The following is a 72,089-nucleotide window of genomic DNA, read 5'->3' as shown; positions in this document are numbered from 1 at the left end:
TTCAAGAGGACCTGAGTTCAAATCCAGCCTCAGACACTTGTGACTTACTAGCTGTGTGACCCTGGGCAAGTCATTTAACCCCCATTGCCCTAGGGGAAAAAAAAGATTGGAAAAGGAATATGACAAGGCTGTCACTTTATTTATTTAACTTCTATACAGAGAACACCATGTGAAATGCCAGGCTGGATGAATCAAAAGCTGGAGTTAGGGTTGCTAGGAGAAATATCAACAATCTCAGATATGTAGATGATACCACTCTGATGGTAGAAAGTAAAGAGCAATTAAGAAGCCTCTTGATGTGGGTGAAAGAAGAGAGTGTAAAAGCTGGCTTGAAGCTTAACATTAAAAAAACCTAAGATATTGACCACTTGGGGTGGCTAGGTGGTGCAGTGGATAGAGCATTGGCCCTGGATTCAGGAGGACCTGAGTTCAAATCTGGCCTCAGACACTTAACACTTACTAGCTGTGTGACCCTGGGCAAGTCACTTAACCCCAATTGCCTCACCAAAAAAAAAATATATATATATATACACCACTGATTTTATCACTTCCTGGCAAATAGAGGGAGAAGAAATGGAAGTAATATCATATTTTATATTCTTGGGCTCACTGCAGATGGAACCTACAGCTATGAAATTAAAAGATGTTTGCTCCTTGGAAGAAAAGCTATGGCAAATCTGGACAGCATATACTAAAAAGCAAAGACATAATCTTACCAAAAAAGTCTGTGTTGTCAAAGCTATGGTTTTTCCAGTAACAATGTGTCACCAAAAAAAAACAACAACAACAACAAAATCCCTCAGACAAACAAAAAAAAAATGTATGGCTGTGAGAGTTGGACTACAAAGAAAACTGAGCATGACAGAATTGATCCTTTTGAATTATAGTACTAGAGAAGACATTTGAGAGTCTCTTGGACAGCAAGGATTTCAATGCAGTCAATACTTAAAGAAATTAATTCTAGCTATTCACTGGAAGGTCAAATACTGAATCTGAAGCTTAAGCACCTTGGTTGGCCACATAATGAGAAGATGGAACTCACTGGAAAAGACCGTGATGTTGGGAAAAATGGAAGGAAAAAGGAAAAAGAGACAGCAGAGGATGAGATGGATAGGTAGTGTCATGAAAACAATGAACTTGAACTTGGACAGACAGAAGATAGACGGTCTATAGTCCATGGGGTCACAAAGAGTCAGAAATAACTAAATGACTGAACAACAACATTATATGTAATAGAGAAAACTTAGAGATCCTTCCAATAACATCTTGAGTGAAGCAAGAATCCCCATCATCACCACTATTAATTTAACAGTGCTAGAAATGCTAGCTATAGCAATAACACAAGGAATATGAGGAAACTGAGGCCCATGGAAGTTATGTGAATTCCCAGAGTTATACAGCTAGTAAGTGTCTAAGGTGGAACATGAACCTTGGTCTTTCTGATTAATCTCAAACACAACATGTCTAAAACTTTGCCAAATCTTGCCATTTCAATGTCCACAATATTTCTTGTTTTTTGGGTTTTTTGTTTTTGTTTTTTTGTGAGGTAATTGGGGTTGTGACTTGCCTAGGGTCACACAGCTAGTAAGTGTCAAGCGTCTGAGACCAGATTTGAACTCAGGTACTCCTGACTCCAGGGCCGGTACTCTATCCACTGTACCACCTAGCTGGCCCCACAATATTTCTTACATCCACCCCCTACTCTCTACTCACACAGCTGCCATGTTGGTTAAGACCCTAATCGCCCAGAGATCTGCAATAACCCCTAATTGGTTTCCCTGACTCAAGACTCTCACCACTTCAGTCCATCTTCCACAGTTGCCAAAATAGTTTTCCTTAAATGCAGATCTAACTATGTCATTCTCCTAAATTCCTCTAGCTTCCTATTGCCTCTAAAATAAAAAATAATGTCCTCTGTTTAGCTTTTTTTTTTTTTTTAGGCAGGGCAATGAGGGTTAAGTGACTTGCCCAGGGTCACACAGCTAGTAAATGTCAAGTGTCTGAGGCCAGATTTGAACTCAGGTACTCCTGAATCCACGGTCGATGTTTTATCCACTATGCCACCTAGCTGCCCCCTCTGTTTAGCTTTTAATGTCCTTCACAGACTACCTCAATCTATCTTTCCAACCTCATTGTATACCACTCCCTTCCTCTAAGCCTGGAATGCATTCCCTTCTCACTTCTACTTCATATAATACCTCTCTTCCTTCAAGACAGTTTCAGCAGCACTTTCTACCTGAAATCTTTCCAGATCCCCTCAATTGTTAGTGCCCTCCCTCCCAAACTACCTTATATGGAACTATTTTGTATTTGTTTTCTTTATATTTATAGTGAGTACTCCCTACCTCACTTTCTCAGAGTCAGGCCAGATACATTGCCCCTTCAGGATACTAGGGAAACTCCTAGTTTGAGACTGAGGTGACTCTTCTCTAATCCCATCAACTCAAGTTCCCAGTCTGCTGTGTCTCCGTCCATTGTTAGCTGTTGGTGACTAGCACCCCAGTTCCATTTACCCAATTAACATTAATTAGCTTTTATGAAGGGAAATTTACAAATTTTCCCCTAACACCTCAGGGCTATGCTCCCCCTTATACTATTTTGGTCTCTGAAGAAAGTGGACTCAGACTTAATATAGTTTCTATACAGCATTAGTCCCAACAATTTCATGCTTTAGTGTGGTATCACTGCTGAATTAACCCTGTCTCAAATATTGCTGGTCTTGAAGGTCTCTCCTCTTTCTCAACTTCAAAGCTGGCTTGGCTGCATGAAACCCCAGAGACTTTCCTGATCTCTCAAAGTTCATCAGATTGGAGCCATCTTTACCTAAAACAAAACAAAAAACAAAAAAACAACAATGAGCCAAAGTTCATATTCAAAGACGCTCCTATTCACCACATGGTTAGCAGAAATGGAAATAGTTACACAATATCTATGCATGCTCCAAAGTTCATTTGGAAATTGCATCACATGAGCACTTTGTAAATGCTTATAATGACTGGGCTTATTGTCCAGTTCTCCCTGCATTTACCGAATAGCTTGCAGTCCTATTACACATATGGGGAAGACAGTTCCTTGTGAGTAGGAATTGTTTCATTAATTGTCTTTGTATCTCCACCTAGCACGTTTCCTGGCATATAGTAGACACTTAATAAACACTTGTTGATTGATTAACTGAAGGTTCCACATTCTCTCCATTGTGCCAAGCTACCTCCCAAGAGAAGAAGGATAGGCCCATCTGTAGAGGAAAAGGATTAGGTTGAAGTGTCAATGGGGAAGAAATCAAGTTTGTATGTATAAGATGGGGGTCAGTTTACAAAGTAGCCCCAGATTATGGTCAGGGCACTATGAAAATGATAACACTTATTGCTCATGGGGGATGATGGTCAGACTCCCTAGCAAAAAGGAAGACAGCAGCATGAAAGGATTGAGAAATCAAGCCATAGGAAAGAACCATTGGCCAGATGCAGGTAGACAGTTTGTATCCTACACCAGTATATATAGTTAGGATTCAAATCAAAATCTTGAGGAAGAGAACTCTGAGTTTGTTTATAGTACTGGAAAATTGGAAAGTCTGTCAGAGGTACTTCCATCTGAGGAAAATACCTGCATGAACAGGCCAGGTCTGAAAGCAATGCCTTTCCACTCCAGATTCAAAGCTCTCAAGAGGTCCTGCCTCTACAGAGTCTGACTTCTTGGGGTTCAGCTCAATTCACCTCAGGCCATCCAAAGACCCATATGAAAACTACTGACCACTGAAGTCAAGGACACCTTGATCTAGTCTTCAAAAGTAATAGTAGGGGCAGCTAGGTGGTACAGTGGATAAAGAATCAGCCCTGGATTCAGGAGAACCTGAGTTCAAATCCAGCCTCAGACACTTGACACTTACTAGCTGTGTGACCCTGAGAAAGTCACTTAACCCTCATTGCCCCATAAATAGATGAATAGATAAATAAATAAATAAATGGGTGAGTGAATGGATAAATAAACAAACAAACAAACAAAAAAGTGATAGTGAATCATCCTGCAGATGTCCAGACTAGCTAATGACCAGGCTGACATTTAATGCTCCAGGGGTGACCATCAAAGATATAACATATCATCTGCCCATACCTGCTGATGCAGGTCAATGTACTGTATTTGGGGAAAGATTTGACAATCTTCAGGAACTACAAATTTCTTAACTGCTGGGAGAAACAGCAGGATGCAGGTAAATCTTTCTCCCCTCCCCTCACCAAAGTAATCCCCTGGCTAGTTTTGGCCATATGGAAGAGAGAAGACAGAGACACTGAGTTATTTGAGGATCTGGAGAGAGGCCTGTGCATCCATACAGCCCCTACAGGGAACTATGTGAATGGAAAAGCCAGCACCAGATGGAGATGTTGAAATGGCAATAGAGCCAGATGGGGAGAGGCCTGTAGGCCACCGCATCACATGGCTTTTGAAGAGACAGAACTTCAATGAGAGAACAAAGCAAAGGAAACAGGGCCTATACCAGAGCAATGCACCAAAAAAACTGGTACAAAAAGAAAGGCCAATACATCAGGGAACCACGTGCATTGAGGAGCAATAAGGCTTAGAGTCAGGATGGAAGGCAGCAACCTGAAGATCTTGCACTGTCTAATACTAGAGAAATTTGTACAAAAGGGAGGAATCTTGACCTAGTCTCTCAATGATAGTGTTAAATTGAGCTGATTATATAGGTCATAGTATCTTGGGGTCATAGATTTAGAGTTGGAAGGGATCTTAGAGTCCAGCCTCCTAATTTTTTTTGCAAATGAGGAAACTGAGGCTCAGAGAAGTTGTCACTTGCCCACAGGTAGAAAGTGACAGAACAGGGGACAGCTAGGTGGTGCAGTGGATAAAGCACTGGCCCTGGAGTCAGGAGGACCTGAGTTCAAATGCGGATGCAGACACTTGACACTTATTAGCGGTGTGACCCTGGGCAAGTCACTTAATCCTCATTGGCCCACAAACAAAAAAGATAAAACAAACAAAAAAAAGTGACAGAACTTAGGTTCAGGTCTAGAACTTAGGACCTCTGCTTCCAGAGAGCTTTCTTTCCACATTTCATTCAAGGTGGACTCACTAACATCGCCAAGTTATTTTCCAATAGGAAAGATTAGGAGAATTTTCTTGATTGTCCAATGGGGTTGGGTATAAATGTTTTCTGTACTTTTGTTGTATAAGTAAAATATTTCTTATCTTCCATATCTTATTAGCCTAAGTGATTGGGGGTAAGCTGAAAACCAATTTTAGGTTTCCTTAGGTCAGGGTTAGGTGTTTTTTTAAAAATCACCAGGGTTGCAACATATCCTTCAACTAGCCAATGGCTAGGTGCCTTATAATTCTATTAAACTGATTGAAGGGTTACTTCACATCTCCTAAAAGAGTAACAAAGTGCAAACACTTCATTTTACTTCTTTTATATTGGCCCATCAAATACTGAAAGAGGTAAACCCTTTGTAAGGCCACAATTAGTATAAAATGTTTTACCAGCTGTGAATTCAACCTCCCAAAGTCTAAAAGGAGAAAAACCTTAACATATCTCTGTCTCTATTACCTGTCATTTATAGACATCAAATCGTTTGGGGGAGGAATCAATTGAGTAGGGATCCCCTGATCAACACCCCCTCTATTTGTATGTGCATGTTTTCTGTCCTGATAGAGCATAAGCTCTTTGAGGGCAGAAATGGTTTTATTTTTGTCTTTCTATCCCTAACATATAGCACAGTCCTGGATATATAGTAGGTATGGAATAAATACTTGTTGGTTGATCGATTGATTCATTCATTAATCAACTTGGGGGGGAGGTGAATTCTGTTTGAGACATGTTAATTATTAGATACCTACAGAATATCAAGGAGGAGATAGATATGCAACAAGTAATTGAGAGAGATTAGGACTGGATATATAGAATCACAGAATTTCAAAGATAGAAGAGAACTCTGTGACTGTCATGTCCAACTTATAAAACTGAAAAGGATTGTCTTGTGTGAATAATATGATTAAAATGCCTTTATCCTTTGACCCAGAGATCCTACTTTGAGGCATATCTACTAAGAAACTCAAAAACAACATGTCTAAAACTTTGTCAAATCTTGCCATTTCAATGTCCACAATATTTCTTGTTTTTTGGGATCTCACATATACTAAAATATTTATAGCCACAGTTTTTTATAGAAGCAAAAAACTGGAAATAAAATAGAAATCCATTGATTGTCAAATGACTGAACAAATGGTGGTGCATTAATACAATAGAATATCACTACATCATAAGAGATGATAAATATGAAGAACTCAAAGAAACATAAGACATATGAAACGATACAAAATGAAGTAAGCAGAACCAAGAAAAATGTTGTTGGTGGTCTTTCATTCTCAAAGAGGACATCAGGAGGTGATGTCATGACTTGGATTTAAGTGAGAGAGGGCTGTACAAGGTCACCAACCTCACTCTCTCCTCCAGATCCATCTGGGTCCAGATGGCCCTGGATGTTTTAAGGCAATTGGGGGGTAGAGTGACTTGCCAAGGGTCACACAGCCAAGTCTGAGGTGAGATTTGAACTCAGGTCCTCCCAACTTCAGGGCCACCTAGCTGCCACCAAGAAAATTATATATACTGTGACTACAACAATGAAAGTGGAAAGAACAAGAAAAAACAAAAACAAAATAAAACTGAACACTATACAATTATAATCATCAGTCTTAGTCCTGAAGAATTGAGAATATGTATTTCCCTACTACCTTTACAGAAGTAGAAGTCTATGGGTATAGAACTTGACATATATTATCAGACTTAGTTGATAAGATGGTTAGTTTTGCAGACCTATTTTTTTCCTCTCTCCTTAAAATTTCTATGTTGCATGGGATAGCTATGTAAGGGTGGAGTGGACTGACCAACCCTTCAATTTTTTTGCGGGGGGGGACCAACCCTTCAATTTTGATGAATTGTTCAGATGTTACAAATACAAAATGAATTAAAAGTATTGATCCAATAGTCCCTCAGAGTGCTTTTTACCTTCAGGGCAGAGGCAGGATGGAGAAGAGGGACAATCTATTGGACTATTTGAGTGTTTCATGTTTCTGTATTTGTTCTTGACTCCTGGTAGCCCTTTGACGCATTTTTGCTGGTAGGTGAAATAAAGGATGTCCCATACCTAATATTCATTTTGTACCATAAGTGTCTGTGCAGAAGTTGGGATCCTGTTACCCATTTGTTCTTGGTCATGCCTGATTTAGGCCAGCCAATGACTCAGGCTTGGGATTGGAAGGAAATTAAATGAGACACTCATAGACCATATAACATTTAACAAAAGGAAGTTTGCTCGACAATGGCATGAAAATAATATTCTACAAAGATGCAATCAGTCAGGTACAGTTTCCTTCAACTCTATATTTGATGAAGTCAGAAGCCAAATCACAGAAGTTTAAGAAGAGAGTGAAAAGAAAGTACAGACACTGATTGCAGATAGATTTATCTAAGAAAAGGTTGAGAAAGAGAAGAGAGGTATAGGATGATAGTTAGCAGGGATGGTAGTGAGGGATTTTTGAGGATTGGGCACATTTGTAGACAACAGGGAAGGAAACAGTAGACGAGGAGAGAGTAAAGATTAGAGAATAGGAGGGGTTGATTGTGGAAGTAATCTTCTAGAAAAGATGGAAGAAACAGGGAAGTCCCTCAACAAAGGTCTCTAAGCCAGCAAAGATTTGGTATCACTCCAGAAAGGGTGAGATTCTGGCTGACAAGTCTGGAAACACTAAGTAGATAGAGGTCCAGAGTCAGTGTCAGCATTGACTCACTTGGGTCTAGGGACAAGTTGCAGGCGAAATGAATATTTTTATCTGCCCAAGCAAAGTGAACAGGACCAGGAGGACAATTTATATAATAACAATAACATCAATAAGATGAAGAGGCTAGACTTAGTGACCTCTAAGGTCTCTTCAGTTCTAAATCTATAATCCTATGATCCTTATGTTAGTGATTCACTTTTTCTAGGGTAATGAGATACTACCCCTATTGGTACCTTTGTTCTCCCTCTCAATTTCCTTAAACATCCAGAGGGCTAATCCCACTGGGTTCCAGTGAGAGGACTCAATACATGTGGCCAAAAGCATGGCAGGCACACAGTATCAGACTCCCAAATCAGGCCACCCAATCATCTGGGGCTTTCCCCTCCTCATAGTTCTTCCCCCATTTCAACCATGAGGTTATGCATAAGACATTCTGAACCAATCTTGTGGCTATAACAAATATTTAGGGCCAAATCTGACTTAGACTGATCCAGTGGTTCAGGTTCAGGATTAGAACAAAATGAGACACTTGTAGATTATGTAACATTTAACAAAAAAAAAAAATTATTCATTCAAAGGATATTCAGCAAGACTATTTATGAGGGGGCAGCTAGGTGGCGCAGTGGGCAAACTGCGCCAGCCCTGGATTCAGGAGGACCTGAGTTCAAATCCAGCCTCAGACACTTAACACTTACTAGCTGTGTGACCCTGGGCAAGTCACTTAACCCCAATTGCCTCACCAAAAAAAAAAAAAAAAGACTACTTGTGAGGGGCAGCTAGGTGGTGCAGTGGGCAAACTGGCCCTGAATTCAGGAGGACCTGAGTTCAAATCCAACCTCAGATGACCCCCCCCCCCAAAAAAAAACCTATTCATGAACTGAGCTTGAGGAGATTAAAAGCTCCTCTACTGGCCTTAGGCCAGCAGTGTCAAATGCAGATTGTCTATTATAAACAGCCAAATTGGGGCAGCTAGGTGGTGAAGTGGGTAAAGCACTGGCCCTGGATTCAGGAAGATCTGAGTTCAAATCCAGCCTCAGACACTTAACACTTACTAGCTATGTGACCCTGGGCAAGTCACTTAACCCTCATTGCCCCACAATAAATTAATAAATAGATAGATAGATAAATAGATAACTAAATAAATAGCCAAATTAACTATAAAGGACATATGAAAAGAGATGCTATCTGCATCCAAAGAAAGAACTAATAAATAGAAATATGTATAGAATAATTTTACATATGTATATATGTATATGTGTGTGTACACACATACCTATTTGTGTCTAATAATAGCCATATATGGGGGGGAGAAAGAAAAAAAGAAATGTACATGATAATTTTGTTGTATATTTGAAAGGAATAGCAAGTTATGCATAATAAATGTGCAGTTTCATATGCAATCATCTTTTTATTGTACTACATAATGAAAATGCTTATTTTATTCCATAAATTGAAAAGAAAAGAAAAAATAATTCAAAGAGAAAAAAATAATGCAGATAGAAATACATAAGGGCCACATGTTGCCTTTCTAAACCACATATTAAAATTCTCTGTTTTACTATATTTTGTTAAATATTTCTCAATTATATTTTAACCTGTTTGGGGCAACACTGATAAGTCAAGTGTTTGAAACCCCTGCCTTAGGTGACCAGGAATAGTGCCATTACAAAGACAGCTAGCTCCATTGCCTTTTTTTAATAGTATTTTTTCCCCAATTACATGTCAAGACAATTTTTAGCATTCATTTTTACAAGATTTTGAGTTCCAAATTTTTTTCTCTCCCTCCTTCCCCTCTTCCTAAAATGGTAGGCAATTTTATATAGGTTATACGTGTGCTGTCATGTAAAACATATTTCCATATTAGTCACAGTGTGAAAGAAGAGATGGATCAAAAGGGTTAGAGTTAAAACCACAAAAAAGAATAAAGTAGGGGGCAGCTAGGTGGCACAGTGGATAAAGCACCAGCCCTGGATTCAGGAGGACCTGAGCTCAGATTCAACCTCAGACACTTGACACTTACTATCTGTGTGACCCTGGGCAAGTCACTTAACCCTCATTGCCCCAGAAAAAAAAAAAAAAGAATAAAGTAAGTGAAAAAAGTATGTTTCAATCTGCATTCAAAGTCCATCAGTTCTTCCTCTGGATGTGGATAGCATTTTCCTTTGTGAGTCCTTTGTAACTTGTCTTGGATCATTGCGTTGCTGAGAAGAGCTGAGTCATTCATTCATAGGTGATCATCATACAATGTTGCTGATACTGTGTGCAATGTTTTTCTGGTTCTGCTCATTTCATTTTGCATCAATTCCTACAAGTCTTTCCAGATTTTTCTGAAATCTGCCTGTTCATCATTTCTTATTGCACAATAGTATTCCATTACATTCATATACCACAGCTTGTTCAGCCATTCCCCAACTGGTGGGCATCCCTTCAATTTCCTATATTTTATCACCAAGAATAGGACTGCTATAAATATTTTTGCACATGTAGGTCCTTTTCCCTTTTTTATGATCTCTTTGGGGTACAGACCTGGTAGAGTATTGCAGGATCAAAGAGTATGCACTTTTTGGTTGCCCTTTAGGCAGAGTTCCAGATTGCTCTCCAGAATGGTTGGATTAGTTCACAACTCCTCCAACAGTGCATTAGTTTCCCAATTTTCCCACATCCTCTCCAACATTTATCATTTTCCTTTTTTGTCATATTAGTCAATTTGATAGGTGTAAGGTGGTACCTCAGAGTTTTAATTTGCAATTTTCTAATCAAAAGTGATTTAGAGCACTTCTTCATATGCCTATAGATAGCTTTGGTTTCTTCATCTAAAAATTATCTATCCATATGCTTTGACCATTTATCAATTGGGGAATGGCTTGTATTCTTATAAATTTGAATTGGTTCCCTATGTATTTGAGAAATGAGGCCTTTATCATAGAAATTTGCTATAAAGATTGTTTACCAGCTTTCTGCTTTCCTTCTTCTAATCCTGATTGCATTGATTTTGTTTGTGCAAAACCTTTTTAATTTAATATAATAAAAATGATCTATTTTATTTTTCATAATGCTCTCTATCTCTTGCTTAGTCATGAATTTTTCTCTTCTCCATAGATCTGACAGGTAGACTTTCTTGCTCTTTGAATTTGCTTATGGTGTTACCCTTTATGTCTAAATCATGTACCCATTTTGACCTTATCTTGGTATATGGTGTGAGGTATTGGCCTATACCTAGTTTGTGCCCTATTGTTTTCCAGTTTTCCCAGCAGTTCTTATCCCAAAGGCTGGAGTCTTTGGGTTTATCAAACATTAGGTTATTCTGTTCATTTACTATCATGTCTTATGTACCTAATCTATTCTGCTGGTCCACCACTCTATTTCTTAGTCAGTACCAAATAGTTTTAATGATTATTGCTTTATAATATAGTTTGAGATTTGTTATTGCTAGGCCACCTTCCTTTGTATATTTTTTTCATTAACTCCTTTGACGTTCTTGACCTTTTGTTCTTCCAGATGAATTTGTTATTTTTTCTAGCTCTATAAAATAATTTTTGGTAGTTTGATTGGTATGGTACTGAATAAGTAAATTATCTTAGGTAGAATTATCATTTTTATTATATTGACTCAGCCTACTTATGAGCAATTAATATTTTCCCAATTGTTTATAAGTGATTTTATTTGTGTGAAAAGTGTTTTGTAATTGTGTTCATATAGTTCCTCGGTTTGTCTTGACAGGTAGACTCCCAAGTATTTTATATTGTTTACAATTATTTCTATTTCTATCTCTTGCTGCATGGCTTTGTTGGTCATATAAAGAAATGTTGATGATTTCTATGGGTTTATCTTATATCCTGCAATTTTGCTAAAGTTGTTAATTCTTTCAAGTAGTTTTTTAGTTGATTCTCTAGGGTTCTCTAACTATACCATCATATAATCTTCAAAGAGTGATAGTTTTGTTTCCTCATTGCCTATTCTTTTTTTTCCTGTTCCATCAATATCTTATTTAGAATTTTCCCCAAGTTACATGTAAAAAAAACCCCAATTTTTTCACACTGAGTTTTTTTTGGTTTTTTGGGGTTTTTTTTATGGGGCAATGGGGGTTAAGTGACTTGCCCAGGGTCACACAGCTAGTAAGTGTCAAGTGTCTGTGGTCAGATTTGAACTCAGGTCCTCCTGAATCCAGGGCTGGTGCTTTATCCACTGTGCCACCTAGCCACCCCCCACATTGAGTTTTTAAAACTTTGTGTTCCAAATTTTCTTCCTCCCTTCCTCCTCAACCCTCCCTAAGAAATCAAGCAATTCAATATAAGTCGTACATGTGCGGTCATGCAAAACATCTTCACATTAGTCAGATAGTGAAAGGAAATAGACAAAATAAGTGTAGAAAGAGGAACTAACAAATTAAATTATACTTCAATCGGTATTCAGATACCATCAGTTCTTTCTCTGTTGATGGTTGACATTTTTCATAAATTCTTCTGATAGCATCCTGCTCATCCCTCATTGCCTATTCTAATTCCTTTGATTTCTTTTTCTTCTCTTGAATTTCTAGTACTATATTGAATAACAGTGGTGATAATTGGCATCCTTACTTCACCCCTGATCTTATTGGGAAGACTTCCAACTTATTCCCATTACAGTTTATTTAGATAGATATTGCTTATCATCTTAAAGAACACTACCATTATTCCCATACTCTCTAGTGTTTTTCATAGGAATGGGTGCTGTATTTTGTCAAAAGATTTTTCAGGGGGCAGCTCGGTGGCGCAGTGGATAAAAAGCACTGGCCTTGGATTCAGGAGTACCTGAGTTCAAATCTGGCCTCAGACACTTGACACTTACCAGCTGTGTGACCCTGGGCAAGTCATTTAACCCCCATTGCCCCGCAAAAAAAACAAAAAAACAAAAAAGATTTTTCAGTATCTACTTAAATAATCACATTATTTCTATTGATTTTGTTATTTATATGGTCAACTTTGTTTATAGTTTTCATGATGTTGAACCAATGCTTCATTCCTGGTATAAATTCCAGCTGGTAAAAGTGTGTAATCCTTATGATATATTGCTGTAATCATTTTGCTAGTATTTTGTTCAATTTTTTGCATCAATATTCATTAGGTAAATTGGTCTATAATTTTCTTTCTCTGTTTTGACTCTTCTTGGTCATATTAGCATCATATTTGTGTCATAAAAGGAGTTTGTGTCATAAAAGGAGACTTCTTTGCCTATTTTTCCAAATAGTTCATATAGTATTGGAATTAACTGTTCTTTAAATGTTTGGTAGAATTCACTTGTGAATCCATCTGACTGTGGGGATTTTTTCTTAGGGAATTCATTAATAGTTTGTTTAACTTCTTTTTCTAAGATAGGGTTATTTTAGACATTCTATTTCCTCATATGTTAATCTAGGTAATTTAAATTTTCATAAACATTCATCTATTTCACTCAGATTGTCAAGTTTATTGGCATATAATTGGGAAAAATATTTCCTAATGATTGCTTTCATTTCTTCTTCATTGGTGGTTTCACCTTTCTCATTTTTGATACTAGCTATTTGGTTTTCTTCTTTCTTTTGTTAATCAAATTAACCAATGGCTTATCTATCTTGTTGGGGTTTTTCCCCATAAAATCAGTTCCTAGTTTTATTTGTTAGCTCAACAGTTTTTTTTTTTAATTTCAGTTTTATTAATCTCACCTTTGATTTTCAGGTTTTCCAATTTGGTACTTAAGGATTTTTAATTTGTTCTTTTTCTAGGTTTTTGTTTGGGGGGGGCGGGGCAATGAGGGTTAAGTGATTTGCCCAGGGTCACACAGCTAGTAAGTGTCAAGTGTCTGAGGCTGGATTTGAACTCAGGTCCTCCTGAATCCAGGGCCGGTGCTTTAACCACTGCGCCACCTAGCTGCCCCCTCTAGGTTTTTTTTAGTTGCAAGCCCAATTCATTGATTTGCTCTTTTGATCCAAATTCATTGATTTCCCTCTATCCTATTTTTCCTCCTGTTTGTCCTCTCTCCTTTCGCCTTTTCCCTCTTCAACAAAGTTTTGCTTCTTTCTACCATCTCCCCAGGTCTGCCCTGTCTTCTGTCAGGTTCCCTTCCCCTTTACTTAATTTGTTCGCTTGCTACTTTACTGTCAGGTAAGATAGATTTCTATATTCAACTTATTGTACATATTATTCTGTCTTTGAGCTAATACTGATGAGAGTGAAGTTCAAGCAATGTCCACTGCCCACCTTCCCATATTTCTCTCCACCGTAATAGGTTTTTCACACTTCTTCATGTGAAACAGTTTACTCCATTCTACCTCTCCCTTCCTTCTTCAGCCAATGTACTCCACTTTCTCATCTCTTAATAGTTTTTGTCATTCCCTCGAATTCACCTTATACGTGTATCCTCTGTCTATGTGTATTCCTTCTAGCTGTACTATTAGTGGTATATTTTGTTTTGTTTTGTTTTTGTTTTGTTTTGGGGGGGGGCAATTGGGGTTAAGTGATTTGCCCAGGGTCACACAGCTAAGTAAGTGTCAAGTGTCTGAGGCTGGATTTGAACTCAGGTCCTCCTGAATCCAAGGCCAGGGCTCTATCCACTGTTCCACCTAGCTGCCCCAGTATATTTTTTTAATAAACATTTTTATTTATAGTTTTGGATTTCAATTTTTATCCTTCTTTCCCTCCCTTTCCTGTCCCCTCCCTAAGGTGGCAAACAATCAGATATGGGTTATACATGTATGATTATGCAAAACATTACCATATTTGTCATTTTGTAAAAGGAAATGATTAAAAGAAAAAAATGAAAGAGTGAAAAATAGCATGTTTCAGTCTGTTCCATCAATATCAGTTCTTTCTTTGGAAGTGGATTTGGAAGTATATTTCATCAATAGTCCTTTGGGATTGTCTTAGATCATTGTATTGCTGTGAATAGTCAAGTCATTCACAGTTCTTCATCAAACAATATTGCTGTCTCTGTGTACAATGTTCTCTTAGTTCTGCTCGCTTCACAATACATCAGTTCATACAAGTCTTCCCAGGTCTTTCTGAAGTCATCCTGCTTGTCATTTCTTATAGCATAATAATATTCCATCACCATTATATATCAGTTTGTTTAGTCATTCCCCAATTGATGGTCATTCCTTTGATTTCCAAGTCTTAGCCACCACAAAAATAGCTCTTATAAGTATTTTTGTACAAATAGGTCTTTTTGGGGGGGATGTCTTTGGGATATAAAGCTAGCAATGTCATTGCTGGATCAAAGGGTATACATAGTTCAATAGCCCTTTAGGCATAGTTCCAAATTGCTCTCCAGAATGGTTGAATCTTTTTTTTTTTTTTGCAGGCAATGAGGGTTAAGTGACTTGCCCGGGGTCACACAGCTAGTAAGTGTCAAGTGTCTGAGGCCAGACCTGAACTCAGGCACTCCTGAAGCCAGGGCCGGTGCTTTAACCACTTTTCACAGCTCCACCAACAGTGGATTAGTATCCCAGCTTTCCACATCCCCTCCAACATCCAATATTTTCCTTTTTTGTTATATTTGCCACTCTGATAGGTGTGAGATGATACCTCAGAGTTGTTTTAATTTGCATTTCTCTGATCAGTAATGATCTAGATCATTTTTTCATGATTATAGATAGCATTGATTTCTTTGTCTGAAAATTGTCTGTTCACATTCTTTGACCATTTATCAATTGAGGAATGACTTGTATATTTATAAATTTGATGCAGTTCTCTATATATTTGAGAAATGAGGCTTTTATCAGAAATACTTGTTTCAAAAATTCTTTCCCAGTTTTTTACTTCCCTTGTAATCTTGGTTATATTAGTTTTGTTTATATAAAAGCTTTTAAATTTTATATAATCAAAATGATCTATTTTACATTTAATTTTATTCTCTTTGGTCCTAAGTTCTTCCCCTGCCCATAAATTCGACAGATAAACAATTCTATGCTTCCTTAATTAGCTTATGGTATCATCCTTTATGTGTAAATCATGCACCCATTTTGACCTTTTTTAGTATATGGTGTGAGATGTTGGTCTATACCTAGTTTCAGCCATACTGTTTTCCAGTTTTCCCAGCAGTTTTTGTCAAATAATAAGTTTTTGTTTGAAAAGCTTGGATCTTTGGGTTTATCACCAGATTACTATATTTACTATAGTATATACTATTCTATTCCACCGATCTAACTCTCTATTTCTTAGCCAGTGCCAGATTGTTTTGATGATTACCGCTTTATAAATACAGTTTGAGATCTGGTATTGCTAGACCACCTTCTTTTGTTTGGTGGTTGTTTTTTTTAATTGATTCTCATTATGTCCTTGAACTTTTGTTTTTCCAGATGAATTTTGTTATTATTTTTTCCAGCTCTATAAAATATTTTTGATAGTTTGATTGGTATTGCACTAAATAAATAAACTTAGGTAGGATTATCATTTTTATTATATTGGCTCTGCCTACCCATGAGCAATTAATATTTTTCCAGTTGTTTAAATCTGACTTTATTTCTGTGAAAAGCATTTTGTAGTTCTTGTTGTTCTTGTAGTTCTTGTTGCTGTGTTTGTCCTGGGAGGTAGACTCCCAAGTATTTCATATGGGCCACAGTTGTTTTAAATGGAATTTCTCTTTCTATCTGTTGTTGTTGGACTTTATTGATCATATGTAAAAATGCTGATGATTTATGTGGGTTTGTTATTCCCTCTTTGAGCCGACTTTGATGAGAATAAGGTTTAATTTTTGCCCATGTCCCCCATCTTCCCCTCCATTATGATAGTTCTTTTATACCTCTTTGTGTGTATGTGTGTGGGGGGGGAAACAATTCACCCCCATTCAATGTCTCCCCTCCTTCCATACAATTTCTTTTTACCCCTTTATTTTGTTTTCTGGGGTGTCATTCCATCAATGTCACCTTATGACCACACCCTCTGTCTGCATATACTCCTTCTAATCATTCTTATAGTAAAGTTGTTAAGACTTTAAAATATTATCATCCCTTCAATATTACCTTATGACCACATCCTCTTTACATATACTCCTAATCGCTCTAATAATTGCTCTTATAATAAAGTTATTAAGACTTATAAATATTATCATATAGAACTAGAAACAGTTTGACCTTTTAAAATTTCTTACAGTTTTCCTTTCTTTCTTTTTTTAACCCTTTTATGTTTCTCTTGAGTCTTGTATTTGGAGGTCAAACATTTTAGCGGTATAATTTTTTTTTAGGAATTACAAGTATCAGGGCAGCTAGGTGGCACAGCGGATAAAGCACTAGCCCTGGATTCAGGAAGACCTAAATTCAAATCCAGCCTCAGACACTTAACAATTACTAGCTGTGTCACCCTGGGCAAGTCACTTAATCCCAATTGTCTCACAAAAAAAAAAAAAAAAGAATTACAAGTATCATCTTCCCATGTAGGGATGTAAACAGTTCAGCTCCTTTGAATCCCTTGTGATTTCTTTTCCCTTTTCACCTTTTTAGGCTTGGAGATCAAATTTTTTGAAAATTTTATGAAAAGTTTATGAAAGTTTAAAATCCTTCCATTTCATTAAATAGCCATATTTTCCCTTGAAGTATTATACTTAATTTTGCTGGGTAGGTGATTCTTGGTTATAGTCCTAGCTCCTTTGCCTTCCAGAATATTATGTTCCATAACCTCTGATCCTTTAATGTTGCAGCTGCTAAGTCCTGTGTAATCCTGATTGTGGCTCCTGGATATTCAAATTGTTTCTTTCTAGCCACTTGCAGTATTTTTATCCTGCCCTGGTGGCCCTGAAATTTCTCTTGGAATTCCTTAGAGTTTTTATTTTGTGATCTTTTTTCTGAGATGATCAGTGGATTCATTCAGTGCCTATTTTTCCCTCTGGTTCCAGGATATCAGGGCAATTTTCCTTGATGAGTTCTTGAAAGATTCTGTCCAGGTCCTCCTTTTAAGTCTTTCAGATAGTCCAATGATTCTGACATTGTCTCCCTGGTATCTGTTTTCCAGTGAAATATTTTACATTTTCTTCTACTTTTTCATTCTTTTGAATCTGATTGATTCTTGATGTCTCATAGAGTCATTAGTTTTCACTTGACTAATTCTAACTTTTGTGTGTGTGTGTGAGGCAATTGGGGTTAAGTGACTTGCCCAGGGTCACACAGCTAGTAAGTGTTAAGTGTCTGAGGCCAGATTTGAACTCAGGTCCTCCTGACTCCAGGGCCGGTACTCCAGCCACTGTGCCACTGAGCTGCCCCCAATTCTAACTTTTAAGGAATATTTTCCTCAATTAGTTTTTGTACTTCCTTTTCCATTTGGCCAATTGTACTTTTTAATGAGTTGTTTTCTTCAGTGGATTTTTGTATTTCCTTTTCCATTTTGCCAATCCTATTTTTTAAGCAATTGTTTTCTTTTTCCAAGCTGTTGACTCTTTTTGGGGGGGGGGCAATGGGGGTCAAGTGACTTGCCCAGGGTCACACAGCTAGTAAGTGTCAAGTGTCTGAGGCCGGATTTGAACTCAGGTACTCCTGAATCCAGGGTCAGTGCTTTATCCATTGCACCACCTAGCTGCCCCTGACTCTGTTTTCATAATTCTCTTGCATCATTCTCATTTCTTTTCCCAATTTTTCTTCTACCTCTCGTACATGAATTTTAAGCTCCTTTTTGAGCTCTTCCATGAGTTCTTTCTGGGCTTGAAACCACTTCCCATTTTTGTTTGGGACTGTGCCCATAGGTGTTTTAACATTGTTGTCCTCTTTTGGGTTTGTGTCTTGATCTTCCCTGTCACCATAATAACTTTCTATGGTCAAATTTTGTTGTTTTTGCTCATCTTTTTTTTACTTTTTTCCTTTCTTTTAAATTTTAGCTCTGCTCCTGGGGTGGAAGGGGCACTGTCTCAAGCTTCTTGTTTCAGGGGCTGCAAGCCCTGGCTATTTGCCTGGTACTGAACTGATGTTGCCCTGAGGCCCATGGGAGACTCTTGAGTCTGATGCTGCACTCAGGGGTTAGCTGGCACTGCTGAAGGCCATAGGGGCCTGGTAGCTTACCTGGTACTGACCTGGGGTCTTAGTGCTGGTGTCTAGAGTATGCTGAGGCCAATGGGGTGTTTCTGCATTTCCCTGGGGCTACACCAATGAACATGGTGGTCTGGCTGCTGGAGGCTGCCTGTTTTCCCAAGGCTATGCTGACACACTTGGCTATTCTCAGTGCTAGAGTCTTCCCACTCTCCTGGCTATGCTGAGACACATGGGGGATCCTGGTGTTGCCATTTGCCTGTTCCCCCACACTGGGACTCAGGTTCTCCTGCTGGTTTGCTGAGGTGAGGCTTGCTGGAACCCTTCTTATCTTGGATGGTGCTCCCCTTTCATCCAAGTGAGACATACCTTTTCAGCTGGGCTAAAAGATAGTTTCACCCTGTCTTTTTACTGCTTCTGCTGTTCCAGGATTTGGAACAGCTATTTTATGGTTGTTTGGAGGTGAATATGGGAGGCAATTTACTGCTTACTCTACCATCTTGGTTCCTGGAAATCTCCATTGCCTTTTTTTGGGGGGGAGGGGGGAGGAGGCAATGAGGGTTAAGTGACTTGCCCAGGGTGACACAGCTAGTAAGTGTCAAATGTCTGAGGCTGGATTTGAACTCAGGTCCTCTCAAATCCAGGGCCAGTGCTTTATCTACTTTGCCACCTAGCTGCCTCCTCCAGTGCCTCTTAAAGGAAAAACTAGCTTATGAATCAGCAGGGATTTCCTAGTCTTGCTCTAATAGATCCCAACTACATTAATAATAGATGTTGATCCTACTACACCACTTTTGGGGAAACCTACCCATACCTAATGTTAAGCTAAAATTCTAGCTAAACTGTCTAAAATATCTAATGAGTGGTCGCCAATAAATTATAAGCTTTAGCAAGAGTTAGACTTTTAAGCATTTATTAAGGAGAATAAGAATTTGGTAGAGAGAGAAGAAAAGGCCTAGATTCTTATCTATTAAAGGGAGAGTGCATTTCTAGCTCCCTTCTCCACCAGCGTCCCCAGGAAAAGAGAGTGAGACAGAGCGCCCAGCTCCCCCTTCCTCCTCCCACCAGCAAATGTCACTTCCTGACGCCAAAGAAAAGACGCATGTTCTTGCCCTCAAAGACCTTCCTTTCATGGCAGAACTTTTCTACAGTAAGTCTCCAGCAGGTGGCGTCATTCCAATCGTTACACTAAGCTTTATGCAAAATTCCCTAAAACTTTGGGGCCAAGGGTAAAAGCCAAAGAAAGATAATGTCCCCTTTGCGTCAAGCCTCCCAAATCAAATCTAGTCCTTGTGAGCCTAGAGGCCTTGGGTGGCCCTAGGCTATGATTTGGTTACACCACTAATGGCTACTCTTTGGGCCTAGCCATTGAACCAGTTTTAAATCCATCTAATTATACTTCCATCTTGTCCACAAAAGTATCACCAACATTATCCAGTTCCTGCCTATAATGGGCTCCCTCCTTAGCTCTGCCTCTTAGAACCCTTACTTTCCTTTAAAACCCACTACAAATGCTATTTCCTATTGGTGAACTTTGATACTCCTCATTGCCCACCCCTTAACCCCCCCAAATTACCTTATATTTATTTTGTATATATTTATATGTTGTCTCCCCTTTGAGGGGAGGAGCTTATTTGTTTTTGTCTTTGTATCCCAGGACCTAGAATAATGCCTGATACATAGTAAATGCGTAATAGTGATAATAGTAATAATTAATATGTAAGTTATGGAGGTTGGCACATGCCCAGATCACCTAAGATAGTATCATCCATGTGAAAGACAGTGGGGTCCTTCTTCGAAGAGACAGGAGAACCAGAACACATGTGGATATTTGGTTTTGGCCAATTATCCTATGATTGAGAGCAGATTTTTTTTCCCCTTTGGCTATGCAGCTAGAAAGAGTTTCATCTTTAAGACTACTGACTGAGCATAGTCTGGGCTTTTACTGAATTTGTACCTGAGGTTGAAAGACTCCTTCAATCACAGTAGGTGTTAAGTGGGGAGGAGTTGAGAACCATCCCCTCCTTCTCTCCACCCCTCTTGGGCCACATGGACCTGAGAAATTCTGACCTGAACTTTGGGGCTTTTTTGGTTCATCTTTTTTCAATTGTAGATGCAGGTATTGGAGTTTCTGCTCTGGGAGCTGTAGCAGTGAGGATCCAGGTATCCAAAAATCCAGACCAAGTGTTGCAGCCAACCTAGCAGAGATATCATGAGGAGCAAGGTGTGGGGACAGTAGCCCAAGGGCCCTTGGACTTGATCTTGGGGGTACTAAAGCTCAGTTGAGTCTGAACTAAACTCAGAGCTCAGAAATTAAGATGATAAAGGGTGGATTATGTCCACCAGGGGTTAGGTAGAAATGTTTGTATGCTTATATGTGTATTTTTTTAAGTAAATATACCTTTGTCAAAGTTAATCCTATGTTAACTGGTTTTTTTTTAACTGGGGTGCTACTCAGAGGGCCCCTAAAATGGACAATCTGTAGGGCTGGAGTCAATGACAAGAAGAGACAATCCCCAACCTCCTCAGGTACTGGAGAAGGGGGAGGGGGAGAAATGTAACACACCTGGCCCTAAGAGAAAGGGACTAGAGTAAAACAGTTACATGTGGAGGCTTTCCTGGGATAAAAGCAGGTTTGCAGGGACTTCTAGAGAGATTCTACCCCAAACTTTAAACTTGATACCTAGTTTGAGAAATTGACCCAAAAAAATTATGTTGTAATTGTAATCTTTTTTTTTTTGCTAATTCTTTGAGTCCTCATATACTAATAATTTCTGTATGACTAAATCTTGTATGAGTATTGATATTGAGTTTAAAGTGCAAAACATGGAGTTTACATCATTAGTGTGCTGCTTACTTTAGTGAGTTAACCCAAAGCTTCTTAAACTGTGGGTTGTGACTCTATGGGGTGCCGAAAAATTTGGCATCAGTAAAAGGTTATGTATACCTATTTTATATACCTATATACCCAGAGTCTCTTAAAAATTTCTCAGACGAAAAGGGGTTGTGAATGGAAAAAGTTGAAGAAGCACAGTTACCCAATAAGCATCTATTATGTGCTAAATTTAGGGGATTTACAACAAAAAAAAAAGAGGAAAAAGTCAGTCCCTGCTCTTACTGTCTAATGAAGGAAACAACAAGCAAGCAAATACATACAAACATAAAAAACAATTAACAGAGTGGAAAATACTAGAAATTAAGAGGGGTTGGTACAGGCTTCCAATAGAAGATGAAATTTTAGGTGGGACTTGAAAGAAGCCAGTAGACCAACATGAGGTAAGAGAGAATTCCAGGTATGTAGGATAACCAAAGAAAACATAGCAGAGAAATGAAGTTGTCTTGTCATGGAACAGTAAGGAGACTAGTGTCCCTGGATGGAAGAATACCAGGCAGGTTAGGGGGAAGAGTGCTAGGTTTTGAAGGGCTTTGAATACCAGACAGGATTTTGTATTTGATCCTAGAGGGATCCTAGAGAGCCACTGAATTTTATTAAGTAGGGAAGTGACATACCTAGTTGAGAAGTTTCCATATTTTTTTTTTCTTTTTACTAAAATCTCTTTAAGAAATGTGCTTTCAGGGGCAGCTAGGTGGCACAGTGGATAGAGCACTGGCCCTGGATTCAGGAGGACCTGAGTTCAAATAGGGCCTCAGACATTTGACAAGTACTAGCTGTGTGACCTTGGGCACCCTCATTGTGACCCTCATTTCCCCACCAAAAAAAAGTTAAAAAAAAAAATGTGCTTTCAAAGTCTCTGCCTTCCAAAACAAGCAAACAAACAAACAAACAAAACCCCAAAGTCTCTGCCTTGGTCCAAATGAATCCTGGAAATCTATATACTGCATAATACTTCTATAGTTTATTATTTTTCTTTTTCAAATGACGTTTTTTTTTTATTAAGATGCCCCTCCCATTACCTTTCTCTCTCACTGTGCAAATTTAAAAACAAAAATCTGACAAACAAATCCCTGAGTAAACATATCCAAAAGGCAACTAGGTAGGGGCGGCTAGGTGGCGCAGTGGATAGAGCACCGGCCCTGGAGTCAGGAGGACCTGAGTTCAAATCCGGCCTCAGACACATAACACTTACTAGCTGTGTGACCCTGGGCAAGTCACTTAACCCCAATTGCCTCACTAAAAAAAAAAAAAAAAAAAAGGCAACTAGGTGGCACAGTGGATAGAGTATCAGGTCTGAAGTCAGGAAGAATCATCTTCCTGAGTTCAAATATGACCTTAGACACTTACTAGCTGTGTGACCCTGGGAAAGTCATTTTTACCCTGTTTGTCTTAGTTTCCTCATCTGTGAAAATGAGCTGGGGAAGGAAATGGCAAACCATTCCAGTATCTTTGCCAAGAAAACCCCAAATGGGATCATGAAGAGTTGGACATGACTAAAAACAACTGAAGAACAAAAACATATACATAGAGAACCAAGTTCACATATTAGTCATGTCTGAAAAACATAAGTTTCTGCATTTTAAGTTCTTCACTTCTGTCTAGAGGTGAGTAGTGTGTTTCACTCTTTCCGACTCGCACTTTGCTATTGTATTGATCAGTGTTCTAAACATTTTCAAAGTGTTTTTTCTCTATAAATGCTGTTGTCATTGTACAAATATCTTTCCTAGATTTGCTTCCTTTACATCAGCTCACAGAGGTCTTCCTAACTCCCTCTGGAAATGTCTGCTTCCTCATTTCTTCATGGTACAATAATATTTCCTTATATTCATTTGTCACACTGTTTAACCATTCCCCAATAAGAGGACCTCCTCTGCCTCAGTTTCCAATTTTAGATTACTATAAAAAGTACTCCTATAGATATTTTTGTACATGTAGATGCTTTTCTTCTTTTTCTGATTTCTTTTGGGGTACAAGCAAGGTATTAGTATAGCTGAGTCAAAGATACAGTTCAGTAACTTTCTGGGTAGAGCTCCAAATCCCTTTCGAGAGTAGCTGGACCAATTCATACCTCCTCCAACAGTACTCTAGAGCAGGGCTTCTTAAACATTTTTCACTCACCACCCCTTTTCGCCTGAAAAATTTTTGCACAGCTCTGGATATTTGGTATATAAACATTCGGAAATCATTTTCGTTTTGTCATCTATGCCAGTCTGATAGATTCAAGGTAGAACCTCAATGTTGCTTTAATTTGCATTTCTCTTATTATTAATGATTTAGAGCATTTTATCATAGTCATTAATGATAGTAGTTTTTCCTTTGAAAGCTCATATCCTTAGACCATTTATCTATTGGGGAATATAACTTAGTCTTATAAATTTGAATCAGTTCCATTTAAATAGATGGACATGCAGCTGATTAATATATATATATATACATATATATATGTATACATATATATATGTATACATATACATACACACACATTTACAGGTATGTGCTGAAGCCAGCTGAAACTTGACCATATATCCTGCCTTTTCAGAGAGCGAGTTGTTAAACATTTACCAGCAACATTCTTGCAAATATATCTGTGTGTATATGAAATGAGACCATTATCAGAGAGTTTCTTGCAAAGATTTTTTCCTTGTTACCTTGTAATTTTTACTGCATTAGATTTGTTTGCACAAACACTTTTAAGTTTTATATTAAAATTGTTAAATTTCTCTCAATCATTTGCATAGTTATGATCTTCCCTTCCTATCTATCAGAAAGGTGGTCCTTTCCTTGCTCCTTTAATTTATTTGTTTATGATGTGATCTTTTATATCTAGGTCATGTATCCATTTGAAGTTTATCTTGGTGTATGGAGTAAGGTGTTGTTCTAAACTTAATTTCTTTCAGGCAGCTAGGTGGTACAGTGGGTAAAGCACTGGCCCTGGATTCAGGAGGACCTGAGTTCAAATCCAGCCTCAGATATGTGACACTAGCTGTGTGACCCTAGGCAAGTCACTTAACCCCCGTTGCCCCGCAAAAAAAACCCAATAATAATAATAATTCTTTCAGAGTCGTCTTTGGATTTCCAAAGACTATGGTACTATATTTGCTTGCTTCTGTATATTGTATACTTAATCTGTTCCACTGATCTACTTCTCTTTTTAAAAAAAACTGTACCGAATTGTTTTGTTTTGTTTTTCTTAAGGGACATCCTAGCTGTAGTCTCATTAAGTTGTTTTTTTTTCCCAAATTACATGTAAATACAAATTTTGACATCAATTTTTTTTAAACTTTGTGTTCCAAATTTTCTTCCTCCCTCCCTCCCTCCCTCCCTCCCCCTAAGAACTCAAGCAATTCAATTTCAGCTGTACATGAGCAGTCCCGAAAACATCTCCACATTAGCCAGGTTGTGAAAGAAAATAGACAAAAACAAAACTTCAGGTAAAGGAACTAACAAATAACAACAACAAAAAAATTATGCTTGAATCTGTATTCAGACACCATCAGTTCTCTCTCTGTAGATGGACCAAATTGTTTTAATGATTACTGCTTTATAGTACAATTTGAGATCTAGTACTGATAGATTTCTTTCCTTCCCATTATTTTACATTATTCATATTATTATTTTTTCTAGCTCTATAAAAATATTATTTTGAAAGTTTGTATACAACACTGAATAAATTAATTTAGATAGCCTCATCATTTTTATTATATTGGCTCAACCTACCTATGAGCAATTAGTGTTTCTCTAATTATATAGGTCTGTCTACAAAGAATATTTTATAGTTAGATTCACATAACCTCTGGGTGAATCTTAGTAGACATATTCCTAAGTATTTTATAGATTCTGTGGTTATTTTGAATGGACTATCTTATTCTGACTCCTTCCTGGATCTTATTGGTTTATGTAGATTTATCTTATATCCTGCAGTTTTGCTGGTTGTTAATTATTTCAATTAATTTTTAGTTGATTTTCTAGAGTTCTCTAAACACATTATCATATTATCTGCAAAGAGAAATAATTTTGTTTTCTCTTTTCCTATGCTTATTCCCTAGCGAGGGAAATGTAGTGAGGAAGCAAGAAATGACTTGTCCCAGCCCACCTCCCCAGTTCCAGAATTAATCAAAATCGAGTCTTTGTGGTTGGCAGTCTCTCTTTGCAGTTGTACACTAGTCATGTAACATATATACTGTACTCAAGAATTTGGAGCAATGTGGTGGTGCTTGTGTCTCAAGAAGAGCAAGGGCCTCAAGCATTTCCAGTCTATACAACATACCTCTCCTCACTTGCTGCAGTCCGAACATATCCTCAACCTCAGGTGTTGCTGCCCCTCAGCATATCAGTCTCTGAAGCCTGGCATCCACCCAAATCATGAACTCAGTTGGCTTTTCTCCTTCACACTGAATAGGAGAATGGATGAAAAGTGACATATACACCCTGCAGAGTCTCACCATCACCTAATTGACTCTCTAAGCTTCACTCACATTCTTGCCATGTGAAGTCAGGCTGCCTGGGCTTTCTGGCCCTGCACCAATCTATATGCCTCTCCCTTGAGGCATACCATCAATATGGTCCTCTTCTCTAGGTGAGAGCCCTGCCACTTCTGCAATGTGTCAGTCACTGCAGTGATCCAAGCTTCCCAAGCTACTGCCCCAGAGGAACATTACTGTATTCCTTAGAAATTCACAATGAAAGGCCTATGAGATCCCTCTATAATAACTCTACACTCAGTCTCTCCCACAGGTGGTATTTTCCAGTCCCACTCTGGGGAATCTACCTTCTGTCTTCCTCAAAGATGAATTGTCTTTTTTCTAACTTAATGACTCCCTTCAATCTCCTTCACAGCAGGACTCCTTTGTTCATTAAGGCCTCTACTCTCTGATCAACTCTTCCTCTAGAAGAGGGGGAATGGAGAGTAGTTCTCAGGTACTATCTCCTACTTTCAGTGTATCTGGTACTTTTTTTTTTTTTTTGTATCTGGTACTTTTTAATGATCGAGTAGATCAGGCAATTCACCAAGTGTTGAATAAGTGGCTTCCCCAGGTCTGATCTTGCAACTTCCCAGTTCTTTAATGTGTCTTTTTTATTTTTTTATTTTGGAAGTAATCAGGGTTATGTGAGTTGCCCAGGGTCACACATCTAGTACAAGTCAAGTGCCTGAGGCTGGATTTGAACTAAAGGTGGCTCTATCCACTACACCACCTAGCTGCCCCAATTGTCTTTTTAAAAATTTTAATTTTATTCTCTTTTTAAATTTGCAAAAGTTCTCTCACTTTCCTCACCCCCAAATGAACAACTGAAAAAAAATCCCCATAACAAATATGCACAGTGAAGCAAAATACATGCTCACATTAACCATGTCCAAAAATATGTCTCATTCTGCATTTTAAGTCTATCATTTCTCTGGAAGGAGGTAGGTACCTTCATTATTGCTCTTCTGTAATCAGGGATTGCAACTGTACTGATCAGTTTGTGTGGTTGGTGTGTGTGTTTGTGTATGTGCATGCACGTATTCGTGTGTGTTAATTAGGTCTGCCTATCTCACCCAGGCTGCAAGTGCAACACATGAGCCTGGTCCTACTATTGATTGGCATGGGAGTTTTCACCTTCACTGTTTCAAACCTGGGTAGCTTTTTCCTTAAGCAGTCTGGCACCCAAACCCCACTCCCCACTTCAAGTGGCTAACCATATTGGTGCCATTCTTAGTGTGGGCACCCATTCAGCTATAGACCACTACAACTCAGAATTTCTAAGTTCAAGTGATCTACCAGCCTTATCCTCTTCCTTAGCAGAGGTTATAGGCATGAGTCACCACACCCAAAATGGATCAGAGTTCTAAAGGCTTTCAAAGTAGTTTGTCTTTACAATGTTTTGTCATTGTACAAATGGTTCTCCTAATTCTTCTCATTTTACTCTTAGTCAATTGATAAGGATCTTCCCAATTTCCTCAGAAACTGCCAATTTTACAATTTCTCATTACACAATTATATTCTATTACCTTCATATATCATAATTTGTTCATCCATCTCCCAATGGCTCAGCCCCTTAATTTCCATTTAATTTCTATTCTACTACCCCAAAAAAGGCTGCTATAAGTATATTTGTATATATAGATCCTTTACTTCTTTCTTTGATTTCTTAGAGATATAAGTCTGGTAGTGATGTCATTAGGACAAAGGCATACACATAATTTTGGAGACAGAGTTCCAGATTGCTTTCCACAATGGTTATACCAATTTATTACTCCACCAATAGTGCATCAATATGCCTGAGGGTTTTTTTATAGCTCCCTTCCCTATTGACATTTTCCTTATTCATCATCTTTGCCAATCAGATGAGTATGAGATCTAACCCTTTAATTTTCATTTCTCTAATAACTAATGAGTTCTCAAATGCGGCCTCAGACACTTAACACTTACTAGCTGTGTGACCCTGGGCAAGTCACTTAACCCCAATTGCCTCACTAAAAAAAAAAAAAAAAGAAAACTAATGAGTTGGAGCATATTTATATGATTCTTGACAGCTTGTATTTCTTCCTTTGAAGAGTATATATTCATATCTTTTGAACATGTATCTATTGGGGAATGGCTCTCAATCTTGTAATTTGAATCAGTTCCTTATATATATCTTAAATATGAGACCTTTTTCAGAGAAACTTTCTACAAGGAAATATTTTCCCATTTAACTATTTCCCTTCTGATATCAATTGAATTGGTTTTGTTTATGTAAAAATTTAATTTTATGTAATCAAAATTATTCCTTTTATCTTCTATGATCCTCTTTGTCCCTTGTTTGGTCACGAACTTTTCCCTTATGCATAGATCAGAAAGGTAATTTCTTCCTTACTCCTCTAATTTGCTTATGATGTCACATTTTATGTGTAAATCACGTATCTATTTTGCATTTTTCTTGGCATGTGTTAGAAAGAGTAGTCACTACCTAATTTCTTCCAGATTGCTTTCTAGTTTTCCCAGAAATTAAAAAAAATTTTTTTAATTTAATGAGTATTTTCATTTTTTATTATATTGACTCAACCCACCCATGAGCAATTAATATCCCTTCCAGTTATTGAGGTCTTTCTTTATTTCTGCAGAGAGTGTTTAATAGTTGTATTTATATAGGTTTTGTGTTTGTTTTGGTAGATAGACTCCAAATACTTTATACCTTCTATAATTATTTTCAATGAATTTTTTTGTTCTGCCAGATAAGTTTTGTTAGTGATATATAAGAATGATAATGATTTATATGTACTTATTTTATATCTTGCATCCTTGCTGAATTTATTGCTTCAATTAATCTTCTAGGTAATTCTCTAGAATTATATAAACAAATCATTAAACCATATGCAAAAAGGAATAATTTAATTTTCTTGAATATGCTTATTCTTTTGAATTCTCCATTTTGTCTTATTGCTATAGTTGGTATTTCTAGTACTGTGTCAAGTAGTAATGATGATAATGGACCTTTTTGCTTTACCTCTGATCTTATTAGAAAAGTCTCTCCTTCTCCTTTATTTATATAATGTTTGCTCTTATTTTTAGAGAGATGCTACTTACTATATTAAAGAAAAGTCCAGGGGCAGCTAGATGGCGAAGTGGTTAAAGCACCAGCCCTGGACTCAGGAGTACCTGAGTTCAAATCCGGCTTCAGACACTTGACATTTACTAGCTGTGTGACCATGGGCAAGTCACTTAACCCCCATTGCCTAAAAAAAAAAAAAGTCCATCTATTCCTATACTTTCTGAAGTTTTTAACAGAAATGGCTGTCAGATATTGATATAATCATATCATATTTTTAATTTATGTTATTAACATGGTTTATTTATAGTCTTCCTCACATTGAACCAGCCCTGTATTTATGATTTAAATTCAACCTAGTCATAGTGTGTAATCTTTCTAATATGTATCTACCTAATATATATCTATTCAATGCTTAATAGGGATATTGATAAATAATTTTATTTTTCTGCTTTGTCTCTCCATAGTTTTGGATATCAAAACCATATTTATATAATAGAAAGAGATTATTATAGTATTCGTGAGTGGGATGGGAAGTGCACCCACTGACCCCTGTAATAGAGACTCAAGGAGAAAGGAGGCCAAAGCACTGATTTTATTTCTTTCGAAAGAAAGGTGTACCACATTCACTGGGACAACCAGGAGGTGTGACACACCAAGATTAGGAAACCAAGCAATTTTTATACTCTTTACAGACATCTAATTTGAGCAAAATGCGGTAATTGGGTTAATACTATATGTTCAGCAATAAATCTTTCTCCTGGGATGTTCAGCGATAAGTCTCTCTCCTGGGTTGTTCAGCGATAAGTCTCTCCTGGGTCAGAGTGCCCCAACCTCAGGGGTTCAGCCATAGGTTATTTTGAAAAATTTCCTGTTTCAGCAACAATTTATCATATCTACATAATATCTCAGTGCAGACCCTATGAAGCAATTTTTAAGTTGATATGCCTATATTTAGAAAGGGGGATAGTAGCTTCCCGTTATTGCCTCTCTCTAGAGAAAAAACAGAGAGAGAAATAGGGGGCTCTAAGGGGCTTTAAGACTTTGAGATCAGATCACTAGGTCGAAGGGGGGGCACTTTCCATCTCAGTGGAGGGTCATATCCTTTTGTCCCTCTCATACGTAATCTTTGAATATATAAAAGAATTCACTTTTTAGGGGCAGCTAGGTGGCACAGTGGATAGAGCACCAGCCTTGGAGTCAGGAGCACCTGAGTTCAGGTCTAGCCTCAGACACTTGACACTGGCTAGCTGTGTGACCCTGGGCAAGTCACTTAACCCTCATTGCCCCAGGAAAAAAAAAAAAAGAATGAAGGAAAACAGTATGGTTCAATCTGCATTCAGATTCCACAGTTCTTTTTTCTAGATGTGGAGAACATTTTCCATCATGAGTCCTTTGGAATTGTCTTGGATCATTGTATAGCTGAGAAGAGTCAAGTCTATCATAGTTGATCATCATACAATGTTTCTGTGACTGTGTACAATGTTCTCCTGGTTCTGCTCACTTCACTCAGCATCAATCCATTTGTCTTTCCAGATTTTTCTGAAATCTGCCTGCTTATCATTTCTTATAGCACAATAGTATTCATATACCATTCATATACTACAACTTGTTCAGACATTTCCCAATTGATGGGCATTCCCTCGATTTCCAATTCTTTGCCACCACAAAGAGAATTACTATATTTTTATACATGTGGGTCCTTTTCCCTTTTTTATGATATTTTTGGGATACAGACCTAGTAGTGGTACTACTGGGTCAAAGGGTATGCACAGAGGATAGGAACTTCTTACTTTTGTATTTGCATATTCAGTGCTTAGTGCAGAATACTTATAATGCTTTTCATGCTTTCATTTATACATAATAACCAATTAACACATACTTTATCATTCATTTTCACTTATTCATTCATTCCCTATGGCTCTGCATTGATTTCTTTAGACAATTTCCCTCATTAGAATTATTTCTCTTTCTGCCATTGGGAGTTTCATTTTTGTAAGCATTCTATACCTCTTGAGTTGATTCCTCTGAAATATTTTAGGCCATGGGAGCAATTAATCGACAAGAATTTATTAAGCACTCCACACCCATCAATTTGACAGAAAATACAACTGAAATAACAAGTATTGGAGGGATTTGGGGAAAAGAGTCACTTTTAGTGAAGCTGTAAATTGGTCTGGCCATTTTGGAAAGCAATTCAATCGAACTATGTCCCAAAGGTCACTTAATCTAACCTTTTTTTTTCCTTTTTTTTTTTAATCTAACCTTTTGACCCAGTGACACTAGGTCAAAATAGCAAAGAAATCAAAGAAAGAAGTAAAGAATTCATATGTAAAAAAATTTAGAGCAGTTCTTTTTGTTATAGCAAACAACTGGAAACTAAAGGAGTCCCTATCATTTAGACTAAACAAATTATGCTACACATATGTAATGGAATCAGGAAGACTTGAATTCAAATGTGGCCTCAGACACTTGCTAGCCATGTGACCCTGGGCAAATCACTTAACCTCTGTTTGCCTTAATTCACTGGAAAAGGAAAAGGCTAAGGCCCTGGATTCAGGAGAACCTGAGTTCAAATCCAGCCTCAGACACTTGACACTTATTAGCTATGTGACCCTAGGCAAGTCACTTAACCCTCATTGCCCCACAGAAAGAAGGAAAAAAAGAAAAAAAAAAGGAAGGAAGGAAGGAAGGAAGGAAGGAAGGAAGGAAGGAAGGAAGGAAGAAAAGAAGGAAGGAAAGAAGAAAGAAAGAAAGAAAGAAAGAAAGAAAGAAAGAAAGAAAGAAAGAAAGAAAGAAAGAAAGAAAGAAAGAAAGAAAGAAAGGGGAAATGGCTAACCACTTCAGTATCTTTGCCAACAAAACCCCATTGGCAGCATTAGTGTGCTATAGTCCATGGGATCACCAAGAGTCAAGAATGACTGATCAATTAAACAACAATGTAATGGAATACTATTGTACTGTAAGAAATGAAGGAGGGGCAGCTAGGTGGCACAGTGGATAGAGCACTGGCCCTGGAGTCAAGAGTTCAAATCCAGCCTCAGACATTTGATACTTACTAGCTGTGTGACCCTGGGCAAGTCACTTAACCCCAATTGCCTCACAGAAAAAAAAAGAAAAAAGAAAAGAAAAGAAATGAAGGAGACAGCTTTAGAGAAACCTAGGAAGACGTGTTTGAAGTGATACAGAATGAAATGAATAAAACCAGAGTAAGAATTTAAACAACAACTTTGTAAAGATAAACAACTTTGTGACCTCATTTGGGGTTTTCTTGGCAGAAATTATACTGGAGTAGTTTTGCTATTTCCTTCTCCGGCTCATTTTACAGATGAGAAACTGAGGCAAACAGGGTTAAGTGATTTGCCCAGGGTCACACAGCTAATAAGTGTCTGAGGCTGGATTTGAACTCATGAAGATGAGTCTAAACCCAGTTCTCTAATCCATTGAGTCACTTAGCTGCCAATGAGATGATGAACCACAGTTCCAGAAAACTGATAATGAAGCATGCTACCCACCTCCTGAAAGAGAGACAATGGACTCCAAATGCAGAATGAGACATACATTTATGAACATGTGTGTGGGAATTTGTTTTGCTGGACTCTATATATCTGTTAAAAGGATATCATTGGGGGCAGCTAGGTGGCACAGTGGATAAAGCACCGGCCCTGGATTCAGGAGTACCTGAGTTCAAATCCGGTCTCAGACACTTGACACTTACTAGCTGTGTGACCCTGGGCAAGTCACTTAACCCCCATTGCCCTGCAAAAAAAAAAAAAAGGGTATCATAGGGGGCAGCTAGGTGGTACAGTGGATAAAGCACTGGCCCTGGATTCAGGAGGACCTGAGTTCAAATTTGGCCTCAGACACTTGACACTTACTAGCTGTGTAACCCTGGGCAAGTCACAATCCTCATTGCCCAACCAAAAATATAAAAGAATATCATTAAAAAGGGATATCATAGGGGCAGCTAGGTGGCGCAGTGGATAAAGCACCGGCCCTGGAGTCAGGAGTACCTGAGTTCAAATCGGGCCTCAGACACTTAACACTTACTAGCTGTGTGACCCTGGGCAAGTCACTTAACCCCAATTGCCTTACCCAAAACAAACAAACAAACAAACAAAAAAAGGATATCATATTTCTTTTTCTTTTCTTTTCTTTTTGGAAGTAGGGAGTAGGGAAAGAGGTGAGAAGTAAAAATAAATACTCATTAACTGAAAAATGTTAAAAGAATTTTTTAAAGTAATCAGATGCAATATAGAATTTTCCCTGGTTAGTTACTTGATTTTTTTTTGGAGGGGGGGGCAGTCCAGACCTATGATATCATCATTTGGGGTAACTCCCAGAATGGCCATTCTGTCCACCAGTATATATTGGTAGCTTTCTGTTACTTAAACTCTTAGAAGGTTGCTTGGAGTACTAAATACTATGGACACACAAACAATATGTGTCAGAGACATGAGCTAAACCAAGGTCTTCCTGCCTCCAAGGCTGGCTGGTTCTCTATCTACTATGCTGTGCTATCTCTCATTCCTTTTGAAGAATGAAATTCACATTAAGGTATTAAGAAATTATTAGCCAAGGCAGCTAGGTGGTGCAGTGGATAGAGCACTGGTCCTGGAGTCAGGAGTACCTGAGTTCAAATCCGGCCTCAGACACTTAACACTTACTAGCTGTGTGACCCTGGGCAAGTCACTTAACCCCAATTGCCTCACTAAAAAAAAAAATACATGCTACTTGAATAAATGAAAATGATAAACTCTTTTTAAAAAGAAAAAGAAATTATTAGCCACTCTGCTTTTGGTAGAGAGAGAACTCTAGGAGATGTTTAGATAATTGAAGTCCCCCAATAGTAGGAGATAATGCATCTGTGTCAGGTTTGTGATCCATTTGCTGAACTTCTTATCTCTTTTCTCTTTCTGTCTAAGTGGTCTTTAATATACACCAACTACAATATCACTTCTATTTCTGCTTCCATGGATCTTCCCCCAAATACTCTGGCACAAACCATTATGGTTCTCTTCTCTGGTTCCTTTCTTTCCTCATATGAGTATATTTTCCTAAAATGCAATATTAACAAGTCCTCCTCCCCTGCCCCTTTTCCTAATCTGATCCTTTTAAATAAGGACATAATCTAGCTATGAGATGTAGCCCACCAAATCTCAGTGATTTGACCTATAAGGTCAAATTTACCTCCTTAAATATTAGATAGGCTCTCTAATTCATGTATTTGGTGGATTTGTTAAGAGACATCTGAAGCCATGGGTTTTATTGCTTTTACCTCTCTCGGATGTCTCCTATGAACTTCTGGGTGTCTGAGATGCTATTCTTCCCATGTTGTAATGGTTCTCTAGCGTGACTAGCTTGGTATAAATACATAGGCAGCTTTCTCTCTTTCCATTCTCCTAGGACCACCTCCAGAATCAAATATAAAATCCTCTGTTTGGCTTTTAAAGCCCTTTATAACCGGACCCTCTCCTATCTCTGCAGGTTTCTTACACTTCATTGCCTTCTGTGTAGAAATTCTATAATCCAGGGACCATGGCTCCATGTATTTTCAGCGGCTGGCCCCTACTCATACAGCTCTCTGCCTCACGTCTTCTCTGGATTCCTTCAAGTCTCAGCTAAAGTTCCACCTTCTACAAGAAATATTCCCCATCCCATCCTCCTTAATCTTAGTACCTTCCCTCTGAGATGATCTCCAATTTATCCTGTGTATAACTTGTTTGTACCTAGTTATTTGTGTGTTGTCTCTCCCCCACTAGACTGTGAACTTTCTTAGGGACGAAGTATTCCTGCCTTTCTTTGTATCTTCAGTTTTTTGCACAGTGCCTAACTTAAGTAGGTGCTTAATAAATTCTTGTTGACTTGACTTTTTGGCTAAAGCCCTTTTGATTACATTTCCAAAACTACAAGCAAATGCAGTCTTGCCCTGCCCCCCCATCCCTGCCCAAAACCCTGTCATTCCTATATTTTTTATTTTTTTATTTTTTTTGCAAGGCAGTAGGGGTTAAGTGACTTGCCCAGGGTCACACAGCTAGTAAGTGTCAAGTGTCTGAGGCCAGATTTGAACTCAGGTCCTCCTGAATCCAGGTCCAGTGCTTTATCCACTGCGCCGCCTAGCTGCCCCTCATTCCTATATTTTAAGCCATGGCCCAAAAATCCAAATCCCATTCTCTGACAATATCTTTTTAACAAGCTATTCACTTCCCAAATCTGTTTTTCTCTCCTAAGTATTTTGTGGTACTTTTGATGGGGAACGGTGATGAAAATGCTAGCAGCTAGGTATTTTGGTGGATAGAGTGCCAGGTCTGGAGTCAGAAAGACCTGAGTTCACTTCACCCTGTTGCCTCAGTTTTGTCATCTGTAAAATGATCTGGAAAGGGAAATGGTAAACTACTCCAGTATCTTTGCCAAGAAAACCCCAAATAGAGCCAAAAACAACTGAACAGCAACAATGATATGATGAAAACACTACCTATGACCCTAAGATCTTCAGTTTTTTGCTCCAGACTTCATAATCTTTTTTTTCTTTCATTTTTTTTTTTTTAGTGAGGCAATTGGGGTTAAGTGACTTGCCCAGGGTCACACAGCCAGTACGTGTCAAGTGTCTGAGATCGGATTTGAACTCAGGTGGTCCTGAATCCAGGGCCAGTGCTCCATCCACTGTGCCACCTAGCTGCCCCCAGACTTCATAATCTTTAACAATACTTTCTACTTTCCCTCTGGCAGGATCATTTATTCTCTTGTGAATCACTAGAAGTGGGTGGTAAACATCCACTTTTACCAGTGGTTGGAAGTTCTCTGTCGTATTTTAGGCACATTCCACAAACATGATATTACTATCAGATCAACAAATAGTTGCCTCTGTTCCCCCTCAATCGGAATTCACCAACTACCACCATCTTTCTCTTTTTCTCAAACCTTTATCAGATGATCTCTAGACACCCAAAGATATAATAGTGCGTAGGGATTCACATGATCATTTCATGTGGGACAAATAAGTTCCTCTTCAGGAAGAGCCTCAAATATGTTTTTTCAGGCAGCAGAGCACAATGCAAAGAACACTGACTTTGGAGTCCAGAGGACAAGCCTTGGGTTCAGATCCCGCCTCTGCTACTTACTACAGATGCGACTTTGAGCAAGGACTGTCACTAAGCCAGGAAGCTTTAAGGGAAAGACAGCTTCTACTCTTGCTCATTTTCCTTTCTCCAGAACACATGGCGTGGAACTTTCTGGGACTTCCCTGAGCAAGAAACAGAAGAAACTCCTCCCTACTGTTCCCTACTACTACTTCACCTATGCACACACACACACACACACACACACACACACACACACATATCCCACTCCTTCTCTACCTCTCCTTTCTCTTTACCCTCCTTCCCTTCTTCCTCCTCCCCTTCCTCTTCTTCCTTTTTGCCTCCCTCCTTCCTTTCTTCTTCCTTCTCCTCCCCCTCTTTTTTCCTCTTCCTCCCCTTCCTCCTTCCTCCCCTCTTCTTTTCCCTCCTCCTCCATTCCCTCTTCCTTCTCCTTCCCCTCCTTCTCGCTTTGTCCTCATCTTCTCCTTCCTCTTCTTATATATCCTCCTCCTCTACCCCATGCTCCTTCTCCTTTGCCTCTCCTTCTTCCTTCCCTCTTTCTTCCTCCTCCCCCTCTTCCTTCTCTCCCTCCATTCTCTTCCTTCTCCCTCTTCCTCCTCCTCCCCTGGCCCAGCACCTCTTACAGACGGTCAAACATGAAAACTAGAGCATATACTGCTTAGGTGAGCCTAAGTCTGGGCCTTGGATCCCTGGCCACCTCTTCTGCCTCGTTCTTCTTTCCTTAAGCCTGAGTTGAAGATTTGAGCAAGGCTGAGAGATGGTCTTTTAGCGAATAGCCACCTCAGTAGTTTAAGATCTCCTGGGTTCCTCCATCCTTCAGCTGCTATTATACCTCTTGGAGAAGCTAAACCCAAGCCCTAACCTGACTTGGCAGAAGACTTTTGACCTTGAGGAAATTATTCAGAACTGAAGTGAAGGTAAAATAGCCATTTAATAGGGCCTCGTGTTTTAGTGTCTTAAATATCAAACAGAATCTAATAGATGTAATCAATCAATCAACAGGATTTTTTAGTAGATTGGTATTATAACATTGATTAAAATAATGCTATGGGGCAGCTAGGTGGCGCAGTGGATAGAGCACCGGCCCTGGAGTCAGGAGTACCTGAGTTCAAATCGGGCCTCAGACACTTAACACTTACTAGCTGTGTGACCCTGGGCAAGTCACTTAACCCCAATTGCCTCACTAAAAAAAAAAAAAAAAAAATGCTATGGGTTAATAGAAACAGCAGAGAACCAAAGAATTAAAATGCAAGCTCTTGTAAAATCCCAACTAAAACCTCAGTGTGTCTCATGTATTCACTCAGTAGCTAACTAAAAGCCCAAGAAAGACAACACTCTCAATATAACAAAGTACTGCAAGACAATTGGCAATTTTCAGTTACTCAAATGGTGGTTTTGCATTTTTCAGCAGGTATTTTTGTGAAGTGCCTGCCATGTACCTGTCACTGTGCTGGGAGCTAGGGATACAAGTATTAAGAATGAAATAATCCCTATTCTCAATGAGCTTACATTCAAATGTGGGAGACAAGTTGTTGCTCTTCAGTCATGTCAGACTCTTCATGACCCAAAGGACCATGCTGTCCATGGGGTTTTCTTGGCAAAGATAGTGGAGTGGTTTGTCATTTCCTTCTCCAGTATATTAAGGCAATCAGAGGTTAAGTGACACACCCAGGTAACATAGCTAACATCTGAGGCCACATCTGAACTCAGGTCTTCCTAACTTCAGGCCCAATTCTCTATTGCTTCATCTAGCTTCCTGACAACAACTACATAGATGGAAAATATATGGTATAAAATATATACATATAGGGGCAGCTAGGTGGCGTGATGGATAGAGCACCGGCCCTGGATTCAGGAGGACCTGAGTTCAAATGCAGCCTCAGGCAATTAACACTTACTAGCTGTGTGACCCTGGGCAAGTCACTTAACCCCAATTGCCTCACCCCCCCCCAAAAAAATATATATATATATGGTATAGGGGCAGCTAGGTGGTACAGTAGATAGAGCACAAAAAACAAAAGAAAGAAAAAGAAAATATATGGTATAAATATGAATTAAATAAATACAAATGTATACAAAATAGATACAAGAGTGCATTAGCACTTGGGGGCATCAGACAAGGGTGCATGAAAGTGATGCCCAAATTCATTCTTAGAGAGAGAATGAATAGAACACCACCATTGGAGTCGGGAGGACCTGAAATCAATTACTGCCTCATATACTTTCTGGCTGTGTGACTCTGAGCAAGTTACTTAACCATTGCCTCAGTTTCTTTTCTTGTTGTGGGGATCAAATAGGATAACATATGTAACATGCTTTGAAAAAACTTAAAGCACAATGGTTTGCTAGTAGTTATTATTAATAGACAGAGGTAAGGAGTGAACACATTCCAAGCATGTGGGATAACTGGTGCAAAGACATGAAAATACAATGCCATGTGTGAGGAACCAGAAGGCCAGAATGGCTGGATGGCCAAGTGAGAGAAAAGGGGTAATGATTTCCAATGAGGTTTTAAAGAAAGGCTGGGGCCAGGTTGTATAAGGCCTTAAAAGTTAAACAGCAGAGGCAACGAGATGGCACAGTGGATAGGGCACCAGCCCTGGATTCAGGAGGACCTGAGTTCAGGTCTAGCCTCAGACACTTGACATTTACTAGCTGTGTGACCCTGGGCAAGTCACTTAACCCTCATTGCCCCACAGAGAGAGAGAGAGAGAGAGAGAGAGAGAGAGAGAAGTTTAACAGCAGAATTTCTGTTTTATCCTAGATGAAACTGAGAATCACTGGGATTTATTTGAATTGGAGAATACATAATCAGATCTGCATTTAAGGAAAATTTATTTGGCAGCAGGAACCAGGAGAAAGCAATGCATTCAGGTGGAAAGATCTCATCAACGGTGTCAAATGCAACAGAGAGATCAAGGACAGGCCTGAGAAGAGACCGTCAAATATGGCAATTAAGCAGTCAAACTTTGGTGATACTGCTTCGGTTGAGTGATGAGGTTGGAAGCCAGATTGCAAAGGATTGAGGAAAGAAATGAGAAGAAGTGAAGGCAGAGAGTGTAAATAGCTTCAGGGGACTTGGCTGAGGAAGAGAGGGACATAGGACCATAGCTTGAAAGAATGGTAGTACCTAGTGAAGGTTTTTGGTGTGAGTTTGGGTTTCTTTTGTTTTTTTGTTTTGTTTCGCTTAAAATATATATATATATATAAAGGTACTTAGCCATATTTTTGGGGGGGTATAGAGAGAACAGGGATGATTGAGGATACAATCTGCTATAGAAGCTGAGAAGCAATGGGAACAAGTGCCCATGTAGAGAGGTTGGACTGGGGAAAAGGAAAGGCATAGCAGATGATGTCAAGGGGTTTTATGATGAAGCCAATGGGAGTCTTGTTCTTACGAATCTTCTGTGTTTTAAAAATTTTTAAGTGGAGAAAATAAATGTTGTACATTGAATACCTTTCTGCTCCTTTTCGAAGATCCTAACCCTATGAGCCAATCCTAAACTTTAAGTGATTTTTCCCCATGAGCTAGGGTTATAAAGAGTCAGAGAGTGCAAGAAAAAGAATCTGACCTTTTTCTTTAGAGATTAGGCTCTCCTAGGACTGAATATAGCTTTCACATGATATCAGAGCTGGTGCCCTTTAGAGAGCAGCCTTAGCCTCCCTAGAACCAGTGCCAGTCTGTTGTTATAGTGTGACATTCTTCCACTCTCCAACATTTTGACATTCTTCCCTGCTGCTTCAGATCCTTTTTCTTCTTGGTTTTCACCAAACTCTTCTTCCTTACCTTTAAGGAACACTTCATTGTTCCTGATTACCTGGAGAGTAGAGAGTCATTCCTCAAATGACCATTTACCTCCTCTTTCAGGAAGAAGACCAGCATGTACTTTGAACAGTGGTATAAACAGCAAGGGATGAGAGCATCCCAGAAGAGGGTTTAGTCAACATTATCAAATGCTGCCGAGATATCAAAGATGATGAGTACTAAGAAAAGGCCATTGAATTTGTCAAATGCAAAAAAAAATGTTATAAAATCTCTGATAAAAATGAAACATTCAAAATCTAGAGGGTATTAACTGAAATCTATCATCTATTAGAGCTATTCTCTAATAGACAAGTAGCCAAAAAGACATAAATGGTTTTTAAAAGAAGAAATATCAACTATCAATAACCACATGAGAAAGTCTTTGAAATCACTAATAATTAAAGAAATGCAAATTTATACAATTCTCAGGTATCACCTCATCCATAAAATTGACAAAGATAGGAAAAAAATAGAAAAAATCAATGTTGGAGGGACTGAGAGAAGACATGCATACTAATTCACTGCTGATAAAGCTATGGATTGATACATTCATTCTAGAAAACAATTTGGAATTACATGAGAAATGCTACTAAATTGTTCATCCCAAGTGATTTAGCAATACCACTACTGAAGTTATACCCCCAAGGAGGTCAATTAGAAAAAAGTCCTTTATGTGTCAAAAATGTTTCTATCAGCCCTATTTGTAATTTGGTGGGTAGAGCAATGGTTGGAGAGGGAAAGAGGAATCATATGTCCCAAGATGGGAGAATAGTAGAACCAATTGTGGTATATTAATGTAATGCAAGACTTCAGAGAAACATGGAGAGACTTGAATGAAGTGATACAAGTGGAGAAAATAGAACCAAAAGAACAATATCACCCAACTACAACAATTCAAATGAAAACAAAGCTAAAAGGAAGACAGGCAAAAATTCAAACCCAGGTCTTCCTGACCTAAAACCCAATATTCTATCTAATGTGCCAAGTCCATAAGGCAACAAAATTCAGGTAAAAATGGACAATCTTGGTTCCAAATTAGTAAAGTTGAAGCACACATCCTTTCTGTTAGTAAACTGCAAACTACAAAAGTCACAACTAACATCCTGCCAGTGCAACCCACTATATGTATTAAATTATTTTTACTTTAACTATTTTGTATAGAAAGGAGCTACTGGGGCAGGAAAAGTCATTTTCTAAGAAGTGCCTATTGTATCAAAACAAAATGTACCCTCTGGAAAAATATGTCATCACCTAAAATGTCTTGCTACCCTGTGGTCTGCTCCTGAGGCAAAGCCCCCCAGAGAACTCCAAGGGGCTGATCTAGGAATTTGCATGTGTGAATTCCTGTGGTTGCATACTCTCTAGTTGTATATTTCTGCCTTTCCACGTGTCTTTATGGGTATTACCTAGGGGCATTTATCTCTGTAAGTAAACTCAGAGATTTCTGTATTTATAACCTGAGTATATGTGTGTTTGTATGTCGTCTGAATGGTGTCTTTGTATCCTAGCGGAAAAATAAGGGGTATGTGCACATTTGTGTTTCTCTGTGTTACAGAACGTATAAAATGTTTAGGGGGACTGGGCTAACAGAGTCCCACCCAAGTCTGCTAGTATGTGTGTGCATGTGTGTATGCATACATACACACATATGCATATATACATGCATGTATGGCATGTATGTACATATACATGTGTGGGGTGTTGGGAGGGGTGGGGAAGGGGGCGGGCATGCCATTATAACTGTACATCTGTCCCCAGGTGTTTCTCATTTGCTTTCTTATTGGAGTGGTATCTTTGGTGTATATTTATCCCACCTTTCCCTTGCCTCTCTTTATCACCTCTTGCCTTTCTCCTTGTCAGTCTAAGCCCCCTCAAACAGTCCAGCCCCTGTCCTGGACCCCTCCTTTTCACGAAGGCCCTGTTGCTGGGCTCCAGGTTGCCGTAGTGACAGTTGCCAAGTCCCTGAGGCTGATAGCCAGCGATTGGGGCTGGGGCGGTAGGCTCCATCAGAGTGGGAGGCTTCCCATTGTATAAAGAAGGGGATGTTGCCATGGTAACACCCCCCCCCACGAGTCAGGGTCCATCCCCTCAGAATCTCTCTCCAAGCAGCTAAAAGAAGGGGGAGCGCGCTGTGGGATTGGCAAAGGGCTTAGGGGATAGGATGCTTTGGTCCAGAGTTCATTCAAGAAGCAAACTTAGGTATCTGATCTGCTCCCCCCCACCTCCAGTCACCAACTGTCACCTCACAGCCCCTGTGTCCCTCAGGCACCTGGACATACAATGTACCATGTCCCTGACCCCATCCTTTTCTTGCACTGGAGGCTGGAAAGGGGGAATTGTCAGGATGAGGGGCAAGAGTCCCACTGGACAGGGGAGAGGGAGGAGGGCCATAACATTCAGGCAGATGGGAGATAGGGAGGGAAACTTGGAACCATGGGAGGGATGGAGAGGGTAGAGGTCATAACCCCTGCCAGTCTGCTTTAGTGATGCCCCTGATGGCTGCTATTGTACAGGAGAATAGAGCCAGAATTTCAGGCGTGAGATGCCTGGTCTCCTTAGAGGAACAGAGGCTGGGGGTAGTGGGGTAGAAAAGCCAGAAGCTGGAGAGCCAGACCCCTGGGCTCTTGAATGGCGTACACAATTGGCTAGTTTCTCCAGAGGTCATCCAGTCTCACCCCATGCCTTTAGAAAGCCCTTTATCTTCCAGGGTGAGCTCAGGATCTCTCTCTCTCTCTCTCTCTCTCTCTCTCTCTCTCTCTCTCTCTCTCTCTCTCTCTCTCTCTCTCTCTCTCTCACACACACACACACACACACACACACACACACACACACACACACACACCCTCTTATCAGTAAGAGACCAGGTGGGACTGAACCTCTTCAATATCTGAGACATTTGATGGGTCCTGGAGGTTGTTCAAGAGGGACATATTTGAATATATACCCCACATTTTTATCTTTGTCTATGTCTCTTCACTTTACATCCTTGTTATGGAATGTGCCTTTCACTCTACATTTTCCAATATGACTTTAAAATCTTTCACACGCATAGCAACATGTAGGTCCCCTAAGCCATTTTAAGATGTTTCAAATAGTGGCTCCCATAGCAACCTCAGACCTTTTCCCCACCTTTAGATGGGGAAAAGCAGGTTCTACTTTTATATCGTATCATTCTAACACAGCATTGCCATACTCGTCAGGCACACCACAATCTGATTTTTCAAATCCTTCTCCCCTTGAATTCTTTATCCCAGACCAAGTTTAGAAGCCACTCTGACCACCAACTCCTCCTCTATCAGCCCCATTCCATTCATCCTCCAGCCTTCTCTTCTGCTTTTGTATTTTTTTATTCTTTTTTACTTTTGTTGTTCAAATTTCCCTTTTACAGTAAAACTATTGAGGTGACAGCCATACCCTGCTGCCTCCTCCATGGCAATGTCAACTTCCTGTTCCCTGGGGGAAGGGACTAAAAATAAAAAAACCAGGAAGGAACTGGGAGCTGCAGAACCAGAGAGGTGACTTGGTCTCCAGTGGCCAGGGCAGCCATCTTGGCTGGTGACTAGGGAAGTCATCGTTATTATCGAGTCACCATCTTGTTAGCCAAAGTCCACCCTGGAAGTGAGCTGAGAAGATACTGAGACAGCACCCAATTGAGATGGTTGTACTGAAGAGCAGGATGAGACCTAAGCTGGTAATTTATGGCAGCATCTGCAGTTGCCAAGGGCTGCTGTGAGCTGAACCAGTTGGGAGGCCACCATTTCTGTCACTAAGGAAGAAACTGTGTTGGTTGGGGAGGGACTGGGTAGAAAAATGGAGGGTACCATGAGCCAAAGCAGCCATATTGGCATGGGGCGGGGGAGGGCACATTTTGCTTGTCAGGGCAGTCCTGTTGGTTGGTAATTTGAAGGAGGAATGAGAGCAAGCTGAAACTTGTCTGTGGTAGCAGTAGACAGGCATCATTTTAGTTGCCATGAACAAAGTAGGTCAATCAAGTTCAGGTGAAGGGGTTTCTGGGATGGTGGTATCAACACCACCTCACCACCAACCCTCACTAAAATCCTATTCCCAGTCTGCTTCCCCACCTGCCTCCCCCACCTGCTTCTCCTATTGGTTAACTCCAGCTTCTTCCCAAATCCGGAAGCTCCATCCCATATCCCTCCAAAGAGGAAACACTGTCCGCTTCCCACCCACCCACCCAGCTTGTGTCACTTCCAGTTCCAGCCACACTTCCCCATTGGAAGTGTCCCTTCTGATCCTGGTTGAAGGCACTTCCTATTCCAAGTGCATTGCTTCCTGCCAATTCAGGGAACATTTCTGTTCAGGCTTTGTCAATGCCCATCAAGGCGGGTCCCTTTCTTGTCTGTTCCAGCAGAGGACCATTCAATGTAGTGCCAGGCTTTGTCGCTTCCTTTCCAGGACAGTTCCTTTTCTTGCCCTGGCAACAGTCATTTCCCACCCAGCCCTGGCCACTTCTTAGGCAAAATAAGTCACTTCCTCCAAAGGCAGTCACCATTTTGCCAAGTTATACTAAATGGCTGAAGGGAGTAGAGGATTTGAGGGAGTGGACCTTGGGAGAGGGGAGAGACTGCTGTCTGCCCCGAAGGTGGACTGGAGACTGGGTCCTTCTCCTTAAGGCCCCAAATCTTTGGAGAGCTGTGGGGAAGCTCTCCATTTGAGAGGTTAAAGGATGGAGGAGGAACAAGATCGAAGGCCCTGCCCCACCCCCAGGAGATGGGAGAAAATGAGAAGTTGAAAGGACAGAAAGAATGGGATATATAAGAGAGAAAGTGGTAGAAGAGAGGGATAGCAAAGACAGGCACAGATACAAAGAGGAAGAGACAATAACAGGAAAACAAACTATGCAGAGAGGAGACAAAGACATCTAATGCCAAAGACTTGAGATTCTGCCCCCACCAAGAAGGTGAGGCAAGCACCTACAGTAATGATACCAAGGCAGAGCAGGATGATGTCTCTGCTTCTATCCTCACTGTAGTCAGGCGGAAAGCAGGACCACAAACTGGAGGATAGACAATGGCTTATGGGGGGCAGGGAGGGGGGAGGGACAGGGAGCAGAAATTTGATGGGAGGATCTTTTAAGGGGTCCTGGAAACTTAGGGAGATGGTCAGAAGAATGAAGGGGCAGCAGATTGGGGTTCAAAGAGAAGTACTGGGGAAGAAGGAATTCCCTCAAACCGCAATTGAGACTGCAGGGCATCCCGAGGATGTCTCTGGGAAACCCAAGTTTTGTGAGTGTGTGGGGGGCCCCGTCACACCTTGTAGTAAATGTTTGGAGGGCTCTGAGGTGGCCCATCTTGCACGATGTATACAGGATGTCCATAGTCACCACTCACCTTCTCATAGTGAGGACAGAAGGGGGCATCTGTAGCCCCACTACCCCTCAAAGGGATCCCCAACTCCCCAGGCTCGGTATCCCGGTGACCTACTCCTCCTGCTCCCCCACCCCCAAGTCCCACAGATCCTCCCCTCCCCAGAGAGCCCGGTCCAGGATGTCGACTCTCGGAAGGCTTGGCCCGCCGTCTTCGCCAACACATGGCACCCCCTGCCCCTGCCACACCCAGGAGGAGCAGGGCCAGGCCCCCAGCTGCCCCAGCCACTGCTGGTATGCTAGGGGGAGGAAGAGGGCCCTCTGTACCCCGAGAAGTTGCATTACTGGAGGGATCACCTGAGAGAAAGGAAGAATAAGAGGTGCTGAAAAAGGCCACACAAGCACGAGGACTCCCCAAAGAGACTTCCCTGCCAGTCTTCAATCCCTTTGGGAATGAAAGTATCTGAATTTTTCAATCTCATGCTTCCCTCCCCCTTTGCTTCCACTCAGAACCCAGGTGTCCAACCCCTCAGTTCTTTGCCACAGGCCCTCCCCCCTTGTCTGACAGTGCTAATTAAAGCCATGACTTGGCTAATTAACTCTAATTAAGCCTCTTCCTCATTTAGCTTCCTTCCCCCTCCCCTCCACTCCTTTAACTGTTGTCTCTATCTCTGCAGAGAGGGAAAGGGAGAGTAAGAATAGAGTAGACTTTGGGGGAGGGGAGAGAAAGTAGGTGACCGGACACCTGGAGCCGTACCTGCTATATTCTCTTTGCTGGGATCCAGGCGGTGTGCTGCCCCTCGGTCCTTCTCGATTGGCATCTGAGAGACGGGTTTTCGAGGAGCTGTCCCCCCTCGTGGACCTGAAGAGGAGACCGAAGAGGAGTCAGGGCATGCCAACCCCTGTTCCACTTAGCAATCCTCTGCTGGCTTTCTGATCCTCTTAGAACTCCAAATGTCTTAGCATCTTCCTTAAGTCGCCCACCTCACCCCGGCCAGCCTCCACTCACTCTGTCCCACACGGAGAAGTACCCTCATCCCCCTGGTCAGGCAGACTCCACCCTGAAGACTCTCCAGGCCCTCTCGGGTACCATCTGATGTGGCTATATGAGAAAACAAGAGAAAGGTTATTAGCCAAGAGCCTGCATCCTAAATCAGACAATGCAACCCATCCTATCCCAACCCCTTCCATTTGGCAGGGGGCAGTAAATAAAGAGATACATTTGCATCCTGTCTCAGGACCTACCTGCATCCAAACTCACACCCTATCAGCCCATTCCCCTCCCATAACTCTCCCTTCCCCACGTTTCCCTCTTCCTCCAGTTAGCTCCTCCCTGACATTTCCCTGAACCCAGTACCAATGATATAGTAGTCATGGTGTGAACGGAATTCATGTCCCCACAGGTTGGGGCTGTACTCCTGGAACTTGATGGTGAATCGAAGATCCACATCAGGCTGGTCACAGGTCAAGAGCAGTTTACGGGATGGAGGGGCCTCACAGCGCCGGCCCTGGGCTCCTCCAACCAGGTACAGCTTGTAGAACTCATAGTCCAGGGATGAATGTGGGCCAGGGGGCCGGGCCCGGGGACAGAGCAGGTCTAGTCGGTCCCCAATTTGGGGGTAGAGCACATAGCCACCTTCTGCCTGGAACCTGGGTCAAAAAAAAAGAGGCTGAGGGGCAGCTAGGTGGCACAGTGGATAAGGCACCAGTCCTGGATTCAGGAGGACCTGAGTTCAAAATCCAGCCTCAGATACTTGACACTTACTACCTGTGTGACCCTGGGCAAGTCACTTAACCCCAATTGCCTCACCAAAAAACAAAAAACAAACAAAAAAAGGCTGAGTCCTCAGCTGGTTCCAACTCCCCTCAAGAATCCAGGATCATGATTCCCTGGGTGTCAGTCCCTGCATTCTGACTGCCGAGCCAAAAATCATATACTAATAAATCTAATATATCAGCCCCTAAAGGGAACATGTACTAAAGAGAAAAGCTGGGGAGAAAGGAATGGGACAGACACTTGGATTCATTGCCCCTCAATATGTCCAGATGTATTTTACTCCATACTCTCCCCCCACCAAACTATACACACTCTGCCATCCAAGCTCCATCACCTGGCCTGTTGTCATGGTGACAGGATGCCAGTTGCCAAGGAGCTGGCCTCTCTGGAGTCATGGGGCCCACCCCTCACTGGTGACTTAATCATTGTAGTCCATGGCAACCAAGCGTGAGGTCACAGTATCCACCCCAAACCCTAATGCCATAAAGCAATCACTGTGACATCACTGCCTTCCAAGGTGACCTCACTCATTCTCAAGGTAACTCCAGCAAGCATCAGGGCATAGAGAGAGATGGGGATGGAAGGGGGTATTTCTTCCCATCTATGCCAGCCCAATGATATCATAGTGGTTGCTATGGCAATGTGATCAGAGGGAAATAAAGCCCTGAAGAAGGGACCAGTTTGGGGCTAGAGACCTGGGCCCCTAATGAGATCCAAAGCTGGGGACTTGAATGCCTAAGTTCATTCCCTAGCTTCTGTCCCCTCTCATCCCAGACTTGAATTTCCTGGAGAAAAATAACTCTGAAGCTTTAGCAGGCACCTCCCTGCTGGGGGAAATAATGCTGGCCCTAGAATGAGATTCATGACTCACTTCAATCCTGCCCTCATGTACCCAGGCATAGGATCCTCCAGCCCCAACTCCCATCATCAGCTAAACCATCCATTCCCATCCATATTCCCTCAGCATCAATAACAGTGACAGGATGTTAAATACTGATCCTCCCAGGGTCATGGAGATTCTATGTCTTCCTCTGCCTTCTCTCCACTGGCCAACTCCCTCTCCAACCCAGGAGTTCACAACATGTGTGGCAATTCCCAGGGAAGGAGACCTACAGAACTCTCTGACTCCCCTTGTAAGGGAGCCCTGCCAGTCTGATCTACACACTCCCTGCCATAGACTATAGCTGGTGTGTAGATTAGCAACTGAGGATAACTACTTGCAGTACTCCTTGAAGTTAACTGTGTGGCTCACCCTTTTCCATACACTGGATGTTGAGGTCCTAACCCCCCATTATTTAGCTCCTCCAGGGATAGATGGAACAGAACTGAGCAGGGAAGCCCTGAAATTATGCACAGAGAAGTCTAAGGAGGATGGGGTGCTATAGTAAGCCCCTGGGGAGGGAGAACAGTGAAAGAAGGCTCTGACTTGGCAGCTGGGAAAAGAAGTGGTTTTCAAAACAGTTCTTAGCTAGGGGAGGGGTAGTCCTGATCTATGGCAAAGGGATGAATGACCTGTCTGTCCTGTTTGGCTTGAGGTCCCCTCTGACCCTTAGACCCTTCTCTTGGTAAAAACAGGGAGAGGCAGTAGGTTGTCCCAAAGCTAAAGATCCAAAAGGGATATGGCTAAGCCGCCCCAGAGGGTAGGAGGAAGACCTTTGGTGGGGTGATCCATAAGGCCTGGGATAGAGAATAACTGATTGAGGTTGACCCATTAGACTGAGCGCCTTCCACACTCTACATTTTATCCATCCATGCTGTCTACAGAAGGAAGGCACCCTCCCTCAGATCTTGAAGCTGCAAATATTACTCTGATCATACCTGACAACATGAATGGACCAGATACTCTTTAGCCCACCCCAGCCCTCTCAAACAAGTCAGTCAAAAATCCAGACACCCCAACTTGTTCCTACCTAGACCCAGTGCATCTCTCCTCCCCCATGAACTTTCTATGCCTCTCCTCTGTGGGGTCTTCTAAACTTTGGACATCTCCCTGCTTCTTCTCTCTCCTACCTGCCTCTCTGATCTCAGATCACCTGCATCTGGATCTCGTCTGGGGCTCAAACATCTAGTTTCTCATCTTTCAAATGCCATCTTTCTAATTGCATTGGGGACCACAGAACTCTGTGTTCTATCTAGCCCAAGACCTCTTCACCCAGATGTGCAGCTCTCCCCAAGTCCATAATCCTCTCCATGACCACTTCTCTGCTGTGGTAGTAGTGGTGGTGGCTACCTAACCCCCCAGATCCCCCCCACCCAGCTCACCTCTTATTCGCCGAGTTCCAGTAGACAGGTTCCAGGCTAAGCCCCGACACCAGCCCCAAGAGGCCCAGCAGCAGCCCCCCGACTCTCACGCCCCCCAGCCCAGGATGGAGGGCCCCCATTACCCCCCCCTGCCAAGGCCTGGGGGGGTGGAGGCACCAACTTCCCCCAAAGCCACACACAGCCTGGGCCACCCCACAGGGGTCTCACAACCCCCCTCCTTCCAGTCTCTGACCTATACTGCTCACGCTTCCCGGTTTTCCCTTTGATTGCCTGCCCCACCTCCAATTTCCCCTTACCCTACTCTTCTCCAACCCCCTTCCTTACAATGCTCAACCCCACGAGATTCCAGGGCCCCCCCAATCCGCCTGCAGATTCTACACATACATGCACACACACACAGACAAACACACATACACACACATACACACACATATACACACACACACCCCTGCCCACACTTCAGCACCCCGGGATTTTTGAGGGGGCCTAGTGAGAGGCTAGGGGAGGCTGAGGAAGTGGGGGGCCAGGCAGGGAAGGCATGGGGGTGCCGGAGGGAGGGAATGGAGCTGGAGCCCTAGCCTAGCTGGGGACTGAGGGCAGCAGGCTAGGGGAGGAGACTAGAGTCCAGAGCTCAGGAGGGGGGAGTTATAGGAGAGGCGGGGAGAGGGAGGGATGAAGGGAAAAACTGGATCTGGAGTAAGGGAGGCAGGATCCCACACCCCACTCCCTGCCACAACACCCACACCTCCCACCAGAGCTGGCTTCAACCCCGCCCAACTCTTTCTTGCTCTCTCTTTGTCTAAGTCGACTTTCTTTTCCCTTCTCTTTCTGTCCGTCCGTCTCCTCTCACCCTCAGCCACCTGGACCTTGCAGCTTCCTGGCTGCCGGCTGGAGCCCAGCCCTCTCTCCCCACCGCTTCAGTCTTGCAGCATCCTCCCCGCTTCTCCCAAACCCAACAATCAGTTTCACTAGCATGTAGTCAGTCCAGAGTTTTTTGTTGTTTTTCTCATCTAGTGGATGAAATGTGGGAGAAGAGAGAGAATCTGAGACCCAGAAAGAAAAGACCTTTCCCCAGCTGAGGAAGGAAACCTGAAGGCAGGGAAGGTGGCGAAAGGAAATTAATTTGGGGTAGGGGGAACCATGGTAGTTCACTGCCTTCCAGTTTAGAGGCTTCCAGAGAAAGAAAACCCACTGTAGTGGAGGAAAACAAGGGCTGAACCAGATCTGGGCTCCTATACTGCTGTAGAACACTTCACCCTGCAGTAGTAGCTTTTACAACAGGCACTTCCTAGCCGTGGGATCTTAGTCAAGTCATTTGACTTGAGTTTCTTTTCCTCAACCATAAAATAGGAGTATACTAGTCCCCTCTCCCTCCCAGGGTTATTATAAGGAGCAAATGATGTACATTAAAATCACAATAGAGGTCTCAGTTACCATTTTCTGTGTGGCTGGACGGTAAAGACTGAGACAGCAGAGGGAGAGAGGTAGGGAGAACCGCCCGAGACATTTTCCCACAAGAGCTTTGTACACATAGCAGCCTTGTACCCACTGGGGAGAGGGAAAGGAAGGATGGAACCAAAATTATTTCAGGAGCCCAACCAGCTAAAGTGAGAACTGGAATTAGGCTGGAACTGAGTTCAGGAGATGAAAACAGGATGACAGGACAGCCAGAAGAGAGGTCCTCCCCTTTCCCACATTTTAGCACCAATGGACACTGTTCATCTTTGTCTTTCTATCCAGTTTGGGTTGGGAAACCCTACTGGGAAAGAAACATGCCTTCCTCTGGCCCTCCCCAAGTGCAATGAGTATAACATAGGGTCTGAAATGCTTGAGTCCTCAATTTAGGAGTTTATGGAGAATGGAAGCAAGAAGGGAGAAGACTTCAGTATAGATAAATAAATGGAAACCTCTCTATCCTCCTTCCCAGTGTGTGGAAGAATGTGAATCCCAGGACTCACTGCTTGGACTGAAAAGCAAGGAAATGGGACCCAATCATTGGATTAATGAGTCAGGCACTTGCACAAGCCCTGTATATTGTGTGAATATTAACCCTACTTCCATCATTAGTCTATCACCTCTCCTTGTCCACACCCTCCCTTTACTTAGCTGTAGGGCTATGGCAGGTAGGGACCCCAAGAAGGGGAAGGAAAACAACTAGCTCTCCCTCCCACCCACCTACAAAAAAAAAAAACCGGGAGTGAAGCCCAACTTAGTGCTTGAAAAAATGATTAACAGTCTTCAGTGTATATGAGCTGATGTTTGTCTCATCGATAATCTCACATCCCGAAACACATACATGCCTCCCTCCCCCCACATCAAGACAATCAGAGACCTGCCACATCAATTCAGTCACACTCGAACAGACCCCTGTGGGGCTACATAGCAGAGCTCCACCTCATCCACACAAAGCTAGGAAGCAAAACCTGAAGACACACCCCCTTCAGTTTACCAGTTGCCTGGCAACTATGGGAACAATGACTGGAAGCCCCACCCACACTTAACAGTGACCTCACACTGAGTTCTGCTCTGGATTGGCTCCTATTCCTTATCCCTCCCAGGTCCAGGCACAAAGTGATAGATCACACTAGACTCAGAAGGAAATCCAGGCACCCTCCTCCCAAAAAGAACACAACACTCAGTGTACTATCTCCGAAAGCCTTTTATACAAGCCCACAGGCTCCCTCCCCAGCACCATCTTCCTTCCCCATTTCCTTGCAGTCAATGGTTTCTATATCTGAAGCACCCCCACACCACCACAGCTGGAGGCGAAAGTCAGGATGGGCATGGCTCAGCGAGAGCAGGGGAACCCCATTCGCCTGCCCCTCTTCATCCTCACTGTTTGTCGGTTCAGGGAAAACACGCTGGCCAGAGGATGTGGCCAGCAGAGGCATGCTTGGGTGCAAACTGTTAGGGAAGGAGGGAAAAAGGGAGGTGAGAGAGGGATGTTAGAGCCATAGTCTGGCAGTCTCCCAGTACCACTCTATCCCAAAGTATCTACCTCCAGCTCAGCCTTCCTCCCCTCCTAATTTCCCCATTACTGTTGAGGACACCACTATGTCGTCGACCAGGCTCATAAACTAGCTATCCTCTTCCACTCTTCCCATATCAAATCTGTGGTCAGGTCTTGATGATCTTGACCTTGTAATATCTTTCATCGGAGCCCCCTTCTGACACTGCCAACACCTTGGTGCAGTCACACTAAGCTGCTGGTCTCTCCCCATTCCACTGTCAAATTCATATTCCTAAAGCACAGATGTAACGATATAACCATATCACCCCACCCCACTCCACCCATTCCTTATCACCTTTAGGATCATTGTAGGCCAGAAGATTTTTACAACTTGGCACCCTCCTACTCTTCCAAGCTCCTTACAACACCCCCAATGCATACTCTGCAATTCAGGGACACTGGCTTCCTTGCTTCAGTCTTATTCTGGGCATTTTCACTGGCTGTTCCTTATGCCTGGGAATGAACTCCCTCTTCAACTCTGCCTCCTGGCTTCAAGTCCCATCTAAAACCCCACCCTCTATGTAAAGTCTTTCTGAAACCGCCTTAAGGCTAGTGCCTTTTCTTTGTTGCTTATTTCCAATCTATGCTGGGCAGCTAGGTGGCACAGTGGATAGAGCACCGGTCCTGGATTCAGGAGGACCTGAGTTCAAATCTGACATCAGACACTTGACACTTACTAGCTGTGTAACCTTGGGCAAGTCCAATTGCCTAACCAAAAAAAAAAAAAATTCAGGGATCCAATCTATGCTGTATAGAATTTGTTTGCATATAGCTGTTTCCATGTTTTATCTCCCATAAGTTCCCTGAGAGCACTCTGCACAGTGTCTAACTGTATTTCATGTTTATTGACCGACTCCCAATTCCCCCAAACTCCCCAAGACATCGAGGCCTCCTACCTAATGCCATTGGTGCAGTCCTTCTGAGGTAGAAAACTCATCAGTGGCTCCAGCTGGTTTAGCCCAGCCCTGCTGGTATCCCATACTGACACAACTCCATCAGTGCTGCCGCTTGCTAGGAACTGTCCGGTGCTGAGGAGAAGGGGACAACCACATTGGACTTCCCAAGTCCTCCCAGGAGCCACCCACCCAAGGAGAACCAAGCTGGTTTCCCTCAGAAGATGGGGAAAGGGCTCTTCTGTGGCTTAGAAAGGGAGAAGAGCGTGTCTACTCACGAGTCCAGGTCAAAGTAGATCCGCTGATTAGTAGAGACTTCTCGGTTCAAGGACAAAAGTAGTTGGCCTGGCTGCCGGAGATCCCAACATAGGAGCTCAGCATCCTGGGGATAAAGCTAAGCCATTCAGTGAATTCAAATCCCCAAACCTACTCCCCTCACAGTCCGGCCCTCCAGCCCCATCAATCCCATAGCACTTAATATCACTCTTCCTCCCAGGAAAATGGGATCTGACTCATGTCTGTGCAACTGCCCATCCACCCTACCCCCATGCATCTAACTCCCACCTTTCGGGCCCCTGAGAAGAGACGGTTGCCATCAGGATGGAAGCAAAGGTGGGTGATGCCCCCATGATGCCCCGCAAACAGAGCAAGAGCAGAGCCATCCTCCTGGGAATACAGACCAAGGGAGCAGCCGTAGGAGCCACAGGCATAGAGAGGTTGGGTTGGGCTGAATGCGATGCATGAAATGATCCCACTCTGGCCCTGTTTTTTGGCTAGTGTGGGAAAGAGCGAAGGAGGCTTAGATGAAGACAAAGGCATGGCCACCCCTCCAGGATCCTCTAGCTCCCTTCTAAGGTTACTCAGGAACTGGGCTTCCCCCCACCCCCACCCCCGACCCCAGCTTCTCTTCAGGAAACCCAAGTAGTATCTATCAATCACCAAGTGATTATCAAGTGCCTACTGTGTTCCAGGCATTATGCTAATTAGGCACTGGGGAGACAAATTTTAAAATGAAGCAGTCCCTGCCCTCGAGGGGCTTATATTCTAACAAGAGATATGACATGTGTATACACACACACACACACACACACACACATATGAATGGTATATAGTTATATGGAAGACACATAAAAAGTAGACTATCAGGGCAACCTTAGAGGGGGAAACTAGTATCGAAGGGGGAAGGAGGGGGGAAGGGAAAGGAAGGCCTCCTGCCAAAGGCAGCACTAGAGCATGAAGGAAGCCAGGGATTCCGGAGGGTAGAAGGGAGGAAAGAATTCCAGGTGTGGAGGTCAGCCAGGACATTTAAAGGCACAAAGATGGGAGATGGAGCATCACGGGTAAGGCCCAGCATCTAGGCTAATCTGGTGAGACCAAGAGCAGAGGTAGAGAAGTAATATGGGAGAAGACAGGAAAGCGGCCAGGTTGTGAGGAGCTTTAAACGTCGGACAGAGGAGTTTACATTTGAACCTGGAGAACTGAGAAAAGGCCATTAGATATGGCAACTAAAAGACCACTGGTAGGTAACTGGAGATGATAGCCAGGGCTTATATAATGCTGTAAAGACGTGCAAAGTACCTTGTTTTCTCCGGTCTGATACTATAGCCCTAGGGGGCAGCTAGGTGGTGCAGTGGATAGAGCACCAGCCCTGGAGTCAGGAAGACCTGAGTTCAAATCCGACCTCAGGCACTTGACACTTACTAGCTATGTGACCCTGGGCAAGTTACTTAACCCTCATTGTCCTGCAAACCCCCCTCCCCCCCAAAAAACAAACAAACAAACAAAAACAAAAAAAAAGTTTGCTGATACTACAGCCCTATGAGGTAGGCACTATCATCCCCATTTTAGAGGTGAAGAAACCAAGGCTGAGGTTAAGTGACTTTACCAGTGTCACACAGCTACTAAATGTCTGGGGAAGGATTCAAATCCAGGTGTTCCTGGTTCCAGGCCCAGCACTGCATCCACTGCTGCCAAATGTGATGAGTGACGAGCCCAGAAACCAGACTGCAGAGGGTTTAAGAGGAGCAGTGCCACCAAGTACAGATAGCTTTTTCAAGGAGTTTGGCTAAGAAGAGAAGGAGAGATCTATGATACTTATCAGTTATATATCTAGGAATACCCTCTAGTGAGGGGTTTTGTTTAAAGATGGGGAAGATGGTGTGTTTGTGAGCAGTAGGGAAAGAGGTGATGGGGGGGGGGGGCAATCTGCCAAAGAAGACAGCAGGGGACAGCATCAGGAATTCTCTTTGCCTTGGCAACAAGAAAGGCCAGTTCATCAGAGACTTAAGTAAAGGAGATAGTGAGGGATGAGGCCAGGTAAGGAGATGAGAAAAGAGGGGAGAAGAAGGAGCTCACAGCAAAGAACCTGAATTTTCTCAATTAAGTAAGAGTTTAGGTCCTCAGCTTACATAGGAGGGGGTGACAGGGAGATTTGAAAAAGCAGCTCTGGTGAGTGGGATTAGATAATAAATTTATAGTGTAACCAGCCAATATGAGTCTGTCCACCCTGCTTTTCCCAGTTCCTCCTGCTGCCCTCTCGAAGGACCCAAGTGCATAATCCTAAATTCCATCCTTCCTTTCAACCTGTAGCCTTACCAAACGTGGGTCTTGTTTCAAACTGTCTCCCAGGTCGGGATGTGGAAAAGATCCGTACAGTTCTGTTGAAGCCACAGAAGAGCTTTGAGCCATCCGGAGAGAAGCAGAGAGAATGGGCAGCAGTCAGCTCATCCTGAAGTGGGGAAGGGAGAAGGAAGATGGTCACAGGAAACTGAAATGCCAGACGCCTGGATCCCCAAATGCAGTAAGGGATGGGCAGGGAAAGAGCTGGCGGCGTGGGGACTGAATGGGTCTCAGGGGAAGAAGAAGAAGTGTTCATACCAGGTGGTTGTAGGCCCGAAAGGAGGCCCGGAGCTGCCCGGTGAAGGCATCCCAAATGTGGATAGGGTTCTCACGGCTGCTGCTGGCCACACTGTCAGGAAAACAGGGACACTGAGGAGCAGTTACTAAAGAAAGTAGAGGGAGGAAACAAACTGGGCCTCTCGGCTCCCATTTGAAAGACGGGCAGGACCTTCCTCTTCTCCCTAGCTTCCCTGACAGCACTCCACTTCCCCCAATTCCTCCAAGATATTGTCTTGAAATATCAAGAGACTGGGGCAGCTAGGTGGCACAGTGGATAGAGCACTGGCCCTGGAGTCAGGAGTACCTGAGTTCAAATCCAGCCTCAGACACTTAACACTTACTAACTGTGTGACCCTGGGCAAGTCACTCAACCCCAATTGCCTCACAAAAAAAAAAAGAAATATCAAGAGACATTGAGTCTGTCCCCATCAGATTAAAGACAATCCAATGTCATGACTTACAAGCAGGTGTCTGGCTGGCCTGAGTTCATCAGAGAATACCAACAGTAATCATAGATAGTGTCACCTTCTACCATGCGCAGAACTGGGACCTGGGCAAGAGAGAATGGAAACATCTGGGTCTTGAGGACTGGATACCTCCACCTTGTAAGATTTCTCTATGGGACACCAGACCATTCCACTGGGCCAAGGTGTGTGAAAGAGGAAGAAACATTTCTTCTTAGGTATAAAGGGGGAGGAAGGAATCAAAACATACTAATTCAGTAAAGCTGGGGGCAAGGGGAGAATGAAAAAAAAAAATCTAGTTTCCTCAGTCAAGCCTGGTTTGAAAACCACATCATTATCACCTTTGATTCTGTTTTTGGTTCATTTCCAATCCTTCCTACTCCCACAGTTACCACTCCAACCCAGGCCCTCACAACCTCACTCCTCAATTATACAAGGTTAGTCTCCTAAGTGGCTTCCCTTCCACATTAGAGTAATCTTCCCCAAACTCCATTCATGACCATTAACCACCTACTGCATGCAAAGGGCCACACTACTACAAGGACACCAAGATAAAGAACAATATAGTTTCTGTTCCTTAGGAGCTTACTTTCTCCTAATAGAAAAGGAATTCCTTAAATATGACAGAGAGCAGACTATGATAAAGGCAAAGCAAAAAGCAAGACAGAGTTGTAAGAAATGTGAGAAGGGAAATCACTTTTAGTTGATGGATTAAGGAAGAGAAAGTAAAGAAAATGAAGTCTAAGCTGGTCCTTTCCCATCTTCTCCCTTTTGGCGCAAATGTAGAGGGTTGGCTCTAGGCATAAGGGACTGTATGCATGAACTCATGAGTATGAGAAAGGCAGGATAAAAACAAACAACCAGTAATTCAATCTGACCAAAACACTTGTTAAGGAGAAGAGTATGAAATAAGATGGGAAATGTAGATAAGAACTAGATTTTAGGAGACCAGTGATGACTTATAGGCAATAGGGAGCCAAGCAAAGATCACCATAAGACATACGCATTATGATAGCCCCATGTGGCCAAGAGACAGTATCAAAGCAACTTTGGAGGATCTATTCAGGAACAGAAACTTTGGAGGATGTACCCAAGATGACTAAGAATCCATGGGCTAGATTGTTTGCAATGATTCCGTAGAGTTCTATTTGTTTGGGGGGAAAGGGTGGGAATAAGTAGATGAGCATATAGACTAGAAAGCAAGAGAAGCTGGCCACATGGCAATAGTGGACTTGAGATGAGACCAGACCAAAGCAGACATTAGGACAGTAGCTTGTCAGTTTTTTTCCCCCCTGTTTTTCCAGAGGATGGTCCTTAGGAAATTTCTACTCAAGAGTTTAAATCTCCATCCCTTTTTTTAAAAACCTTCTGTAAGACCAAATAAGAGGAGGTTATGGGAAGGGAGAAATTAATAACCTGTTTGAATGTTTATCTGCATTTTAAAGTTACTTAATGTACCTAATAAATTACAAGGCCATTTTCAGTGATTTTTGTCTATACTTCTAAGTTCACAGTTCAAGATTGAGAGATGGGAAATTATCCCATAAGAGAAGAGATTTCTCTGGTTTTACTCTAGGGTGGAGGAAAAGCCAGTTAAAGAAAGTTCCTGTAATTTTGGTAATATAATGAAAATATACCGGAGCACCCCCACCAGACTGCCTCTGAAGATGAGGAGCCAATAGCAGAGAGGAGTGGGGGTTAGTCAGTGTGGTTGTCCTCATATGCACCTGAAAGGGCACTGCAATGACAGCCCCATACCCCACCATACTGTCAGTAACGGGGTGAAGGATTAATTGACTGGGACAAAGAATGGAAACAAGGAGACCAGTAAGAGGACTGTTACAATAGTCCAAGCTAGAGCTGATCAAGGCCTGAAGACCAGAATAAAAGTGGAAAGGAAGAAACAGATAAAGAGTCAGGAAAGTAAAATCAATAATATTTGGTAATTAATTGGATGTAAGTGGACAGGAAAGGGGATTTGTTCCCCTCACCCCTAACTCAACTGATACAGTCACACATAGGAAGACACAGGTGTAGTAATAAGGTGTTAGTGTTATCACCTCTCTGAGTCAAAAGGGATAACCCCACTGACCAAAAAGTGGCAATACCCCCAGGGTCTCTAAATAGCTAAAGCCCTGGGGACAACCAGCAGCTTAAGAGTTCATCAGTCAAGGCCAGGAACCAACAATCAAAGAAGAACCTAGATTTTCACCTCTTAGGAGAAGAAGGGACTTTCTTACCTTCCCCATCAGATCACAGCAGCACTCATCCAGAGAAACACACAGCAGATGGAAAATCAGTTCGAGAGTTTGAGGCAACACTTGACACTTACTAGCTGTGTGACCCTGGGCAAGTCACTTAACCCTCATAGCCCCGCAAAAGGAAAAAAAAAAGTTTGAGGCAGAGTTGAGGTGATGAGACACATTTCAGACACTGATTCAGAAAAGTAGTCACTCAATACCCAGAACTAATGTCATAAAGCACAACTGACCCAGGTTTTGAAGCAAACGAGAGAAACCAGCTATGGCCTCACGAGAGGGATAGGCAGTCTACAGCCAAGGTCTAGCTCCAGAGAGGGACAGACCTTAGGAACAAAGATGAAGCAGTCCAGCCAGAAGAGACACTGTGCTCAGGGGGGAGCTTAATGATTCTGAAATATCAATGGAAACAAATCCCTGGCTTCTTTCAAAGCTCAGCTCAAACCCATCCTCGTCAAAGGAAACTTATCTTGATCCCCAATGGCCTGAAGTTGTATGTCACATGTGTATATATATATATGTATAAATATGTATGTGTAGTATGTATACATGAATATACATATGTACACATGCACATATATAAGTTTTCTATAAACATGTTACTTTCCCAAAGAGAAGAGAAAGGGAAGAATAGACAGTTGGTTTTTAGGTCCTATCATTGGTTCCTGATGCATTGTATAAGCCAAATGATTACAAAGAAAAAAATCCTCCCTTACTCTCAGGAAGCTTATACTCTACTATGAGGGAAGGACACAGGACACAAGGAAAATCACACAAAATAATATGAAGAGTATTTTAATGGGACAGGAAAGGTTTAGAGAGAACCTGAGCAGACCTTGAAAGAAGCTAAGGAAAATGTGGGAGTGCTTTCAGTCCTGGAAGAAATGTTCAGTCTGGCTGGAACGTGTGCAGGTTGTAGAAAAGGAATAATATTAAATAAGGCTGTAAAGATATATTACAGGGGCAGCTAGGTGGTGCAGTGGATAGAACACCGGCCCTGGAGTCAGGAGTACCTGAGTTCAAATCCGGCCTCAGACACTTAACACTTACTAGCTGTGTGACCCTGGGCAAGTCACTTAACCCCAACTGCCTCACTAAAAAAAAAAAAAGGATATATTACAGCCAGATAACAGAAAGTTCTAAATTTGCATTTTATCCTAGGAAGTCCAATGAATGTTTCTGTACATGGATGTGATGTGAGTCAGGTTTGTATGAGGAACCTCCTATTACAACCAGGAAAAAAAGACAAGGTGGAGAACCTTCTGTAGTGGTAATAGAGGGGAAGGTGCCTGTGCCTCCACTTACCATTTCTGTATTCTTGAGCTCTTCATCCTCATCATACAGCTCTGGGGGTAGGTTATAAATCCGCAAGGTGTTGTCTGCACTGTTGGTCAAGAGGCAGGAGCCATCTGGGGCCCTGGAGGCAGAGGAGATTTAGGCTGGATGCCTGGTAGCTGAGTGAGTGGGGAGATAGGAACTCCTGAGTCCCTGAAGGAAATGACAGGCACTGGGTCCTGGGAGAGAACTGAGCAATAAAGACCCAGTTCAACTCAATTCAACAAACACTATCCCTCTTAGCCCAGATCTCGACACCTCCCTTGGCAATATGATCTTGTCCTTTCTCATCCAATGTCCTTCTTCCCTATTTTCTCCACCCAGATTCTGCCCCCCCACGATTATCCTTACCATTTACAGCCTTTTAAGAAGTTCTCGGCTTGAATGCTGAACTCTGACCAGGAGCCACTGAGAAGGCGAGGAGGCTGGGAGAAATTGTAGCTCCAGCAACTGGAAGGGAGATGATGCTTGGGTCTCCCAGGAAAATTGGGGCTTTGGGAAAATTGAGGAGGGGGGCGGGGCTGAGATCCTGAGGCAGATACTCAGGTACTTAAAGAAGGCGGGGTGGGAGGGGAAAACTGACCCTTCAGATGCCTTCTCCAAAAGAAGCCCTCCTCGCACCCCTCCAAATCACTTACTAGTATCCCTCACATTCCGGGCCTGGCTCCTGCATGACTTCTTCCACTGGGCACCCAGGCACAAGTTCGGGAGCTGGCTCATCTACCTCGGGGTAGCTTTCAGTTTGGGCTGGCTCCTGCCCTTCTTCTCCAATAACCACCTCCTCCACAGGGGCTTCTCCGTCCAGTTCCGGGGGAGCAGGGGTCCCAGGGGTCCCAGGGTCCTTCTCTTGCCCCAGCTCCATAGAAGGGGTCGGGGGCTCCGTTGGCTCGGGGGCAGCCTGGGGGGGCTCATCGCTGCAGCAGGATGTGAGTGATGGCTCCGTGGTTATGGTTACTCGGTCTTGGGAAAACTAGGCAAAAACATGGGAGAGGTGGGCGGGGGTTGGCTCCAGGAGTCCCCGGGAGGATTACGGCGGAGGAGGCTTAAATGATCACATGCACCACCAAAACACACACACACCCGAAAGGGAGAACAGAGGCGAGGCCTGTTGGGGGGAAATTACTTGCCTAAGGTCACTTGGCAGTGAGGCAGGAGCTTTCTTCCTCTGCACCACGCTGGTCTCGGAGCCGACTGCGTGGTGCGCAATTCAGGAGGGTCCAGCAGGGGTCGGAGCACCCTCCTCTCCAAGGGCTGCCGAGGCAGACAAGTTCCAACTCACTAGCGCATCCAAAGCCAACCCGCCGCCAGTCAAGTCCCCGGGACTCGTGGGGGCCGGTGCAAAACGCGCCGTCTCTTTCTTGCGAGATTTCCCCCGTCCTTTGGATTGGTCCTTAGTTCAGCGGGCGACGGGACGGAAATAACACATGCCCAGACTACAATCCCCATAAATCTTCCAGGCTTCCTCCTCTCCTCTCCCCCTCCATTGTCATCCCGCTGCTTGCTGGGAGTTGTAGTTCCTGAGTGCATTAGGGCGGGCGCTCTCCCTTACCCAGCCTCCTATCCGTGGTATTCAAAAGGCCTCTTTCTGCATTTCACCACCAGGGGGCGCCTTGACCACACATTTAAGCCCCCTGCATCGATGTGGGTTGGGAGGGCTGAAACTCTGAGGAGGAAAATGGCCACTTTCCAGTTTCTGGAAGTTGAATTGAGGAGGCAGTCAATTCCAGACGTGACAGATGCCGTGTGTGTAAATGCAGGAGGGTGGGAGGTGGAATGTTGCATGTGAAGAAGAGACAGTCGGGAAGGAAATAAATACAATTGATAGCAAGACTTTGAATGTACCTCAGACCCTGGGCAAGTCAGTTAATCTCTTGTGCTTCACTTTCCTCATCTGTAAAATGGAGATAATTATAGCACCTACCTTGTTGTGAGGATCAAATGAGCTAACATATAGACAATGCTTTGCAAACCGTAAAGCATTATATAAATGTTACTTGTTATTATTAACCATAAGTCTGGAAAAGGCAAATAGATCATGAAGGTTATCAAATGCTAAACACTGGAGCTGGTATTTTACCCTAGAGACAATGGGAAGTCAGTCACTGGAAGATTTATTGGTCAAGAGTGTGATGTGGTCAGACCTTTCCCTTAGGCAGACTTTTGGCAGCCATGTGGAAGATGAAATGGATGTGGGGACACCAACTGGCAAGTTACTTCTTTTGGGGGGGGGCGGTAAATGAGGGTTAAGTGACTTGCCCAGGGTCACACAGCTAATGTCAAGTGTCTGAGGCTGGATTCAAACTCAGGTCTTCCTGAATCCAGGGCTGGTGTTTTATCCACTGCACCACCTAGCTGCCCTATCATGTTATTTCAATACTCCAAGTGAGCCATAATTGAAGATTCTGACTAGGAAGGTTATGGATGAGTGGAGAAAAGAGAACAGATGGGAGAGATGTTGTAGAAATAGAAATGTCAAGACTTAGTAATTTATTGACTATGAGACTGGGGCAGTGAGAATGGGATTACCAAGAGTAATTGTGAACCTGAGTGATTGTAATTATAGAGGTACCCCTGAAAAAAACTTTTAGGCTAGAAGATGTATATGTGTGTGTTTGGTTGTGTGTGTGTGTGTGTGTGTGTGTGCACAGATGTGTGTAAAGATACACACACATACACTTGGGAATATAAACTTGGGAATTATCTGTGTAGAAATGATCACTGAACCCACAAGAACTAACTCAAGCATCAAGTGTATAGGGAGAGAGAAGAGGACCCAGGATGGAGACTTGAGGGTACCCATCCTTGGTGAGTGCCCATTCACCGACTGTTTATAGTTTCTAGTATAGAATGCAAATGTAAAATCTTCCACAATCTGGCTCTAACCTAACTTCATAGCCTTATTTTATAGTATTCCTTTCTAGAGTCTGTAAACATACCAGGGCTGAAGTTGAACTCCTACTCTCTCCTTAGCTTCTTTCAAGGTCTGCTCAAGGGCCTTTCCTAATCCCAAAGTTTAAAGTCTTCCTCATATTATAGCTCACAAGCCCCAACCAATGTGCTTCCTTCCCATCAATGATAAATACAGTTTGTTGTTAGCAAATTACAAGATGGCATAGTAGCTTTCCATCTTTTGATGATGATCCAGCAAAGGAGGGAATGGAAGAAGCAGTCAGAGAGGTAGGAGGAGCCCCAGGAGAATCATAGAAATTATAAGACCTAGGAGAGTGTGAAAATACACAGTGTCAGAAGCTGCAGAAAGGGTCAATAGGATGAGGGCTGAAAAAAAAAAAAAGGTCATGGGATTTTGTTCGTGGAGGGATAAGTTTTAATTGAGCAGTGGAGACAAAGTGAATAGGAGAAAAGGTAGTGAGAAAAGTAAGTGTAGAAAACTTTTTCTAGAACTTTGTGAAAGGAGAGAAAGATTTAGGAAGAAGGGTCAAGTGAAGGGTTGTTTGTGTTGTTAATGTTGAGAGCCTCAAAAGTGGTTTTGGAAGGATTGACTCCTGATAACTCAAGATTGAAGAAGGAAGAGGGGGAATGATTAAAGAGTCAAGTTACATAAGGAGATGGAAGGGAATACTTCATGGCAGGGTAAAGTTCCCTTCCTTAGAGACTTAATCTCTCTATTCCCGGGCTTCTTCCCTACACACAACTAAAACTAACCTCTCAGAGGCAGTTAGGTGATGCAGTGGATAAAGCACCAGCCTGGGATTCGGGAGGACCTGAGTTCAGGTTTGACCTCAGACATGTGACACTTACTATCTGTGTGACCCGGGGCAAGTCACCTAACCCTCATTGCCCCGCCCCCCAAAAAAAGTAATTTCTCTTTATAACATTATCATTATATGAATTGTACTCTACTTCTGCCCATTTCACTCTGCATCAGAAGTATACATCAGGGCAGCTAGGTGGCACAGTGGATAGAGCACCGGCCCTGGAGTCAGGAGGACCTGAGTTCAAATCCAGCCTCAGACACTTGACACTTACTGGCTGTGTGACCTTGGGCAAGTCACTTAACCCCAATTGCCTCACCCAAAAACAAACAAAACAAAACAAAGAAGTCCCTCCAACATTGTCATTTTCTTCTCTTATAATCTTTGCCAATATTATTGGTATGAGGTGGAAGCTTGTTATTGCTTTAATTTGCATTTCTCTAACTACTGACATCACTGACAAACACACCATTTCCATGTTCATGAACTCTGAAATTCCCTTATCTGATCACAATCCATCATCATTCTCTCTCCCTCTGCCTTGAAACCCCAAACCTTGTTCTTTCTTCTCTCTATAATCCCTAATTCTTCTTCCCCTGCACTAACTACACTCTGATCCTTTTCCATTTGTACCCTTTGTTGAACTAGTTCAACTCTCTTGAGTCTCTTGCCCCCTTTTCTTATTGCCAATCTGGCCCAAACCTCAGCCTTGGATCACTCCTACAATCCACTGCCCTTGTTGCCACACACGTGTGCTCCTGAACAAAGCTGAAGATCACAAAATCATGCTAACTAGGTCCACTCCACATTTGTTACGTAACTTCAATTGGGCTCTCACTAGAACAAGGCAATCCTTTTACACTTCCTTAATTGAATCACTATTCCATTCACCACAGTGATTCTTGAGAACCTTTTCATCCTTCCTCAAACTTCCTATGGTGTCCCCCAGCTGTCTTGGCTGTGAATCTTGCTTCATATTTTACAGAAAAAATTAAGGTCATTGGCTGGGATCACCTGCTTCTCCCTTCCTCCTCATCTCACATCACCCAGATGCCTTCTGCCAGTATCTCCTCCTGTCTCACATGAAGAAGCAGTCCTGTTCCTTTCCAAGCAAATCCGTCTACATGTATAAATGATTCCATTCCATCCCATCTTCTCCAGCAGATTACCCCCTTCTATCATCCTCACCCTCTCACTTATCTTTTCATTTTTTTAAGCACCACCTAGCTGCCCCCTCATTTCTCTCTCTCACTTATCTTCAACCTCTTTGTCTACTAGCTGCTTCCCTGCTACCTACAAACATGCCCGTCTCCTCCTTTCATCCTTCTACCTCCACTAGCTATCATACTATATCTTTTCTCCCTTTTACAGCTAAACTCCTTGAGAAGGTTGTTTGTGACCCAATACTGGCACACTTTGACTATTCAAGCAAACTGCAAAGGCTTACAAGAGAATTATTGAGGCAAGAGGTTCCAGGAAACATCACAGAAGCCCTAACTCTGAGCTGGATCCTGGCTTTGGGGACTTTCCCCACTACCACGAGCATGGAATGATAGGTTGAAACTGGAACTCAGCAAGAGGTCAGGCATGTTCTCATTGCACAAGCAGGAATTGGAATGTGCTTAGGCTCACATCTCACATCTCACATAGTCCAGCTCACTGATTCCCAATCATTCAGAGAAAAATCTAGGCCTATTACTCTATCTATAATTGAAGATCTGGGGCAGCTAGATGGCACTGCAGTGAATAAAGCACTGGCCCTGGATTCAGGAGGACTTGAGTTCAAATCTGGCCTCAGGCACTTGACACTTACTAGCTGTGTGATCCTGGGCAAGTCACTTAACCCCCATTGCCCTGCAAAACAAAAACAAAAACAAAAACAAAAGCAAAACATATAATTGAAGATCTCAGAAACCATCTCAGAAGTGCTGGTCAATGGCATCATCATAGAATACCCATGGGGTAGTGCCTAAGAAGAATGGAAAGATGCAGATGTGTGCTGATTGAACTTTGAACAAAAGGACTAATGTAGACCAGTTCACTTTGCAAGATGCCCTGGATCATCTGCCAAGCTGCCAGCTATTTTCAATTTTGGATTTGCATAGTGGATTCAATCAGATTCCAATGTCTGAGGAAGACAAGGAAAGGACTGTTATCATTTGTCTAGCTGGATTTTACCAGTTTGGGTAAATGCCCCAAGGCATCTCAGGTGCAACAGCCATTTTCAAAAGGCTCATAGAAAAAGTAGTTGGAAACATCAACTACCTTGAAGTGTTAATGGACCTTTATGATATCATTGACTTTAAGACATTGGAGGAGCATGACAAGAGACTGATGAAAGTGTTAAATTAGGCAGAGAAAGCTGGTCTGAAGCTTTCTTTTAGTAAATGCTAATTTTGCAAAGCTTCTGCAATATATATATATATATGTATGTATGTATATATATACATACACATACATACATGTGTGTATGCATGCGTATATGTGGTCACATTGTTTGCCAAAAAGGTGTACACACTGATCCAGAAAAGGTACAAGCCTTTCTCAAGTGGCCATGCCCACAAGATCTTAGAGCCTTAACTTTTCTAGGATTTCATGGTTATTATCACAATTTGTTAAAAGAACTATTCTGTTATTGCTAAACCATTAAGTGACCTCCCTCATGAATATGTAATTGGATACTATTTGCCAGAGATAGCAGTACTGGCTGGTTTTTATTTCAGCATGCATTACAGGCCTGGCAAAACTAATGTGAATGCAGACGCTTTGTCCAGGATGCCACAGAACACCAGAGCTGTGGTGATATCAGAAGGGATGAGAGCAATCTGTGACATTCAAGGCACTGGACTACAACTAAATGGAAGTACCTAAGAGCTTGGCATTTCTACCAATCATCATGCCAAGTGCATAAAGTAAATCTTGTGACATTGAACCAATCTTCCTTCTTTTCCTTGCCATAGTTATCAGCAAATGACTGGAAGTGAGAACAAAGGCTAAGAAGTAAAACATGCTGGAAATTAGAGTTTCTAACAGCAGAAGGTACCTCACTGCTGAGGCAATGCACCAGTTGGAGCTATGCAATGGAGTGCTGTTCATACAGTGATTGATCATATACATGAAACCACAAAGCAATTGGCACCACTCAAAACATAATACTGCTTTAAAAAAATAGCATCGGGGCAGCTAGGTGGTGCAGTGGATAAAGCACCAGCCCTGGATTCAGGAGTACCTGAGTTCAAATCCAGCCTCAGACACTTAACATTTACTAGCTGTGTGACCCTGGGCAAGTCACTTAACCCCCATTGCCCCGCAAAAAGAAAAAAATAGCATCTTAGAACTGCTAAGAAACTGGTTTTACTGGCCAAAGATGGCTACAGATGTCACACAGGAGCATGAAACTTTTGCCAGATACATACAAGGATAAACATTACCAACTTGTTCTGCATAGTTGGAGCAAGTAAGTATCAGCAAGCCCTTAGAACTTGTCTATTAATTTTCTATCCTTGGAAGGAGAAAGTAAAAATATGAGTCATATCTTGGTGGTGACTGATCATTTTACCAGGTCTGCACAAGCATCCCCTGCAAGAAACCAAAGAGCATCTACTGTTATTAAAGAGGTTACAGGATAGGTATTTCTGAGTTTATGGATTCCCTGTCAGGATTCACTCTGACCAAACTAGAGACTTTGAGAGCAAGCTATTCGAGGAAATGTTGGCCTTAGAAGATATCAAAAAGTCTAAGACTATTCTTTACCAACCTCCAGGAGACACAGTCTGAACAGTTTAACCACATGTTGTTGAACATGTTGGAAACTTTGAAACCAGAACAAAAGGCTCAGTGAAGTCAACGTGTCTCACTTCGAGCATATGCATACAGTTTCACCACGAATGATGTACTTTACACCATACTTGCTCATGTTTGGGCAAGAACCATTCCTGCCTATTGACTTCTGTTTTAGTATATCAGATGAAAAAGTTATGCAACTACTCACACAGTATAACTCTCAGTTAAAGGAGAAGCTGAGAGATGCCTACCAACGAAACACAGCCTCAATTCAGAAGATCTGTGACAGAAACAAAAGTGTTATGATGACAGAACATGGTGTCAAGACCTTCAACAAGGAGATAGAGTTCTATTGGGAAACCTTGGCATTCAAGGGACTCAAAAATAAGTTGACCAATAGAAAGCGAACCCATACAAAGTTATTGAGAAACTGGACAACTTGCTGGCTCAGAGGAGCCAACACATCAGACTAGAACTTGTTGACTTCTTCAGTTCTCCCAGAATGATCCTCTCTGTCAGACATGCACAAAAGCTACCCTCAGACAAGAGTATTCTGACAAGTCTCTATATATCTAGCTGTGCTTTTATTGGCACATGTTTGATGTGGACTATGCACTGAAGAAACTTATTACCGATCATGAGAAAGGGTTAGTTGATATGTGAAGAGACAACACAGCCTCAGAGAATGGAGAGGGTCCTATAGGAGACTTGGTTAGACTTTTTAATGAGCAAGTGGAGAGAGATGATGGACACTCACCTAGGAAAGGGCTGTGGGAGATTGTCTACCACCTGTACAGATTTTCTGACCCAGATATAGGCTCTGAAAGTGATGCCTCCAGCAAAAGACATTGTTTTGTATTATTACAGAGCAGACTAACTGAACCCAGAGGCAACTCCTTTCCTGCCTGTAACTGCTACAGAGATTTTTCAGGTACAGATTCAACCCACAGAGTAGAAACATACTGATAGTCAAGCTGATATGTCTGCCAGCACAGGTATAGGCACACAAATCTATTCTGATCCTGATGGTCACCCCATACTGACTCCTAGCTGAGAGATCAGTCAGTGACAGGAGAACTAGGCCTATTAGGCCAGTCACTAGGCTGTCATAATGTTGCAGGCAAACCTGAAAATATAGTTACACCTGTATTTAGGTGATAATACTAGAGATTGTCCACCTGAAAAATGCCTTGCATGCAATTGCATATGTTTACTGCAGGACATGTGAATTATTATATATTTGAGTATGCTTGGTTTTGAATTTTGCTTTTATATTCATTTGAGTATGTTTTGTGTTTATGTTCATGGTATAACAATGTCTGTTTTGTTCATATGCTACCACCTATAGTTAATTTGCATTTTATATATCTATATGCCTTTTATATAGTGTTATTATTGCAGCTGACTAGTTTTGCTTTGTTAGTTAGCCATGCTCATTGATATTGATTTATTGCTATGTACCATGGATATGCAAGTACTTTCAAAATGGGCATGTGTTATATGTCTTATATGTAGTTAGGCATGTAATATCCTCTCGTGTCTACTGTATGAACTGTTAATGTACATTTGTTTTACTCAGTTTCAATGGAACTGAAGGTTGCTTACCAGGATAATCACCCTTGTTTTTGTTTGTTTGTTTGTTTTGTTGGGTTTTTTTCTTTTCTTTTTGGCAGCTTGCAATATTTTCTTCTTGACCTGGGAGCTCTGGAATTTGGCTATAATATTCCTGGGAGTTTTCCTTTGGGAATCTCTTTCAGGAGGTGATCAGTGGATTCTTTCAATTTCTATTTTACCTTCTGCTTCTGGAATATCAGGGCAGTTTTCCCTGACAATTTCTTGGAAAATGATGTCTAAGCTCTTTCCTTGATCATGGTTTTCAGGTAGACCAGTTATTTTCAAATTATCTCTCCTGGCTCTATTTTCCAGGTCAGCAGTTTTTCCAAGAAGATATTTCATATTGCCCTCTTTTTTTAAATTCATTTGGATTTGCTTTATTGTGTCCTGGTTTCTCATAAAGTCACTGGCTTCCATTTGTTCAGTCTTAATTCTTAGGCAATTATTTTCATCAGAGAGCTTTTCTATCTCCTTTCCCATTTGGCTTTTCAAGCTGTTGACTTTTTTCTCATGTCTTTCCTGCATCACCCTCATTTCTCTTTCCATTTTTTCCTCTCCTCTCTAACTTTATCTTTCAAAGCCTCTATGGCTTGAGACCAATTCATATTTTTCTTGGAAGCTTTAGATATAGGGGCCCTGACATTGCCATCCTCCTCTGAGGGTGACCTTGGTTTTTTTGTTTGTTTGTTTTTAGTGAGCAATTGGGGTTAAGTGACTTGCCCAGGGCCACACAGCTAATAAGTGTTAAGTGTCTGAGGCGGGATTTGAACTCAGGTACTCCTGACTCCAGGGCTAGTGCTCTATCCACCACGCCACCTAGCTGCCCCTACCCTTGTTTTTTAAAACAAGGTGCTTTAGCACTGATTTTTGTGTTTATACTGTATAGTTATAGTATACATGTTACTAGTTTTGGACTTGCCTCAGTTGATCTTTGCAAAGCTCTGCAAAGATTTTTGGCCCAGGGAAGGAATGTAACCTAAGTCCCAAAGCTCACTGGTATAGGTCCCTGCTCTTTGGTGGAGATGAATAGCCCCATCTTCATGAAGAGCAGGGCAGAGTTGACAAGAGTAGAAAACTCTCTTCAGTGTCCAAGGAGAGCTCTCTTCAGTCTCCAAGTTTCAAGGGTGAAGATGGAAGTTGCCAACCCCAGTTCAAGTTGCTGAAGGGAAAGATTTTGGGAAGAAACTGACCTAAGATGAGTGGGAAATTTCCATCATTTCCCTATGCCTATACACTAGAGGCTTTGGGGAATTTCCCCTTGGGTGAGATCTGAGACTCTCTCTCTCTCTCTCTCTCTCTCTCTCTCTCTCGGTTGAGCTCCCAATAGGAGTGATACTGATACATGTCAAATCTACACAGGGTTCAAACATACTTTGTGGGTTGAATCTGTACCTGAAAAGTCTCTGTAGCAGTTGTGGATAGGAAAGGAGTTGCCTCTGGGTTCAGTTAGTCTTCACTCTGTATTGTCTGGTATATATTCTCCTATGTATATAATTCTTTCTCTGATTTGTTTTGCTATTGAGTTGGATAAATGGGTTTCTTTGCCTAAAAAACATTTTTAAGTTGCCTATAATAAGTTCCTCCACTTCTGTTTCTCTCACATTAACTATCTACACTTTGGCTTCCCACCTCATCATTTAACAAGAACTGCTTTCTCCATTACTTAATTGTCAAATCTATTGCCCTTTCTTGTTTTCATCCTTCTTGACCCCTATGTAGATTTGACACTATTGATCCCTCTTTTTTTTTTTTTAATTTTAGTGAGGCAATGGGAGTTAAGTGACTTGCCCAGGGTCACACAGCTAGTAAGTGTTAAGTGTCTGAGGCCGGATTTGAACTCAGGTCCTCCTGACTCCAGGGTCGGTGCTCTATCCACTGTGCCACCTAGCTTCCCCCTATTGATCCCTCTTTTCTCCTCAATAACCTCTTCTCCTTAGGTTTCAGTGATGCTATTCTATCCTGGTTGCTCTCCTTATTTGTCTGACCACTTTGTGGTCTATCTTTGCTGAATCTTCATCTAGGTCCTGGCCATTAAAATAAGAGTCCTGGCTCTGTCCTGGGCCCTTTTTTCTTCTCCCACTGTACTATTTCAATTGATGATCTTCAGTTCCCATGGCTTAAATTATCTTCTGTGCTGAAGATTCTGAGATCTACTTATCCAACCCTAACCTCTAGTCTCACAGCTCCAAACTTCCTATTAGACATTTCAGACTAGATGTCCCATGTACATCTTAAACTCAACGTCCAAAATTGAACTCATCATCTTTCCCCCAAAACTTTCCCTTCTTCTGAATTTCCCTATTACCCTTGACACAAGTTAACTGAGTTCATAACTTAGGTGTCATCCTGAAATCTTCATCCTCTCTCACCTGTTTCTCATCTAATCTATTGTCAAGCCCTGTTGATTTTATCTTGATAATATCCCTTTCTCCTCTCCTCTGACACTGACAGTACTGTGATTCAAACCTTCATCATTTCACTCCTGGATTATTACAATATCCCTATCTCAAATCTCTCTCCACTCTAGTCCATCCTCCACTCAGCTGTCAGATTAATTTTCCTAAAACACAGATCTAACCATATTATTTTATATTCAATAAACTCTAGTGACTCCCTATCACACCTCCAGGATCAAATATAAAATCCTCTGTTTGGCATTCAAACCCTTCACAACCTGGCTCTCTCCCTCCTC

General features: G+C 41.9%; 2 protein-coding genes across 2 annotated transcripts; both read right to left on the bottom strand.

The window, feature by feature from the left end:
• Nucleotides 1-44,242: 44,242 nt before the first annotated feature.
• Nucleotides 44,243-50,042, bottom strand: EFNB3 (ephrin B3). The gene is made up of 5 exons (XM_043964014.1): nt 49,430-50,042; nt 46,748-47,040; nt 46,400-46,492; nt 46,148-46,252; nt 44,243-45,747 (listed from the first exon to the last, which is right to left on the bottom strand). Exons 1-5 carry the CDS (start codon nt 49,546-49,548, stop codon nt 45,332-45,334), a joined length of 1,026 nt encoding a protein of 341 aa, XP_043819949.1. The 5' UTR covers nt 49,549-50,042; the 3' UTR covers nt 44,243-45,331.
• A 2,031-nt stretch (nt 50,043-52,073) lies between these two features.
• WRAP53 (WD repeat containing antisense to TP53) lies at nt 52,074-61,660 on the bottom strand. The gene is made up of 11 exons (XM_044004096.1): nt 61,415-61,660; nt 60,926-61,257; nt 60,639-60,737; nt 60,258-60,369; nt 56,692-56,780; nt 56,210-56,300; nt 55,928-56,060; nt 53,897-54,105; nt 53,611-53,714; nt 53,336-53,467; nt 52,074-52,333 (listed from the first exon to the last, which is right to left on the bottom strand). The coding sequence occupies exons 2-11, from the start codon at nt 61,147-61,149 to the stop codon at nt 52,090-52,092; spliced, it is 1,437 nt and encodes a 478-aa protein (XP_043860031.1). The 5' UTR covers nt 61,150-61,257; nt 61,415-61,660; the 3' UTR covers nt 52,074-52,089.
• Between the last annotated feature and the right edge of the window lie 10,429 nt (nt 61,661-72,089).

The sequence above is a fragment of the Dromiciops gliroides genome, chromosome 4 (assembly GCF_019393635.1).
Source record: "Dromiciops gliroides isolate mDroGli1 chromosome 4, mDroGli1.pri, whole genome shotgun sequence".
NCBI lineage: Eukaryota > Metazoa > Chordata > Mammalia > Microbiotheria > Microbiotheriidae > Dromiciops > Dromiciops gliroides.
Note: the sequence above shows the minus strand (reverse complement) of the source record. Positions and strands in the feature narration are given on the sequence as shown.

Coding starts and splice junctions, on each gene's coding strand:
- EFNB3 (XM_043964014.1), bottom strand. CDS start 49,548: ATGGGGGCCCTCCATCCTGGGCTGGGGGGCGTGAGAGTCGGGGGGCTG. Junction 46,493..46,747: donor CCATGACTACTATATCATTG/GTACTGGGTTCA, acceptor TTTCTCATATAG/CCACATCAGATGGTACCCGA. Junction 45,748..46,147: donor CAGCAAAGAGAATATAGCAG/GTACGGCTCCAG, acceptor CCTTTCTCTCAG/GTGATCCCTCCAGTAATGCA.
- WRAP53 (XM_044004096.1), bottom strand. CDS start 61,149: ATGGAGCTGGGGCAAGAGAAGGACCCTGGGACCCCTGGGACCCCTGCT. Junction 60,370..60,638: donor TTCTTAAAAGGCTGTAAATG/GTAAGGATAATC, acceptor CTCTGCCTCCAG/GGCCCCAGATGGCTCCTGCC. Junction 56,781..60,257: donor AGCTCAAGAATACAGAAATG/GTAAGTGGAGGC, acceptor TCTCTTGCCCAG/GTCCCAGTTCTGCGCATGGT.